Source organism: Natator depressus, chromosome 13 (assembly GCF_965152275.1).
Source record: "Natator depressus isolate rNatDep1 chromosome 13, rNatDep2.hap1, whole genome shotgun sequence".
Lineage (NCBI taxonomy): Eukaryota > Metazoa > Chordata > Testudines > Cheloniidae > Natator > Natator depressus.
In genome coordinates this window covers 10701372-10773460 of record NC_134246.1, presented here as the reverse complement: position 1 = coordinate 10773460, position 72089 = coordinate 10701372, and the positions used below count along the sequence as shown (strand labels likewise).

The 72089-nt window shown below is 43.3% G+C and overlaps 1 protein-coding gene across 3 annotated transcripts; it reads left to right on the top strand.

The window, feature by feature from the left end:
• Positions 1-19760: 19760 nt before the first annotated feature.
• Positions 19761-70870, top strand: EDN3 (endothelin 3). Of its 3 annotated transcripts, XR_012641721.1 has the most exons (7): positions 19761-19827; positions 20369-20645; positions 49788-49964; positions 50414-50519; positions 64522-64625; positions 65933-66712; positions 69595-70870. XR_012641721.1 is itself a non-coding variant. In XM_074969752.1 (5 exons), the coding sequence occupies exons 1-4, from the start codon at positions 19776-19778 to the stop codon at positions 50484-50486; spliced, it is 579 nt and encodes a 192-aa protein (XP_074825853.1). In that variant the 5' UTR covers positions 19761-19775; the 3' UTR covers positions 50487-50519; positions 51406-52785. The 3 variants fall into 3 exon arrangements, 1 of the variants encoding a protein (XP_074825853.1); XR_012641722.1 differs by lacking the exon at positions 65933-66712; XM_074969752.1 differs by lacking the exons at positions 64522-64625; positions 65933-66712; positions 69595-70870 and adding an exon at positions 51406-52785.
• Positions 70871-72089: the final 1219 nt, after the last annotated feature.

Sequence of the window (72089 nt, the reverse complement as noted above, 5' to 3'; positions counted from 1 at the left end):
TGCACAAATGAGAGGTTCTTTTTTGGCGAAATTTTTCTGCACTGAAGTTATCTTCTCCGATATTCTGTTCATTTGGGCCTCTGGCCTGGATTCTGTGTGCATGCTATAGAGTAGGTATACAATTTTAATGGGCCTCTAGTAAGAGCTTAAGCTGCTACCAGTTTCATTCCCCGGGGAACATGGTGTGAGACAGTCTGAGCCATATCCTGGAGAGACTGAGTTTTCTTGCCAGACCTACCTCAGTAGAGTTTAATTTTGTTTTGGGCTTGTTATGCTCTGGTATGCTGGTGGTATTGATCTTGGAAAGTTTTGCATATGTTGTATCACAAAACTGCGGAGAGTTATTTATTGTGCTTGATGCCAAACTAATGAGCTTTATAGTATATTTTCGTCTCGTCTGCTCTCATTTTTATTTAAGATTTTTTACTAATCTTGCATAAATCACTTCATCTCTGTATTCCAAGTTCCCACCTGTAAAATGGGGATAATACTTCCTTTTCCCCACCCTCTGCTTATTTTGTCTATTTAGAATGCAAGCATTCTGGGACAGATAGATTTTTACTGTGTGTATGTACAGGTTTAGGTTCCAATTTTGGTTTTGGCCTCTAGGCGTTACCATAAATACACATAAAAAAAAAAAGGCTCATATCATTTTTAGTAGGGCCCTTCAAGTATACCACACATACAACTTTATCCCAACACACTTTGTTTGTAATGAGGACAGTGCCTTTAAGGGCTGAGTAAAGTTTCCCAGACAGAGAGCCTGGGTGGGGTGCTGGGAAGCTCCATGTACAACCAGTCAGAACCAGATGCAGAAGAAAGGAGATGTTGCTAACAGCTTAACATGCTATCTATGAGCATCACATGGTATTAGGAGTATCAAGGAACTAAGGGCTTGTCTATGTGGGGAAGCCAGTGTGCAGCAAGCTAAGATGTGAATTTACAGCACTCTAGCTACTCTGCACTAACCCCCATGTGGGCACTCTTACTGGATACTAAAAGTGCTTTTGTGCATGTTCGCTTAATTCACTTCAAACTTAATAAACATTAAAGTATATTAAGCGAACATGCACAAAGGTACTATGTGTTTAGTAACAGTGTCCACACGGGGAGTTGGTGTGAGGTACCTAGTGTCCTGTAAAGTCACACTCTAGCTTGCTGTGTACTAACGTCCCTGCATAGACAAGCCCTAAAGAATACCGCAAGCGGAAGAATGATGCAGTTAAAAGCCCCATCAGGATTAAAACTCTCTAAGTGTGGAGAACTGGAGATTTAAACAGCGCTTCCACTTGTATCTTCAAGCAACAGTGCCAACAAAAAGGAAGACAGTCAGAAGGCAGCTTTATGTCTGCCAATAACTGGTTCTGAAGCACTTGATGCGTTTCAAAATTTTCAGTTAACTCAGACAGAGCACGCAAACTATGAAACTGTTTTACAGAAATTGGAGATACTTTGCACTCCACACAAAACTGTAGAAGGATTTGTGAGTAATCTAAGGTTGAAGAGTTGATTTTGGGTGGTTAACTGAGTCCCTGATAAGAAACCAGAGAGTGACTGGATCTGTAACAAGAACTCAGAGAGACTACTGGAAAACCCAGTATTAACCCTTGACAAAGCAATTAGAATTTGCAAAGGAAAGCACATCACCCAATCCTAATGAAGCTTACGGAGGGGTGGACAGTGTTCTGACACTGTATGCATGAGAGAGAAAACAAAATACCACAAGAAAGAGACCTAAGGTAAAAAGACCTGTGTAGCCAAAAGTTGAAGTCCAGCAAAAACAGCGCACGGAGCTGCATGTGCTGTAGCAATCAACATGAGCCAAGACAATGGGAAAAGATGCAAGTAAGTAATGGATTATTTCACTTTGCAACAGACTGCAAGTACCAGCAGAGTGTGCACAGCATGGACAAAGACGACAATGACAGCATCACTTGCTCAGTTGAATTCCTCATAGGAGCAATGGACAACGCTGCCGCTGAAGATGAATGGCTTATCCGCCTGAAAGCTAGTGGGGACGTTTATTAATTTTCAGTTGTCACTGGTGCATAAGCCAAGGTGTCGCCAGAAACAGCACTGTGAGCACTAAAAGAAAAGCTACAGGTATTGACAGAGAAACAGGGAACACTCAGGGCTCACAGTGGTGAACTTATCCCCACTAAAGGTATATGTGACAAAGATGCATGGGTAAATAAATTAGAAAAAAAGGTACAATTTGTAATAGCACCAGGGAAACGAGCATCCATTATTGGGTTAAGTGTGTGTCAAGCCCTAGGAAAAGTGCCCTTCGCCCTCAGGTAGAGGCTGAACAAGGAACTAGATAAGCTCATTGCTCTGAGAATCTTAGGGCAAGTAGAAAAACCAACTGAGTCGGCCTATTGGTCATTATGTGGCGGGGGGGGGGGGGGCGGCACGGCAGACCCCTTAGCCTGGTGTTCAGCTCTAAAAGAATTAAATAATTATGTAAGATGGGAACATTTTCCACTACCTCTACAAGGGAAGAAAATTTTCTGGGAGATGGCTGATGCCAGATATTTTTCTATGCTTGATGCACTGGTAGGTGTCCTTAGACAAACAGAGCACATGTCTGTCTACATTTGGAAGACATGGTTCCACAGACTGACATTTGGGTTGTGTTGGTCACCTAAGGTGTTTCACCAGAAAAATACAACAATTTGTTGATGGTTTGGAGGGCACTAAGGTATACTTAGATGATGTTTTGTTCTAGGGAAAACAGTAGAAGACCATGAACAGAGGCTCTGAACAGCTTTAGAAAGAACCAGAGATGCCAGGCTAAAGCTAAACAAACAAAAATATGAATTTCATTTAGCTGAAACAACACACCAGGGACAGAAGTTAACACAGTGAGATCACAGTCAGGTTGAGACCATCATCAATATGCCAGCCCCAAAAGACAAGGAAGGAGGTGCAAAGATTCCTTGGAATAGAATTATGTAGGGAAATTGGCACCTAATCTACTGTCTGAACCAGCAACCTGAGAGAACTAGATGCTCTAGAGAGAGCACTAAATGTGCAAAGATATCCAATGAACATAGGATGCAAATCCTAATTAACAGGTTTCAGAGTAACAGCCGTGTTAGTCTGTATTCACAAAAAGAAAAGGAGTACTTGTGGCACCTTAGAGACTAACCAATTTATGAAGTGAGCTGTAGCTCACGAAAGCTTATGCTCAAATAAATTGGTTAGTCTCTAAGGTGCCACAAGTACTCCTTTTCTTTTTGTGAATCCTAATTAAGAATTTGAGAAACTGAAGGAATTAAAGAACTCTATTCCTGAAGTACTGTTATAGTAAGCACAAAACTAAGCTGTCCACAGATGTGTCCAAAGGGAGTATGGACACAGACCTCTTACAAAAGCATGGCCAAAACTGGAGACTGGTGTCTTATGCATTGTCGGTGCTAACAAAAACTGAATGTCAATGTGCTTACATAGAGAAGAAAGCTTTGACCTTAGTTCACAGGTATAATAACTTTCATGTCTTTTATTTGCAGGAGGCCTATGTTAGCTGAAGTGGACCATAACCCATAACCCACTTACAGTCATTGTCAAAGAGGCCTGGCAAACGCCATCCCTAGAATATAGAGGTTATTTTTTTTCAGTTACAAATGTATGATTTTCAAATTGAATACAAACCTGAGAGAGATTTGGTGGTTGCAGACTCTCTCTTGAGTGTTTGACAAAAGTGCAGTGGAACAAAGTCCAAAGCTAGATTTCGTACAAGTCAATATGATAAAAAACCTGCACAGTCTCAGGTGAAATGTGCTCTTTGATTGCCAGAGCTACTGCTCAGGATAAGACCGTGCAGAACTTAATTAAGGTTATTACAGACTGGCCAGGACAGCATATTCCCAGCCTTTATAATCATTTTAAGGGAGAGCTCTCAGTACCAGGCTGGATTTTGTTTAAAGGCACCAGGATGGTGATTCCTAAGGTGTTACAGAAAAATGTTAAAGAGGATACATGAAAGTCATTTAAGGATTGAAAAAAAAAAATTAAAGAGAAGGGCCAGAGCCATTTTATATTGGCCTCAGATTGAAGACATGTTAAAGCTTGTTGCAGATGTCAAAAATGCAGGCCAAATCGAACAAAAGAGCCCATTTTGATGGCAAAGGAAAAATTGGCCCTCTGGAGCAAAGTAGTCACAGATTTGTTTACACTGGCTAGAACAAACTAGGCACTTGTCCAGACTTCCCTGACATAGCCTTACCGTCAGAAACTACAGCTAAACAGGTGATAATGTATGTCAAATCTATTTTTGCTAGACAGGGTACATGGCATAGTAATGGTATATTTGACAATGGGCCAGAGATTAGGGGGCACATGTGGTAAGTAGTTTGAAGTGAAGTAATTGTTACTCCCTGTTATCCCCAATTCAATGGGCTGGTGGAAGCCAGTATTAGAATAAAAACGCACCTACTGAAAAAGGATGCTGAGTCAGACTCTGATTCACATTTAAACACTGTTAACCTATGCTTCTTTGGTGCTATTCTGCAAGTGGTTACCTGCTGACATTTCATGCAGCAGAAAACTGACAAAAAGAATGTCTGCACTGTTACAGCCTCATGTCAGAGTCACTGGGGACTTGCAGATATATAGAGAGAGATAAAGCAATAGGATTTGAAATCATGGGAATGGCCAACACTTTAGGAAAATGATATGGTGCATCTCTATGATGGGAAACAGTGGTTGCAAAGAACAGTGCTGTCACAAGAGGATGCCCGTGGTCATAGGAGGCTGTCACCCCAGATGGGGACATACTTCAAAGGAATAAGCAAATCCCAGTACGGGGGGAGATAGGAGGCACTGAGTTGGACATATTGCCTGAGAGGTCTCAGGCAGGCAATAATCACAACAAGCTGAGACAACAGAGCTCTACGCCATGGAACAACCAGAACTAGTGGACTTGCCACCTCTTGACAGCAGTAGTATTGATCGTCCAGGGAAACCGCACATGTCCAAGAGACAGCACAGAGCACCCCAGAGACCAACTGAACATTGTTACTTTGGTTATATCCAACCTAATAAGTATTTGCAGTTGTGGGTTATGTTAATGTGGGGCACGGGGGAGAAAGAGGATTAAGTGTAACTGTTATTAAGTTTTGGCACAGCAGAGAAGATGTAGATATTGGGGACTGTGCCTTTGTGGGCTGAGCTTCCCAGACAGAGAATCTTGGCAGGGCACTGTGAAGCGCTTGGTTTTTATACATAGCCATTTAGAATGGGACACAGTATAAAGGAAGTCTCCTGCAAGCACCTTAAGCACTGAGCACTAATTTAAGAAGCTGTTGACAATGGAACGGGGAAAAAAAAGACCAATTTTATTCCACTGCATTGCATATAATGGTTATCTGGGAGGAGTAGGGGCGGGGTGGGGGAAACACTGTTTTGTTTGTATTATGCCTCTCTACTTTGAAAAGACTGAAAAGTGTCTCTTACAGGGGGGAAAAATGTTTGTCAAGTGGACAAAGAGTTATCAACCTAATCTAAACTTCAATTACAAACAGTGGATTTACAGATGTATTAAGACATTTTTGCTACATTGGAAACAGCTGAAGACAACATAAATCCTGCTGGATTTCTGCCAAAATGTTCTAACTTAATAGATGCAACAACATATAGGGGAATTGGAGTAAGGAAAATAGAGATTTATTTTGCATGCAGTGGGATTTCCCCCAGGGTGTTTACTTCTTTGAAGAAGAGTATTAGAAAAATAAGTATGATTTTAAATATGTATTTAGCCTGTGACCCAAAACATTTTATGAATAGCTATCTTGATAGGTTCCCAGACATTCAGATATCACAAGAATTGTTTATTGAAAATCCAGCCAGAATGCCAAGTCAGCATTTGTTAAATGCTGGGAAAATGCACCCAAAATGTAACCTAATGGAGTGACATACTGGTCTGGGATATCTGGATGGAGTCAGCCATTACCTAATATGATAAATTGAGGATTAAAAATAAAAACAAAAAATGGTCCTACTTTCTTGACAGCTTTGATTAACAGTCAAGGGGATTTGCCATGGGCTTGATCCTGCAAAACCCTCACTCACATGAGGAGTCCACTGAATTCAATAGCACTATTCAGATCATTCCAATAAGGACCATAGGATCTTCCCCATGATTTATTTGCAGTCCCTGTGAGTGTATAGGTATGCGTGTACACAACCGGGCACAGTAGGTGCACAGAAACCACAAATATACTATGTATATTAGTTTTTTTTGCCTCTTCTATTGTGACACTCTGTATTACTTGTATTATTGCTTCATAACTTTTCTCCTTCCCTGTCTCCACTTTCTCTTCTGAAAGCAATAAAAAGATTACTTGGAAAAAATAGAAAGCAAAAGAATTGCTGCTGAAAAGAGGGGAAACACACTTGAATCTTCCATAGCGTGGCCATGCCTGTCTGATCTGAACAGTTTATAGCAGAAGCTAATAAATCAGAAATGTTAGCAATATTTTATCTGGGCCAGATTTTCAGACATGATCAGTGCCCAGCAGGTCCCATTGTTTTCAGTGGCTGAAGCTTACAAACTTCAGGTGTTGTTTATGCTCAGTTTAGTGACACTTGTGGACTTTTGGGCATCATTAGCACTACAATGTGGGACACACTGATATGAACAGCTGTTCAAATTATAGTGCAGTACAAAGCATGTATCAGTGCACGTCTGCGGAAGGAAGGGATCCATGTGAGTAAAGATCAGAATTGTTAATACTTTGCTGGGACCTTCCATTTTAAATCTCTCAACTCACTTCACAAACATGAATGAATTAGGCCTAACATAAGTCCTCTGAGGTCAGTAAATATTTCCTTCTGGGGGAATTCTGCGCCACTGCGCATGTGCAGCATTCATGTCCTCTGCAGATTTCTTTGCTTCTCTGCAGAAAAATGACTTTCTAACACAGAAGCAAAGGGAAGCTGCAAAAGCAGTCACGCACCCCTCCCTACCTGCGCAGGTACATCGTTTCAGGCACCTGGAGCAGCTGGTGAAGAGGTAAATCACTGCAGGGCTGGGGACACCCCAGCCAATGGCTCCTATCCTGAGCTAGAATCTGCTGCTAGTCCTGGCTGGGCTGGAGGCAGGGTAGGATAGGATTTTCCTCTTCCCCTGTAAGGAGTGGCTGGGGCTGTATAAGACCCACCCCCAGAAACCTCCCCCAGCTGCCAGAAGCTCAGCATTCTCCCCTGCTTCCTGCCCGCATCACTCCTCAGTTGCGGGGGGAGGGGTCACTGTACGGGGAGCTGCTTCCCCCAACCGCCCAATCCCCATGAATCTGGACCTCCCATACCCAGACACCCCCACCAAGCCTCACCCCAGACACCAACCCCCCCAGCCCTCCATACCCGAACTCCACCCCACTGAACCTCAACCCCTGTATCTGGAGCCCCCTGCACCCACTGAACTCTCTGCACTCAAACCCCCACCCTGATGAGCCCCCACATCCAGACCTCCATGCCACTGACCCCAACTAGCTGCACCTGGACCCTCACCCCACCAAGCCCCCTCCCCCAGCACCCAGACCCCACTGCTGTGATCCCCACACCCGGACCCTCCGCTGAGCCCCAAACACTTTCCCCTGCAGAGTCCCATTACCCCTGCACCTGGAACCCCCTCAACAAGCCGCTCTGTATCCAGATCCCCCCACACCTAGACTCCCCACTGAGCTGCCTGCACCCAGATTATTCCACACAGAATCCTCTCACCCCACACCTGGATCCCCCCACACTGAGCCCCTCCACGCTTGGATTCTGCCTGGTTGAGCCTGCCTGCCCCACACCTGGCACAGAAGGGCAGGGCTTCAGGGTGTTTCTGGGGTAGGCCCAGGCCCTGTGCTGTGTCAGGGTCGGGTGCAGCCTCACCCCTGAGTCTGTGTCTTGGGGTGGGGAAGCTGCAGGGTGGTCTCCCATCTTCGTATAACCAGTGGCCTGAGTTCCCCACGGCCAGGCTAGAGCCTCTGCATTTATTTATTGACAAATAAAGCTTGCAGAATTTTAAAATATTGTGTGCAAATTTTTTAATTTTTTGGTGCAGAATGCCCTCCGGCATAAATATGAGAGATGGTTATTTTTATTATTCAGGCATTGCGACTACTCATCAATGACCTTACTGAAAAATAAGTGTGTGTGACATTAGAATGGCTCTATTGCTAGCTGAATACTTATCAGATCACTTATTCAATGAATAATGGCCATACCCACTGAATACTTTTAGTCAATGGAATATTTATTCGGCTCTTTAACCAGCTCCACCAATAATCATCACTCATTTCACATCTGGGAGAATCTTGCAGGGACTTCTGTGCGCTCTTGGTCTAGTCACGTTAAGTTTAGGGCAGAGTTCAGTATAGGGACAAGGATTTTAGAATTGCATGGGCAAAAAGTGAACGATGGAAGAAAGCACTGTGTCCTCCTGTGCTGTGTACAGTTACTGCAGGTTAAATGCACTTTTAACTGCAGATACAGTTACTGTGATGATGCATGTGCACAGGCAGCCATGGTAACTACAGGTTCCTTTTTGCCTGCAAAATGTTGTACACCAGGTTCTAAAAATCACACTCTCTGTTCCCCGCTGTAACATTTAGATTAAAAAAAAAATTTTGGTCTGGAGGAAGCATAAAAAGCCACATACCTAACAAAAGAACACAACAAATTTAGGAGACATGAACAGTAAATCCCAATATGCCCTTTTTCTAATATGCGAAACAAATGATCTCATTTAAAACCCAAGAGGCATAGAAGCAATTAAACTGAACAGAGGGAGCACAATCACAGCTCTTGTTTTTCCTAGAAGAAAGAAAATGTCTTTGGAAACAAATATGCTCATGCACCTGTGATCCAGGGCTGCTTTTGGGACACATTCTCTCTAGTCAGTCACCCTGGATTCAGAGAAACAATCTGCTAGATGGGGTGAGGTGTGACTCTGGATCATCACCAGGCTTTTGAAAATGAAACGGAACAATGATTCCGTCCTACTGAGATCATGAAAAATCTCTCCTTCCCCACCACTGCGCAAGTTAAATTATGTGCAGAAGGGTGCGTTTTAGAAGCAACATGTAGAATGTCTCATTCAAGGTCTCGTTCCACATGGGTTATTTTGTTCAGTGGATATAGAAAGTTTTATTGGTTACAGTACAGGCTGAGGGCCAGCCAGCTGGCACGAATCGCAGCAACTTCTTCTTTCCATCTTAGAGTCCCTTGAAGAACAAACAGTTTTCAAAACTTGTCCTTTGTCCCAGGTTGATCTCAATATTCTTTTAATTGCCTGCCATTGTGGTGTGCAATTTAAAAGAAAAAAAATGTATGGCTAACAGGAACGTTACCCAGCAACAATCTCAGATTCCCCCAACAACATTCTTCAGTCCCATAGCCTGGAAATGTTTGTTGCTGAGAGATTTCTGCCAGGGAAATAGTAGAACACCCCAAAAGCCCTAAATAAAAGCTCACCAAGATGGCCTGGTATCTTCTTATTAACTATTTGTATTGTTCGGACTCCAGCTGGAGCGTGGGCTCTGAGACCTGGGGAGGAGGGAAGGTCTCAGAGCCCAGGCTCCAGCCTGAGTGGGAAGTCTACACTGCTGTTTTTAGCCCCATAGTGCAAGCCCAAGTAAATTGACCCAAGCTCTGAGACTTGCTGCCATGTTTTTGATTTTGCGGCGTTGATGACACACAGACGCTTGACTCGGCCTTGTCTTTGTCTACCGACAGTAATGTGACTTCATCCAGTTTTCCCAAATATTGGGCTGCAGGGAATTAAGAGAGCTATAATAGCAAGTCAATAGATAATAGAATATATTCACAAATACAGAACCCAGGGCGGAAGGCTCCTCTCCTTAACCATCAGCAGATGAACTAGCTCTCAGAGGGCTTAGGTGTGAACGCACTTGCAGTTTGTCATGTCAACCTGCTTATGTCATAGAGGTTCATTTGTCATTTTATTTTCCCTTTGACTAGTTCATGCCAGCAGACACTTGTTTATTTCTCTCTGGAAGTCTTTCCTTGGTGGAGAGATAAATTACATGGAGTGAGAAGGAAAGGTCACATATTCAAACACAGTGTCAGATTTGTTGCTAGATTGATGGGACTCGGCTGTGGCTCCCCCAGAAGAGCCATAGCCAGAGGTTTGCACTTGTATTACGAAGTAATTCCCTACAGAGACCCCCTGGCAAGACACCAACTTTACCAGACAGATAGTGACTTCGTAATCAATTTTTGTGCTTATGTACTAAATTCAGTACAATGCAGGAACATGAGCTTCTAACTCTAGCATTTCTGTATTGCTTACTAGGGCTGGATTTGAGCAGCACATCTGCAAGGGAACGTATGACACAGATTGGAAGAAGATAGGATCATTTAGTTTGTTTCTCCATGAGTAACTTCCACTTTAGCGCCTAGCACACGGACAGCACAGAATGAATAATAATGTTGTTCAGCTGCTAACAGTGTAACATACAGGGATGGATTGTATTAAAGTTTCATACACACGATGCTGAGCTCTGTTCCAGAGGAGAACGCCCTCCTCTCATTGCAGAAAGGCTGACTGTTGGAAGATATCTATTTCAATATAAATTTTTCAGAAGTGTGTTTTCTACAGCAGAAGTTTTCCATGCACAACATTGGTTATAGCCTAATACTGTTTCTTCAGTTACTGACAGAGGCAAGAGATCACATCAGTATTCTTCACAGCTGGACACAGATGAGGATGGGCAGGCTGTGACCACCAGAAAGAGGACCAGGAAGAATTCCACACAGAAGTTTCCAATAGACACTAGCTCCTCAACATGGAAACTGTGGAAGATGCCTTCCAAGATCCAGCTGGTCCATGGGAATGGAGAGATGTACAGGACACACTTATGGCAGCTCGGCCCAACCTGTAAGAAAAGCAAGCTTGCCCATAAAGAGTTCTCCAGCTGTCCAAGGAGGACAGACAGTCCTTTTTGGGGATTCAATACTCTGAAAAATCAAAAGAACATTCTGCAAGGGACAAGCAGACAACAGGTGTGCTGTCTTCTTGGAGCCAAGACATGAGATGTCACTTTAAGATTGGATAGGCCTCTGAAGTCAGCAGGCAACGATCCACTGGTGATGGTCCATATCAATACTAATGACACTGCATTGTAGGATATCTTGCAGATAGTAGGTGACTTCAGGAAACTCAGAAGCCTGGTGAAGAAGAATAATGTCCAAAAGATCTTCTCTGAGATACTGCTTGCTCTGTGAGCAAAGGAAGAACAAAGACAGAAAATTCTGAAAGTGAACCACTGGGTAGGTATGTGGTATAGAATAGACAGTTTGGGTTTTGTGGAATATTGGTCCACCTTCTGTGGGGAAAGGGAGCTGTATAGTTTGAATGGCCTCCACCTCAGTAGAAGCGAAACCAGCTTCCTAGGGAACAAGCTGGCTAGAGTAGTCAGGAAGGCGTTAAACTAATAACAAAAAGGTAGGGTAAAAAGAAGGAACATATGAGCACTCATTTAGCACAGAATCAAGATGCTGAAAACAAAATTAATCAAGAAACAAAAGGACACGAGGAGAAGAAATTCTTTAATTGCCTATACACTAACACTAGGAGCTTGGATAACCAACAACTGGAGTTGAAATTGCTCATTTACAAACATAAATTTGATCTAACTGATATTTGCTGAAACCTGGTGGGATGACTTGCATGATTAGAATGTTAAAGGCTACCTAGGAAGGATCAAGTGGGCAAAAGGGGAGGAGGAGTGGCACTCTATGTCAAAAATAGAATTGTCTGTTTCCAAGTCACTGATAACGTGAAAAAAATTGACCTGAATGCTTATGGATCAACAAATTGACAGATAACGCACAAGATGGAGTATTAGTTTGTGTCTGCTACAGACTGCCAAAGCACACTAGGGAACAGGCTGGCTGGCTCTTTATGCAATTATCTGTAATGTCTAGGCAAAAAAAAAAAAAAAAAAAGAAAAAGAAAAGCTGCATTCGGATATTCAGTTTGAGTAGCACATCCTGGAGGTCTCATGCTGCCAATACTAAAACATCCTTGGAATTTCTAAATATTATAGATGATAATTCCTAACTCAAAAATGTTGCAACAAACATGGAGGAGTTCTATATTAGACTTTTTCTTAACAGATGAGGAGGAACTGATCACAGAACTAAAAATTAACAGTAGCTGAGGTATAAGTAATTGTGCCATAATCATATTTATAATGCGTAAATAGAATAAAATCCAGACCAATAATATATATACTCAATGCTTTAAAAGGGCTAATTTCATAAAGCTGAAAAAAATTATGAGCCAAATCAGACGGGAGGAAGAATTTAAATCAGAAAAAAAGTGAATTTTAATTGAGAATTGTTTGTGGCTTTTTGGCCATCTAGTAAAGTATTCTTAAAATCCCACAATTAAGGAAGAAAACCATGATTAAAAACATTTGAACTGGTTTACAGGGCAAGTTATATACATATATTATATACAATAGATTTGTATATAATTTATTATTTGTGTACACACAGTGTTCAGTTCTGGTGTCCACAATTCAAGAAGGATGTCGAAAAATTGGAGAGAGTTCAGAGAAGAGCAATGAGAATGATTAAAGGATTAGAAAACCTGCCTGATAGTGATAAACTCAAGACGCTCAACCTATTTAGCTTAAAGAGAACATTAAGGGGTGACTTGATTATAGTCAACAAATACCTACATGCGGAACAAATATTTAATAACGGGCTCTTCAGTCCAGCAGAGAATGATATAACACAGTCCAATAACACAGATGACGCTCCCTCCCTAAGCAGGCCTGAGGGCCCCCCCCTGGAATGTTCCTCTGTGCCCCCCTGGGGGGACACACCCCACACTTTGAAAACCTCTGCCTTAATGTAACCTTCGTGGCAGCACCTGGGCAGTATCAGAGCAGCTGCTGCTGTTAAACTGTCTGACTCTGGACTATAGATGCTGCTCCACTCACTGACTCAGTTCAGCAGCAGTTAGTACAGGGGCAGAAGTAACGGTCCCTCCTGCTATATGTTCTAGGTTCCCTGCCCTTGGGCTCCGGAGTAGGGGAGGCGCATAGTGACTGAGAGTTCAGGCTTACCTCTCTAATGTCCCCATGCACGGCTCTGATGAGTTTCCCCACTGGAGAGAGTCTTTCCTGAGCTGGGCCATTGATTTAAAGTGTGTTGTTGCTTTGGCCCTCCAGCCAAACCAAAAGTCCTTTTCTTCTAAGGCAAACCAGAAGAGTCTAAGCAGAAAACAAGCAGGCCCTGTATTAGTGCTTTCCAGGGGGGAGGGGAGGGGTTTCTGAACCACCTCTGTAGGTAGCACCATAATGGCTGGGGGCATGAACCTCACATGGGGCCCCAGGACAGAAATCTGCTGAAGCCTATTTCCCAGGGCCAGTTCCAACAGTGCCTGTCTCTGCTCAGGCCTCCTCCCCTCACTCCCCCATGCACAAACATTTATACAGGGGTCTTCTGTAACTCACCTCTAGGCCTCCTCCCTGGACCTGTGCTAGCTTCTCCCTGCCTCCTTCACCAGCTTCCTTTCAGCAAGGAGTGACTATCAGCCTTTTCCTTTGTTTCTAGAGCATCTTCCAGGACAGTGCTGCTCCTGCCAGTCCTTTCACCTAATAAGAAGCAGTGGGCCCTGAGATTTCCCAGCAGGCCCTGTACCCACGCAGCTAGGCAAGGGAAGAAAGGAGAAACCCAGCCCCCGGTCAGAGCTGGAAACTGAACCCCTTAAAGGTACAGGTCATCCTTTCACCTACCTTGTCTCCTAGAGACCTGCCCATCTCCAGGACAGGTTCCATCCATTTCCAGAGCCTCATTTTTTTCCATCTGCCCTGGATGATTTGCCTTGGCCTGTGCAGTTCCTCCAGCCAGTGTACCTCAAAGAATAAGCAGTCTGTCCCATCAAATAACCCCTTCCTTTCTTCCTTATATATCTCAAGTTCTTCCCACAAGGCAGCCATCTCAGCTCCCACCCTCCAGTTTATCTTTTTTCACTGGTGGCCCTCAATCCCTATTTTATGCAAACAGCATAAAGTATCCAGATTAGTTGACTACCCATATTTTATCCTAGAATTTTCTTCTGTCAGTGCTGCCTCCACACCTGAACGAATTTCAAGTGAACAGATTGTCTCATCTAACAGTGCTTACTATTGTAAATATTATTCTTAATTCCTTTTATTAACTGCTCCAAAGTTTGAGGTTGTTTGGATCCAGGGATTTAGGTCAGGGTTCAGATCTGGGGGAGGGTGGACAGTATTAATAACAATAGTACTTAGCATTTAGATAGCACTTTTTATCCAGAGATATGAGCTTTACCTGCAATAAATTATAACAGCAAGGAGTATTATTTTATGCAAAACTTCTTTCTAGATTTCACAATAGCTGAAAGAGGAAGGAATATTTATATTTATGTGCTGTTGCCCTGATGCTAAGAGAGCTGAGAAGGAAGAAAAGAAAGGAAAGGATTCCAGGGCTCTATCCAGACTGTAAACTCCTCAGAATATGGACCTGGTCCTCCTATTTGTTTTATTAAACATCTAGCTCACTTTTGATGCTATATAAATAATAATAAAAGAAGGGAAGAAAGAAAGAGACAGGCAGAGGGAAAGATTCCTTTAGACAGGGGTGACCAAATTGTGACCTGTACGCTCCTAAAATACCATACGTGGTCATCATCTTTCTAAATTGGGTTTAAAGGCTCCTGAAGTAAATGTGATTCTTTCCATTCACTTCAAAGGACTTTGAATCAGGCTGTCTGGCAACTAAAGTGGCAGGGGAAACATGATCAGCTCTGGGATTTTATTGCTGTGCAGCTCAAGCAACAAGTAACTTAATAAATAATAATCACAACACTGTGTTTCTGGAGAGCTTATTGATTTCACTGCATTGTACACACAATCACCATCTATTAATTTCTGTTTATTATTTGAGAAAGGTACGTGTGCCATTAAAAACACAATGTTTGCAGTTCGACAGCATCTTCTGTTCCAAGAATAGAATAATATTGTGATTAATGCTGGAATTGCAGGTGGGGAAGGAGATTTTAACGGTGCCTGCTAAACAAGTACAATAAAAAACAATGGGTGGGTACATTTATTTTTTTAAATATGCATCCTATGTGAATTAGGTTCTGTTCCTGGGCCGCTAGGTAGTTGTAAGAACAGACATCTGTGGCACATCTGTGTGTACTACTTCTCAAACCTTTATAATCCAGTTCTAATACAATGTTTATTAGTAGGGGAGTATATCCTGGAAATCTTTTTTTTTTAAATGTTCCCCCTTAGTGGTCTCCCTTGTTTAAACAGCTCTAAAGCTTTTAGTAACCATAACTATTTTGTGTAGCACTTGTTTGGAGACTAAATGCTATGGGATTATTGGTAGAAAGTATCTGGTTGAGTAATCAATCCCCTCCACAGAAGTATTTATAAGATGGGGAGACAAGGATCAGACAAATATGTTAAAAACAAACTGTTTATTAAAGAAACCCAAAGGTGCCTAATTACACTAACAGTCTCAAATTTTCAAATATAGAATCTGTGAGCTCACTTTTCTTGGGAATTCCTGCTGTCAGTCTGATTTGGAAACTCTAACGCCTTCTCTTCAGCTGCTCCACATTCCAAAACTCCTTAAATCTCACCCCTGTCTCCGTTCCAGACATATCTTGCCTTTTAGTCAATTATAAGTAAGTTCTTCTCAAATATTTACACTCAGGAATGAGACAGATTCTCTGCTCTTCTTCACTCCCTTTCAGCTGCTCATGTGGCCCAATGGGAAGGGAGATTGGCTGCATCTCCCTAGCTGGGATTGCCCTGGTGTGCGGAAGTACTCTATGGGTGTAGTGCCAGCATAGCCGACTCCTGGCACCACTCCCTCTACAACCCACCAACACAGGGGGCACAAAGGGGCATGTTGGAGGTGGGTAGAAGTGGGGAAGAGGGTAGAGAGTATTAATGGTAATGATACTTAGCGTCTATGCAGCACATTGATCTCAAGATTTGGAAATTGAGGTATAGCGGGGAAAGTGACTTATCAAAGTCACACAACAAGTCAAAGGTAAAGCTGTAAAAGAGCGTGTAAATCAGGTCTCTTAACTTCCCATCTGCTGAGCCATGCTGTCTCCTCATATACACTTCCTGCTGGGTATGTCTTAAAAAATTCACTTTTAGGTTTTTTGACAAAGGACTATGTAATATTGCTAGTGTACTTTTTAGAATGCTTTGCTCTCAAATGGTCTCTCAAAGCCACCTTTATTGTATGTCAAAAAATGAGTAAACTTCAATGCCTAAACCTCATTCAAAATCACCATAGTAAAAGATTAGCACCATCATTCCTTTTTTGGGTCTAATGACTAAATAGGCATTCTTCCATTACAGTAAATATGAAATTAACAGTTATGCTTATCGATATGCTCTCCTGGAACTTGGAACACTAGATTAGATATACCTGCATTGGGCCTCGTTTAGAAACAATGACTGAGAAAGCAGACATTTTGGCACTGTATTGGATTACAGGTGTTTGCATCTGTACAGCTACAAAATGATCTGTAAAACAATATTTCCCATGCAGGTCTAAAATTAAAGGTTATATATCTAATTTAGAAATAAATATGGAATATTCATGCAACATTCATTTAACATTTCTGAACCTAGCACATTAACTGAAATTGCTTATTGAGTAAGAAAAAGCATGATCTTTGTGCTAGTTATTGTTGTGACATTCAATGTGTGTTTTCAGACAACTTCTGATTTGTGACTTATTAGCCTACATATTTACCTAACATAAAAGCCTAATAATAATGCATGACAAAGATTTGTTTCTGTTCCTAGTTACTTGGGTGGAAATCAGAAATAATTCCTTTGAAGTGAATCTAGCTGAGAGCAAGATCAGGCCACATAGAATCCAGAAATAATAATCTCTTTGCTAAGGGTCTCTCTGTTTTTGCGATGGAAGTTACATCTAATCTTTTATTTCTTTTACAGCTCATTTGGTCAAAACCTTGCCCTTGGGTTCTTAATTTCTAAACCTTGATTAAGAATTCTAGGATATATTTTATTACTTTTTTGTTTACACTGCACTCGAGTTGCTGACACAGCATTCCTTGTCTTTTCAGAGTGAAAACAGCACATATAAGAAAGAGCAGAGCACATTCAAGGTGCTATTTAAAGAAATGGTAGGATTTTAAAAGCAGAATACTGCCTTTCAGTAACATTTGAGATTGGGATATTCTAACATTGTCTTCGGTGGCTGTTGTATTGCTAATCGGTCCATAAGTATGATAAAATGATGATACTGCTACATTGTTCCTTTCTTTCACTGTTTCTCTTATTACTGTGAGAATACTTCACTATTAGGGAGAAGGAAAATTCTTATATTGCAACAAAAGAAAACTCAGGTGATAAAACTAGAATTTAGAATCATATCATTTGGAAATGATCACACCCTCAATTTATAAACAGTGTTTCCCATTGACTGAGAAATAATGGCACAATATGCCTCTATAATTTTTCTCCTGCAGATAGGTGAAAATGCAATGTCAAGCATTATGCAGTGAAGCTGAAGTTGTGTCCGTTCCAGGATATTACAGAGACAAGATTGGTGAGGTAATATGTTTAACAGGAGCAACTTCTGTTGGTGTCAGAGGTAAGGTTTCGAGCCATACAGCGCTTCTCTTGACAAGGTACTCCCAGCATTAAGCAAAATGCAAAGTGGAATAGATTGTTTAGCATAAGTAGTTAGCACATATTGCCTGGGACCAGTCAACACACTGCATTACAACAATCTATAATTCACGAATCCCCTCTTTTAGTCCTATGACTGCAGAGATGTTAACAGGCCACTTTACCTTGAATGGTCCAGGTGCCAGGCAAGTGATCTAACCACTGGGCTAAAAGTTATAAGGTATATGCTTAACTTTAAGCAGGGGAGAGTATTGAAATCTATGGGAATACTCTCATCTTTACAGGTAAGCACATGCTTTGCTGGATCAGGGCCAAACTTCAGTGTAGCGCTAGTGACGTGAGTTTATCCCCAAATAAATTTGTTAGTCTCTAAGGTGCCACAAGTACTCCTTGTTCTATGAGCTTCTTTGAGGCTCACTGTTACTAGAAACTCTGATTTAACTAATAATTCTTAGAATTCACAGTGATCCTGTCTTTTCAGCCTGGCTTTGGACTTAGTACCTGTTCAGTCTCCTGCTTCTGATATTTTATAGCTACATGTCATAAAGTGTGGTCACTTTCAGAGACATTATGTCTCTTTGTATTATTAGACAGGAACATAGTATTTACACTCTCTGCCTCAGTTTTTACATCTTTGAAAACAGGCAACAAGACTGAGTTTCTTAATTAATGGAACATGATATTGAAGTGAGCTTTTATATAAAGTGTGGCTATTGAATAACACACACCAGAGGTTGGTATTTTTGGGGGGTGGAGGGAGTTAGGGGAGGAGAATTGTGTAGTTTTCCTGGGGAAGGAGAAAAGTGCACTTATGAAATACCAGAAATTGAGCATAATTGTCTGTAGGGTTCCCCCCTCCCATCCCCCATGAAAGAGGGCTTAGGGAATGCACTGATGGCTGGAATCAGGTGGCTAGGTGTTTCTTACAGGAATGAGTTAGGCAGCTGCCTTGCTCCATACCAAAAGTGATTGTAGAGGAGGTGTTCACTTTATACCCTTTAGCCCAGTGGTTAGAGCACTCACCAGGGATGTGGGAGACCTTTGCCAGAACTAAAAGTTATAAGGGAGGCAAGCACCACCTCCTCTTCCTCCAGCTGGATTTTGGCTGGTACCCGGTGAGGCAGACAGCCCACGCCTACCAGATTGGGGGCTGCACGCAGTTTAGACAGATGAATGCCTGTCTTCCTGCCTTTCGTGAATCATTCTGGCACAAGTCGAGGAGATAGGCATCTGGATGCCTAGAGTGAGGCAGCAGTTCTTATGCTGAGGCAGAAAAATAGGCACCCAGGGAATTTTTACCCTGAAAATTTAGCCACTGAGTGAGTTGAGGTGCCTGCAGAACGCAGAGGGAGTTTTATGGATCACATGGGACTGGATTTAGCTGTTTAAATCCAAGATTTAGGAGACTGAGTGCTTGGTGGATCTGGTGCCTAAATGACTTGCCCAAGGTCACACAGGAAGTCAGTGGCAGAAACAAAAAAACTGAGCACAAATCTGAGTCACAATCTAGCGCTCTGATCACAAAAACCAGCCGACCTCTCTGAGCCGATACCAAACGCAACAGGGCCAGCTCTTGTGAGAGCGATGGATTAAGAGCCACATAGCAAGTTCAGAACATCCGGGAGGGCGTTCAGGCAGCAGCTTGCGCCTCCTCCCTCTCTCTACCTGTGCAAGGCTGCAAGCCATGGGAAACCACGAGGGGGTAAGTGATCGAAACCTCACCATCCATATACACTGAGCAGTCAGCTGTCGGCTTGTGGGAGGCAACTGCAGTTTTAAAACAGCAGCTCCGCTTTCTGATCGGACTGGGGGTGTGTGTGTGTGTGCGAAAAGCGCAGCAATGGATCCTTTCTTCCTTTGACAACACTCTCCCCTTCAGGACTAATTCTGCAAGGGGGAAAAAAAGAAACACCCCAACAAGCCAGAAGCACCGATCACACCTCCGTGTGGGAACTAATTGCTGGGAGCAGCGTTTGCCTCGAGACCTAGGATTTCCCCTGCCTCCAACCTGAAGCGGTTTCTCCTGGAACAAAGTCACCCCCGCCCACGCCACCTTTGCCGGCCGTTGACACGTTTGGCCATTCGGATTGAATGGAGCTGGGATTCTGGTTACTCTTTGGACTTACAGTGACCTCGAGCGCAGGTAAAAGGGGGTTTCTTGGGTGGTCGCCCGCCCTGGCACACAACGTTGCAGGAGGGAGGCGGGGGGGGGGGGCTGCAGCGCCTGGTGCGTGGTGAGTAAGTAGGAACCCAAATCGGTAGTTTAAGATGGAGTTTAAAGGAGACAAGAGAATAGAAACGAACGCTGCACGAACGAGACTCAACGCTTCTGACCACGGGGCCCTCCGCGTCCCGACTCTCGCCTGATAATCGAACCGAACCCGAAGCAGGAACTTGACTCCCCGCTCACCAGCCGGGGCCCCTGGCACGCTGCTCCTGCCGTGCTCCCGGGGGGCAGCCCCACGGCAGGCAGAGAGCCCGGGGGCTGCCTCCGGACCTGCCGCCCGCCAGGATTCAAACTCAGCCACCCCGCAAAAGAAATCCAGTGACGGGGGGGGCGCTAGTGGACAGGACAAGCCCCTCGCTGGGGGGCGGGGGGATTCAGAGCCGAGGGAAGCCCCCCCCCCCACCCCCAAGCGGCTGCTGCCCCGCGGGTCAGCCTCTCTTCTCTCCCCACCCTGCAGGGTTCTCGCTGCCCGTGCCTCGCCCGCGGCCCCTCTCCGAGAGCGGCCGGGGCCCGCGGTCTCCCGCGCCCCGAGAGCGAGTCGGTGCGGAGAGCCCGGGCCGGGCCGCCGCAGGGGGGCTGCTGGCCGGCGGCGAGGCCGGGACCGGCCGTGGAGGGAAGGCGGATGGCCCGGGAGCGCCACGCCGCAGAGCCAAGCGCTGCACTTGCTACACCTACAAGGACAAGGAGTGCGTGTACTACTGCCACCTGGACATCATCTGGATCAACACCCCCGAGTGAGTGCGGCGGGCGGCACCCCCCCGAGGGACCCCGGGGGGGGGGAGCAGCACCCCAGGGAGAGCTGGGGGGAGAGAGCCCAGGGACGGGGGGGAGCAGCACCCCAGGGAGAGCTGGGGGGAGAGAGCCCAGGGCGGGGGAAGCAGCACGTCTGGGAGGGAGGGCGGCGGAGAGAGATTCCAGGGATGGGGCGGGAGAGACCCCCGGGGACAGGGGGGAGCAGCTCCAAGGGAGAGCTGGGGGGAGAGATCCCGGGGACAGGGGGGAGCAGCTCCAAGGGAGAGCTGGGGGTAGAGATCCCGGGGACAGGGGGGAGCAGCTCCAAGGGAGAGCTGGGGGTAGAGATCCCGGGGACAGGGGGGAGCAGCTCCAAGGGAGAGCTGGGGGGAGAGATCCCGGGGACAGGGGGGAGCAGCTCCAAAGGAGGGCTGGGGGAAGAGATCCCGGGGACAGGGGGGGAGCAGCTCCAAGGGAGAGCTGGGGGGAGAGATCCCGGGGACAGGGGGGAGCAGCACCCCAGGGAGAGCTGGGGGTAGAGATCCCAGGGACAGGGGGGGAGCAGCACCCCAGGGAGAGCTGGGAGGAGAGATCCTGGGAATGGGGGAGCGACTCCAAGAGAGGGCTGGGGTGAGAGAGACCCCGGGAAGGGTGGGTGGGAGCAGCACCCCAGGGAGAGCTGGAGGGAGAGATCCCAGGGACAGGGGGGGAGCAGCACCCCAGGGAGAGCTGGGGGGAGAGATCCCGGGGATAAGGGGGAGCAACTCCAAGAGAGGGCTGGGGTGAGAGAGACCCCGGGAAGGCGTGCGGGGGAAAGCAGCACCCCAGGGAGAACTTGGGGGAGAGACCCCAGGGATAGGAGGAAGCCGCCTACCTGGGAGGGCTGGGGTGAGAGACCCCCGGGGGGATGGGAGTAGCACCTGGAGTTCGGGCAATCCCAGGGGAGCTGGAGCTGGGCTGGAGTGAGCAAATGGGGACTGGCTCTCCAAAGTGAGTGAGCCAGAGACCCGGTGATTGGGACGGGCCATGGCAGGGGAGCAGCCCCCTGACATGAGTCCCTGCTCTATCCCCAAGACCTGAAGGATGAGAAAAGGAAGGGGATGAGGAGTGGAGACCCCAGTGGAGATAGGGGGTCAGCCACCGGGAGTGAGCCTGCCTGGGACGGGGGTATTGGGCTCAGCCCCCTAGAGCGAGCGAGGCCCCTTCAGGAAGGGAAAAGATGCTGTGTCCCTGAGGAGTAAGGAGATTCCTCTCCTGGGGGAGCTGGGAACCAGTACACCAGAGTGAGTAAGGGGCTGAGGGTGCTGTCCCCTTTCCTCCTGGAAATGGTACAGGAGGGCTGGAGGATGATTCTTGCAGACCGCAGCTGAAGGGGTTCCCCTCAGGGATGGGGTGCTGTGGGGGCCGGGGCTCCCTGCCCAGAAGAGGGGAGAGGCTACAGAGAGCCATGCACCAAGTTCTTGCTGCCATCCCTCCCCTGGATGACTTCTCCAGCTGATACTTGGCCATCTTAACAGTTACGAGGCCCCTGAATGAGAGCGTGTGAATGTGTGCCAAACTGAGAGCAGCTCTTGTCCAGGGAGCTAATATATCGGTGCAGGGAAGGCATGACAGCAGCAGCCATATTTTTAGATTGCACGCTCTTTGGGATTGCCCTCCGAAAGTGCCTAGTGTTCTGTAGGTACTACCATAGTCAGATTCTACGTAATAATAATAATAATTAATAAATGGAAAGGGTTGTTTGTAGCCAGTGAACTATCCCATCGTGTCCTTTGTACAGAGAGAAAAACATTAAAGTTCTGCTCTGAAAAGTGACTCTCTGGAGGTTCCATGTTTCTTGTCTCTCAGTGACCCCAGGGCAAATCTGTTGCGTTAACCAGTAAAAAGATGGCTTTTCTCCGTGCCAGCCCTGTCAATTCAATCTGGGGTCTTGGCTCATGCTTCTTCACAAGTTAGTTGGGATCCTTCCTTTGTAACTTGGTGCTGGATTTAATGACCCCCTCCGATGCGGAGAACTCATCTGAGTCATCCCATCGAAGGGACTATCATATGAGGAAGGGCAATCAAGGGGGGAATCAAGCCCTTAGTTAACAATTCTGTTGATGCAAGAACTGGAATAGAACCGTCAGCTCACTAGCTTTGCAAAGCTAACAGAAGTATAAGTGTAATAAAATCTCACTTGTCACTAAATAAGCAGAGAAAACTTAAGATACACTCAGGGAGCAGATTTGTTGAGGTAGAAATTTTTTTACTTTCTTTTCTGTCCATGGCTGCGCATTATCCATTTCACTGACATACGCACATCCTGAAGTTCCGGCATAATCTGAATCTCTACTAATCTTCTCCATACTGTGCCTCAACACAGTCTTTCCTCTGACAGTATCTCTCATCGCTTTGTGGAGGTGCTGACAAACATATCAACAAAGTGGTGGTGAACATCTTACAACATACATTGTCCATTAGGTTTACGCCTGCTGATAAATTAAACAGAGTATCAGACACTTGTCTGAAGTTGCTGTTAACTACACGCAGCACTTAATTCCCTGTTAAGTACAGTGCCTTTTTTGTTTTGGTTAGTGTTTCCAGTGTGAGGTCTCACGTGCTAGAACTCAGGCTGGGTGGAGCTTGCATATTGAACAGCAGGATCCGTACCTAGATGGATTAACAGAAAGACCGAGTCCAGGACAGAGTAACACTGAGCCTACAGCCTCAATTTCTGAGCCTTGGCTCCTGTATCTAGACTGGGGGTGCTCCGATCTCCTGCCTGAAACAATATATCTTAAATATATTCTAAGGCCACGACTACACTGTGAACTAGGAGTGTGATTCCCTTGCTCACACGTACATACTCACACTATCTCAAGTATAAATAGCAGTGTAGCCGTGGTAGCACGGGTAGCAGCAGAGATGTGGCTTAGCTGTGCTGGGTACGTACCCACGAGTTTCAGGCAGGTTTGACCTTGGCACAGCTAAACCATGCCTCCACTGCTATTTATATTTGCACTAGCTCAGTGAGAAGCAGTGTAAGTATGTGTATGCGAGCAGGGGAATCACAACCCTAGCTCATAGTGTAGATGTCGCCTAAGGGGAATGTTTCATGGGCTGTCTCCTACTGGTAATCAGATAACATCCCTGGGGTAGCCACAGCAATTGTACCTTGAAAAAGTAATTAGGAAAGAACTTAATGTATTTTTTAGCTTCATTTAATGAACTTTAGAAGCTGGAAACAAGGCAGAGGAGTCAGCCCCATATGACCATCCAGCTTTCCACCGACCATCAGCAACTGGTCCAGTGACCACAGTTTGGGAACTTTTGCAATAAGCTAAACATGTCCTTTTAATTAACTACAAGGACTTTAATTGGTTCAAAATAACACTGAGAAAAATCAAGTAACAGTAAAAATTAATGAAGCTAGTGGGTCCTGACTTACAGGCTATATCCAGCACCACTTCCTTTGTGACTGCACCAACCAATTCCAGTTGGAAGCACTGTCAATTGACAAGTCTTTTGAACTCAATAAATGTGCAGTAACCAGACAGTCACCCTGGTCCTTGAAGCTCCATACTTCACCCCTGCTGGGCTTAGTTAGGAGTAATATTAGCTAAATATTTATCACTCGTATTTAAACCAAGGCTTGACCGGTGAAACTTTTAATAACCAATAACTTCATTGTAAATGTTTTCCCCATGAGTTCCAAAACTGATTTGAACTGTTTGGGGTTAGATTCTGCACCCCTTTATGTCAGTGACAAAAGTCCCTTTTTACTCCAGTAGGAATAGGATTGAGCCTTTGTCTCTGAATATAGCAGCCTTCTTATGGATGCGGGGTGCTTGCCAAGCTGATTTGTGGCCCTTATCAGTCACGTGCAGAGGCCTCAGCCCACCATCAAATCTGGTCAGAGGGCAGTCGTCAGTGATGCATGACGTTGTCTGTCTTTGGCCACAACTGTATGAATCCTGGCTGCACGTTGACCCTGGCCCATTTGAAATCAGTTCAGAAGGACCCATGAGTGGCGTGGCAAGGCAAATCAAAACCAAGTACAGTACATGCATATTTGGGTCAGTTCTAAGAGACAGTCGTGTAACATTGATAGTGTGGGAGAGTGAAGTAGAATTCTATTTTTTTTTTTCACTTGAGGTGTTTTTTTCCCGGGGAGGAGAGCAGCAAATGGAGGAAAGGTTTAGGATAGAAGTTTGTATTTTTAAAAATCAAAGGAATTTGATTAATGATTGAAGGAAGTGTATGATTTCAGTGTAAACACTCATATTATGCTTCATTTGCATTGATTTACTAGTCCTTCAGGGTAGGTTTTTTAAAATTTACCCTTTTCATCCTACATTTCTTAAACTTCTTGTCTGGATGATATATTATTTTCAACTGAATAAATTAAAAATATCCACTAATCTGAAGTCCTCATTGTGAACTCAGTGCATGTGTGAGTTTTGGCTTGATCGTGAGGAATATTTAAACCCAGAGTGCTTATTTTTAATCAGTATTTGAGTCTTTGCCTCTATTGACACTTTAAAACAAGTGTAAATGTTTAAATGCTTCAATTAAAAAAATAACCTAGTCAAATAGTTTGAACAGAACCTGATCACAGTCATTACTTATGCCAGTAATGCCATTGAGCTCAATGGGACTATTCATGGCCGGGTTTCAGGGTCAAGCCCGTATTTTTGAAAGACTGGATTTCACCAGTAAATCAATCATATGGTTTTAATTTCAGAGTAGAGAAGGACAACTTACAGTAATGAGACAGGATTCAAACAGACCAATCTTTTGATAAGATGACTTTTGCAGTGACAATAACATAAGCACTTCCACTGCATAATTGTCCAGAAATTAAACACTCAGGGACTGACTCTCCACTGTGTTACTCTGGTGTAAAAACTACTGACTTTCCACTCAAGCCCAAGGAGTTCCACCAATATAAATTGGTATAATGGAGTGGGAAAATCAAGCTCTCACTGCTTGTATTAAAAAATGTCCAGGAAGTCCCACAACACTTGGGTACAGATCTAGCACTTGTGGCTTTCAGTATGAGGGCTGATATCCGACCTTAGCAGAGCTGTCACGTTTTATGCAGCTGGATGTGAAGTTTTATGCAAATGAATGAGTTATGAACATTTTCAAATATTTGCATCTAAGCATAAACTTCAGTTTATGGTCAGCACACTGCGTCCCACATGCAGTGGCAGGGGTAGGCCACAAAGCTGCATAAAACTTAGCAGCTGGCATGCGTGGGAGCTAGGGTTGTGTGGGTGCTAGAAGAGGTGTGAGTTAGTGGGAGCTGGGATTGCTGGAGTCAGGGGGTGCACGGTACAGGTTGGGGGAATGCTAGCTGGATACCCCCAAGGGTTGGTTGGGCGGCTGGAGTCTCCCAGGGAGTGGAGGGTAAAGGAGACAGGTGGCTGTACTCTGGCAGGAGAGCTTGGTGCCTGTATTGAACCCACTCACCTTCTGCCCCAGGTAGCAGACCTCCTTTTGCTTGAGCCTTTCCCGCCTTCCTCCAGCAGGGGGAACGTCTAAATGGGAGACAGAGAGGCAGTTGCCTGTAGAGGAGGTGCCCCTGCAGACCTTGGTGGAGAGAAGGAGTAACTACAGCCTTTGTCCTCAGCCCAGCTAGATGCTTGAGGCTCCTGCTAGGCTGCAGGAATGTGAGAATGTCATGAGAGATACAGAGAGAGACAAAAGGTGGGTGGGGTAATATATGTTGTTGGACCAATTTCTGGTGGTGAAAGAGACAAGCTTTTGGGCTTACACTGAGCTGTGGTTTTATCTGTAAGCCTGAAAGCTTGTCTCTCTCACCAACAGAAATTGGTCCAATAACAGATATTACCTCACCCACTATGTCTCTCTAAGATCCTGGGACTGACACAGCTACAACACTGCGTACATCAGAGATGTATGACACTCGGCAGCACTGGCTTAGCTACACCCAGGGAGCTTCCACAGAGGCAGGCACGTATATCTGAGAGCAATGGAAGGGCTGTGCATGGAGACACTGACCCTTCTTGAAAATACACACGTCCAGTGCAACAAGAGCACGACTGGGTTTTACTGTCAGACATCTAGGCCCTACTACTGTGCTGACTGTTCACCCTGAAGCTCGTTGGATTGATCAGGAATGTGACTGAGTGGAATGTGTCCCGCGCTTAGTAGTTTAATATCCCCTAGCGTTCAGCCTACTCTTTCTGAATAGGAGTAGCCACAGTGTCCATAGGAACGATATGTATGTAGTGTTTCCAAGTGTCCCTGTTTTGTCTCCATTGCTGAGTGCATGCAGCTGAGACAGTATTTGACAGTGAAATAGTTGGCTGTCAAAGAAAGCTGATCAGAAGTAGGTTTGGCACCCCAAGAAAGAGCGTCATTTACTCTTAGGAAATAAAAGGAGCAGGAGGCCAGAAGGATGGTTTTCTGAAACTTCTCCTGTTTACTCACCTCTTTTCCTTTCTTATCTCTGACTTTCTCACCACTCATTTCCCATCTATGCTCAGCATGATCTTTCACTAGGGTGACCAGACAGCAAGTGTGAAAAATCGGGACAGGCGGTGGAGGGTAATAGGAGCCTATATAAGAAAAAGTCCCAAATATCGGGATTGTCCCTATAAAATCAGGACATCTGGTCACCCTATCTTTCACTATCTCCCCATTTTCTTTCCTCCCCATAACATCATTATCCCCTTTGAATTACATCCTTCCTCCCTCACTTCTTATCCCCTCCGATAGCCCTTAGTTCCTGTTTTACCCGTCCTTATTATATACCAGGGGTCGGAAGTGGTGTGCCGAGTCTTCATTTGTTCACTCTAATTTAAGGTTTTGCATGCTAGTATTACATTTTAACATTTTTAGAAGGTCTCTTTCTATAAGTCTTTAATATATAGCTAAACTATTGTTTTATGTAAAGTAAATAAGGTTTTTAAAATGTTTAAGAAGCTTCATTTAAAATTAAATTAAAATGCAGAGCCCCCCGGACCGGTGGCCAGGACCCGGGCAGTGAGAGTGCCACTGAAAATCAGCTCGCGTGCCGCCTTTGGCACACGTGCCATAGGTTGCCTACCCCTGCTATATACCAGGCTTCCAAATTCCCCTCTTTTCCCAACCTCATTTCTTTGCCTACCTCTTGCAACAGAAGATACTTTTAAACATTGTAGTAATGCATTCAAAACAGACCCTGGTTTTGAGAACGGCTTAGGTCAGTAAGTAGGGAGGTGTTGGAAGGCAGAAAATTACAGTGTTTCTAGGCTCTGACCCTGGAGACCCCCCGCGTTAAGAGAGTAAGGGCATGTGTCTGTCTGTCTGGACTTGTCGGTGAACTACTGGGGTCACTTCAGCCCTCAGAGCAAGCTGGTGTCATTTTGATACTGTTGTAGTTTTGTTTGCGGGAAATGGTGAGCGCATGAGAGAGAAAGGAGGGCGTCCTAAGTGAAAGTCACAGCAGGATGCAGCAATTAATTATCCTTGTGGACAAAAGGTTACATTGCAAAACCATTATGAAAAGTTTCAGAGTAGCAGCCGTGTAGTCTGTATTTGCAAAAAGAAAAGGAGGACTTGTGGCACCTTAGAGACTAACCAATTTATTTGAGCATAAGTTTTCATGAGCTGCAGCTCACTTCATCGGATGCAAAGCTAGTATATGCTGCATGCCGAGGTGATCTGTTACTCAGTAATAATGACAGAATTGCTTTATGATTCTGTGTTCTCTGTCAAGTGATGAATTTTATCTTGCTCCAATCTGTAATTAAAGATACTGAAAATTTCTTAATAGAAAGAACTACTACTTTTTGGCAATACCCACTGACTTACAGGCTCAATTATAAAATTTACGCATGAAATAACTTAGAGAAGAAACCAAAGTCTTTTCTAGGTTACATCTTTAAAACTTTGAATGGCCCCTTATCTTTTGATGGGAGCTGAGCATGTGCATTCAAAAGCAATGTGTGGTCCAATAAATAGATTGTATAGTGTTGCTGATAATTATTTAGGTCATTGGGGATATGCTGACTGGGTTAAATTTGCCTGGGCCACTGCAGTGATGTCAGTAAAAGAACAAGAGGTGACTTGATTACAGTGTAGAAGCGCCTTCATGCAGAAAAAATACAAGGTACTGAAAGGATCATTACTGTAGCAGAGAAATACATAACAAGAACCAATGGCTGGAAGTTAAAACCAGACAAATTCAGATTAGAAATAAGAGATTTTTAACAGTGATGATTAACCACTCAAACAAACTCCCAAGATAAGTGGTGGATTTTTCATCACTTGAAGTGTTCAGATCCAGATAGGATGCCTTCAGAAAGATTACGCATTAGTCAAACACAAGTTACTGGCTCAGTACAGGAGTAACTGGATGAAATTCTCTGGCTTGTGTTATACAGGAAGTCAGATTAGATTATCTAATGGTCCCCTTGATGCTTTAAAATATGAAATTATGAATTGGCAGGATTGGATGGGTGTAGTTAAAGGCAGAAATATTAGGTCAAATTCTGCCTTTTCTTTTTGCGGATACAGACTAGCAGGGCTGCTACACTGAAACTCTTTCACAACAGTATCCCAAGAGGTCCTTTCCTCATTCTGTTCCCTGTTAATCAAAATTTTGTTCCACAGAAAGGATAAATATAGACTGATAACAGGATATGAACCCATTCAATTTCTAGGATAGTATGTGGGAAATGATCATTTAGACAGCACTTGTTGCACCTTAGAGACTAACAAATTTATTTGGGCATAAGCTTTCATGAGCTACAGCTCACTGTAGCTCATGAAAACTTATGCTCAAATAAATTTGTTAGTCTCTAAGGCGCCACAAGTACTCCTTTTCTTGTTGTGAAAGAGAAAACTCCTGTGCAGTTTGTCTCAAACTGCTGCTGTAACAGGATGTCACACTGACTGTCTAAATGATCATTTCCCACATACTATCCTCTTGTTATATTCCACCTCACAGGTTGCTGGAGGTTGTTTGTGGTTGAAACTAAACCCCATACATATTGTAGTCTGTAAACCTTATGGATATGGAGTTATAAATGTAAACTGCTATTAGCATTACGGTGTTTAAAGGGAATTTTTTTATTATTATTAGTTAAGCACACTGTGCTCGGCAGACAGATCCAGCCTGTTTTCCTATTAAATTAGAAAACACAAAATTTAGCTATGAAACCCCAGTTCAGGAAATTACTTATGCATGTTTAATTTTAAGCACGAGTAGTTCCAGTGAAGCCAAGTAAAGCTAAACATACACTTAGATTCTTTGCTGAATCAGGAGGATTGAATTTACTAATCCAAAAACCTAACAATCTAAACACACGGTTTCAGTCCTAGGGGGTATGACAGCAGAGTCATACACATGGTGTCTCTAGCCTCTGTTTGCCAGAGGCTGGGAATGAGCAACAGGGGATGGACCACTTGATGATTACCGGTTCTGTTCATTCCCTCTAGGGCCTCTGGCATTGGCCACTGTCAGAAGACAGGATATTGGGCTAGATGGACCTTTGGTCTGACCCAGTATGGCCGTTCTTATGTTCTCACATATATCCACAACCACAAAAAAATGTGCACCAGTTCTTTTGGATTGTGCAAACACACATTCATACACACATTTATTGTTCAAATGACTATACAGGCAAGGGATGGCTGCATGCTGATCCTAGACCTGTTATCTTCCCCAAGCCAGCTTGAGTTCATGCATTTGAATTATTGTCATTTGCTTACATATATCAGGGCACATTATGGTTATTTAACTTAATTTAAGCAACTTTAAGCATTTTTTTGGGTTCCTTATTCTTTTTGTGGGATGACCACTTTAATAACAGCCCTGTGATGTACACTATGAATGGCAGAATATCAAGTTAACATCAATTCTGACAGCGGTAATCCTCCTGAGAGAGACAGACCTAATGATATCATGTATTAAAGATGGACCTGAACTAAATCCCTGGTGTGCCCAACGCTTGAATTAGAAGTTTGGATACTGATTCAGAGTCACACTTTTAGTGTTTTGGGCCCCTTTCCACATAATATTTAATTACTGACAAACATATGTGGTTTTTTTTAATAACCGAGCTAGGTAATCTTGTAGTATTACCATAGTTATCAGTGTCATTATATTACTGAAGTTCAGTATTCCACAGACAGGTACAATTTGCTTCTGTATTCTCGCGTGATCCTCAGCCCTTTTGTATGGAAGACTCCCATCCATTTAGTAGGAATGCTGCATGTGGAACAAGTGCAGAATCAGGCCCACTTAATTTTGTCTTAAATTAGAGGATCTGGACTTCACACAGCTCTTGAGAATTCATCCCATAGTTTCCCATCCAGTATATTTCCATAAAACGTTGTTCACACAGAGTATCCTAATGCTTTATAGTGAGCTGTCTGATGCTTTAGTTGGTGTCTGGTAATGTTTTCAGAAGTGACATAGGAGTCTCATTTCCCCTGTTTTTAATAAGTCTTAGGCTCCTAACTGCCTACATCACTTTGGAAAAGGGACTTAGGCTCCTAAATCAGTTAGTCACCTTTGAAAATTTTGCTGTCATCTTGCAGCATGAAGTGGAACAAACTATTTTCTAACAGACAAAAGTATTTGTCTGTGTCAGAAGGGATACTTGGGAATTTTGGCTTGTCCTCCTCTGTGATTGGTGGAGTGTCCTTGTGTCCTTCCCTGGGAGTGGAGGAAAGTTTCAGAACTCTGTAATAGAAACAGATGAACAGAAAGGATAAATGTCATCACTGGCTGTGTGGGGGGAAAAAAAAGTTTTTCTGATACAGCACTGTTGGTGTACATGGCATTTTACAGATAGCTAAGGCCTGGTGTCCCTACTGTAGGAAATTAGTAAGTCTTAATTTTTTTAAAAGCTTTTGGAAACAAAATAATGGGTCTGATTCTCATGTCTATACAGCCCCTTTAGACTGCTAGAATGGTGTAAAGGTGCCTTGGAGTAAACATGAGTTTGGCCTTATTATTATTTATTATTCTTCTACTGTCTCTCTGTACTTCTTACTGGGTAGACTATATGACAGAAACAGAGAAAGATTAAAGGAAAATAAACCTTACAAGCTATTAAAAGTAAATAATGAAGAGATCCTGGACTCTGTGGTCACACCCATTGGTAAAACTGCAGGCAAAATGGAAAGCAGGTAAGCCTTTCTGGAATCCACTAGTTCCTTTTGACTGATTGGAGACTGTCCTTTTTTGTTTTTCTTTTCTTTTTGTTATTTTCAGTTAGAAATTGTTGAGAACAACAAGCTAAAATATAAGTTTAACAGTTCTTTTTGTAAATTCCTAACCACAAAAATTGCAACATTTTGAATGCATGGATTCTGAACAAATGTTCCCATGCAAAACAGGCATGTTTCAAATTAAGACAGATTTATTTAATATAATAACTGGATTCTGTCATTGCTATCTTTTATGTTGCACACGTTGCCTAGATTTTTAGGGCCCAGTTTTTAGCCAGGTCAGGTGAGCAATTGTGCACGATCAAGGTGTGCCTAATTTGCATATGCAATTATTGTAGTGGTATGCAAAATTGAACCTGATTTTACTGCAATAAACAGTGCTATTAGTTGTGAGGGTTTTTTCTCTTTTGAGGGACAAGGAATCCCCCCCCCCCCCGCATATTTAAACTAAGCCAGGTTGCTTTTGTTTGTTGATTTAAAAAAGTTCTGTACTTGTTCAAATCCATTACTTAAAATTAGTATTTACTGTAACCCTTTTTTCTCCTTCCTGTTTCTGGAAGCTGTTTGAGCTGCATCTGTTTGCAAATTTGCAGAAACATGATTATGAGACCCTGCGAGACAGGAATTAATTTCTCATGCCTTGATTTTGACCTGTGTCATCGTAGGGGGGTGGGAGACGTAACATTTGGCTGATCCCTCTTATATTGGTGCATTGATGTTGTAATAGTTATAGGAAAACAAATGGATCTGAGATATGTTTATATTTAGGACTTTTGTAATCACTGCTCAAGAAACTAAGATTTCCAAAGTGGTTTTTGGTCTCTGGATTCAGACTCAGCTTTATCCAGTTTACACTTTTATCATCTTCAGTAATGGCATGAGAGCCTCTTCTTTAGCAAACTCTGTTTAGAGTAAATAATCTCACAGCGACACTTACTGCAAAGCTTCTAAAGCTTTATGTGTCCCTCTAAATTGTAGGTATCACATTCAATCAGGGCCGGTGTAAGGATGTTTTGCACCCTAGGCCAAACTTCCACCGTGTGCCCGCCCCCTCTGGGAGCCCTGCAGCAGCTCCCCGCTGCCCCTCCCTCGGCCAGGGGAGCCATGCGCGGCAGCTCCCCACCCCCGCCCCCCCATCGGCCCAGGGAGCCGTGCGCAGCAGCTCCCCACCTCCCCCCTCCCTCGGCCCAGGGAGCCGTGTGCGGCAGCTCCCCACCTCCCCGCTCCCTCGGCCCAGGGACTGGGAGCTGTGCGGTAGCTCCCCCCACCCCCCGGGGAGCGTGTGGCAGCTCCCCGCCCCCCTCCCTCCCTGGGGAGCCGTGCGGCAGTTCCCCACCCCAGCTCACCTCTGCTCTGCCTCCTCCCCAAGCACGCCACTGCCATTCTGCTTCTTCTGCCTCCCAGGCTTGTGGCGCCAATCAGCTGTTTGGTGCCACAAGTCTGGGAGGGAGAGACGTGCTCAGGGGAGGAGGCGGAGCAGAGATGAGCTGGGGCGGGGAGCGGTTCCCCTGCGCGCTGGCCCCCCCCACGTTACTTGCTGAGGCGGCCCTCCCCGCGCCCCCCTACCCCAGCTCACCTCCGCTCCACCGCCTCCCCGGAGCGTGCTTTTGGCCGCCCCCAACCACTTGGCACCCTAGGCGGCCGCCTAGTTTGCCTCGTGGTTGCACCGGCCCTGCATTCAGTGATTTTCCTTGTAAAGCTGGACAACGTAATTGAATGGTTAGGCTGCTAGTGTGCAGAAACCACTGCTGATCATGCTCACCAATACTGTCTCATTGTTTCCTTACACTCCCTCATCTGTTTATATTCATCTGTTGACTCTTGTCTTATATTCAGACTGTAACCATGGTTGCTGGAACTAAGGATGCTGCTGCACCCCCTGGCTTGAAGTGATTTCCATTATATACAAGGTTTACAGTTTGGTTCAATGGTTCTCAGCACCCCTGCCTGTAACAGGGACCATCTTTTTGTTCTGTTTGTACAGTCCCTTGTCTCTTTCTCCCAGTTTCTGCATATAATTTTTCATATCTCCCCTTAAGCTTGGAGCAGCAGCCTCCCACCTCCTGTGTTGCTTGGCTTACTCCCTCTGCTCCTTAAAGCCCTGTTCTTGCTTGAAACTTTCCTATACTGATCCTCACCAACTGTGGACACACGGCCTTATGTTTTCCGACTGTGTATCTCCCCCCCTCCCTTTGATCTAGTCAGACCAGTTCCCAGCCAATGGGAGCTGTGGAGCCGGCCTTCAGGCAGGGGCAGCGTGCGGAGCCTCCCTGACCGCCCATGCGTCTAGGGGCTGCAGGGACCTGGGTTCCAGGAGCCACACGGAGCTAGGGCAGGCAGGGATCCTGCCTCAGCCCCAGGCCCCCGCTGCGCCGCCAACCGGACTTTTAATGGCCCGTTGGCAGGGCTGACTGGAGCCGCCAGGATCCCTTTTCGACGGGGCGTTCCGGTCGAAAACCGGATGCCTGGCAACCCTAGCCGCATATGGCCTGTGGGCTGCCGGTTGAGAACCACTGAGCTAGATTGTAATCTCAGGGTCTTTGTGTTTTGCTGTAAAGCACTGAATACCCTTCTAGTGCTCTCGACATTAATATCACAGTCGATAACCACCTCAGAAAGGCCTGGGATTGACTTGGCCTGGGAGGCTGAACTCCCTTCCAGATTTCGGGCTGGCCCTTCAGGGGCAGGGGGACAGGGAGGGGACTGAGGCACTCTGATAGGGCAGTGTATGGAAGTTTCACTAGCACTGCACATGCTGTTCTAATTCGGAGAATAAACAGAGGATTTCAGTCTCCAGGGCTGTCAAGCTAGCACCTCTCACAAGCATGAAATTAACATCTCACACTTATTCCACCACCCCCCCCCCAGCTTTTTGCAAACAGTCAGTTTTGAATTCCACATGCGGTGGAGTGGAGTGAAGATCTGACGGGGAGAACTTGTTTTAATTCATTTCACATACACACCGACATGGCGGGTTCAAAATGTGGCTGCAGAACGCTTTGATTCCTGTTCTGGGCCAGCTACTCTTTGGCTGCCTATTTCCACCCAATCCCCTTCATTCCCCAGCTGCTCCTTCCTTTCAGGAGCTCATCCACTCCTCTTTACACTGGGCCCAGGCCACAGATTGGTTGGGAGCAGTGGGAGATCCTGAGGGATGAGGGAAATGCTATTTTCAAAGAGGCAGGTTTCTCCGCTTGTAAAGCTATGGGGATGTTATTTCATTAGGTAGTGGCCTGTGTGTGTGTGTGAGAGAGAGAGAGAAAGAGTTTGGGGTATATTTTTCAAACTGAAGGTTGTGGCCTTTAGGAAAAAATACACCTGTATTCTGCAGGAATCCATCATCCTAAACACTGCCATAGTGCAATTACTGTGCTATCCCATAGCAGGCTTTTGTTAGAGGGATTTCATTCCCTATGACACACGCATTAGTTGATATCTGTGGCATATTGGCCATAGATAGTTCTACCCCCAGTCACAGTGAACACACTCCCCCCTGAAGTCAGTCAGCTGGCCCACCGCCAGATTCCCAGAGAATGAAAAATGAGGCGGGTGGGGATGGGAGGAAGTATTTATTTTCCCCGGGAGTGTTTGCCTTTTTGAATGCTAGTTCTGATACTTATGTTCCCATCCTCCTCTTATACTTGTATGTTGCATTCCTATTTCGCAATCTTGCTCTGTCTTGTCTGTTTGGATCTTACACTCTTCAAGGCAGGGACTGTCTTACTAAGTATTTGTACTGGGTTTAGTGCAATGCATGACTCCTACTCTAGATTACCATTAGGTGCTATTATACGCAATTAGCATACCCATGGGATCTCAGTGGAGTCAATTAGGCTTCATGGGTGCAAATGAAAGCCCAGTGTGGGTAAATATTTTCTTGATGCAGAGGTAAATTCATTAGTGTGATTTGGGATGCCTAGCTAGTCTGATTTGTTGTTGCCTTCTAAGGATATAACATATAATTCCTGAGTCTGCTGTGTTTTTAGATGCTAACCGAAATGAACATACTTTAGCATTCCTTTGGGAAGCCCCAGTGACTATTTTCATGATGTCTGATTTCGGAAACATTGAATGCACTTTTGCAGCAATGATTTTTTAAAAACACCTTGATAGACTAGTCCACCCCTGTATTGGGTTATGGGATCCTGCCCTTCTCCTGATATATTTCTAGGGTTGCCAACTGTCTAATCGTGCAAACCCAAAGACCCTTGCCATGCCTGCCACCCCCCTTTCCCGAGGCCATGCCCCTGTCCTGTCCCTTCTGAGGCCCTGCCCCCTCTCACTCCATCTCCCCTCCCTCCATTGCTCGCTCTCCCCCACCCTCACTCACTTTCATCAAGCTGGGGCAGGGGGTTGGGATGCGGGCTCTGGGAGGGAGTTCGTATGCAGGCTCTAGACTTGGGCAGGGAGTTGGTGTGCGGGGGAGGGGGTTCAGGGTGCAGGCTCTAGGCTGGGGCAGGAGATTGGGGTACAGGAGAGGATCAGGGGGTTGGTGCTTACTTTGGGCAGATTCCGAAAGCGACCGACACATCCCTTTGGCAGCAGCTCTTAGGTGGGGGGGCCGGGGGTCTCCGTGTGCCAATGGGAGCTGCGGAGTTGGTGCTCGGGGTGGGGGCAGTGCACGGAGACCCCCTCCCCGCCCCCCCCAGGGGCCGCAGGGACAGTGCTAGCCGCTTCTGGGAGCAGCGCGGAGCAAGGCAGGTAACGGAGCCTGTCTTAGCCCCGCTGCCATGCCGGACTGTTAGTGCCCAAAATCTCCTGGTTTGGCTGAACTAAACTCTGGGCGCTCGAGCCTGATTCCGGGAGACTCCTGGTGAAAGTGGGAGGGTTGGCAACCTTATGTATTTCTGGGGGGTGGGGGAGGAGGGGAAAGCTCTGTGTTTGAGAACATTCTCGGAATGCTAGTGGGAGGGGGTTGGTGGTGGAGAAATTGTTATTACAATTTGTGTACTGAGTGACTTCCTTTTATTAAAAAAAGCAAATAATTTGACTTTGCCACTCATTTATGGGCTAGCTGACACAGAGGTTTATTTTAGGGCTTGTCTGCACTACAAAGTTAAGTTGATATAAGGCGGCTTACGTCGACCGAACTCTGGAGGTGTACATGCTGCAGTGCTCCTCCCGCTACTTTAACTCTCCTGCTATGCCGACCTAATAAAACCACCTTGATGAGAGGCATAGAGCTTAGGGTGACATATTTAGAGCAAGGCAGTGTCAGTGTAGACACTACGGTGCTTACGGTGTCCTAAGGGGCCTCCAAGAGGTGTTCCACAATGCCCACCATGCCCACTCTTGTCACTGTTTTGAACTCCACTGCTCTGCAGCCAGATACACAGGCATATGCCTCTTGTCTTTTAAAGCCCCAGGAAGTTTTGAAATTGCTTTTCCTGTATGCAGCAAATGGGCTCCTGCCTAGAGTACACAGGAGGTGCTGGATTTCCTGGATCTCTGGGAAGAGGTGGCTGTACAGCATAGCTCCATTCCAGCCACAGGAACTTATCTGGGGCATGGAGGAGAAGGGCTAGCAGAAGGTAAGGGAGGCAAATAGTCGCTCTAGTGCGAAGCTGCAGACATGCCGTTTCTACAAGGAGGGGCCTGGGGTTAGGGTGGTGGTATATGGGTATGGGACTGGTCAGGAGAGCAGTCAGGATAGGGGCTGTGGGGGAACGTGTGGGCTGGTATATAGATGGGGGGGCTGAGGGGAGCAGTCAGGGTGCTTACTCTTAGGTTGTGGGAAAAGAGGGCATGATTTTAAGGAAGAATGAAAAGAAACAGAATCAAAACTTTTCCTGGACAAGTAAAAACAGATACCACTGGCATTCACTTTTTCATGTAGATGTAAACTGAACGGGTTAAATTACTGATGGAGGTTGGTGCAATTTTTGTACATCTACTGTAGATTACTCATTAAAGAAAAGAAGTTTACTTCTCTTGAGGAAGGTTTTTGTGTTAAAACAAAACCCAGTTTTCAACATCTTTACTTTAGTAAACATGGACAGAAACAGATTTGCATTACATTGCACATATTCAGAATTGGAATGAACTTTTGTTATCTGGACAATATGACTTGGGTGATCACAGATGCACAGTAGTATCCTTTGAACTCTCACCTCTGTCAAAGGAAGGAGCGAGGTGTCTCAAAATCAGTTTCAGAAAGAAACTGGGCCAGTGCCTCCAATTTCAAGAATCTCTGTCCCTCCACTGCACCTGTAGTTATTTTTGCTCTGATATGCTCTTTTGAATCTATTACCTCAATTCTGTATTGCAGAGGTAGTTCTCAAATGTATTTACAACAGAATTCATAAGAGCTAGTAACTGCAAAAAAACATAAGCAAAGGAGATCAAATCCTTTCCTCTTTGCATCGGTGCACAAGTCCTGATATAAAGAGAAATCACTGTAAGGAGACACAGGGAGAGAATCACAAGGGAGTTCTCTGTACACCTCATTCTGCAGTGTGCTGCATGTGAGTTACAACACTCTACAACAAATCATTAGATAATAATCTCTATCTGAAACAAATTCATATGTATGAGGTTTGTTTTAACCCTGGGTGAAATCTCCAACCAGAGAAAGTGTAATGAGAAAAGAAACAACATTCCAGGACCTCCCTGCACTCCCCCACCCCCATTCCAAGTCATTGATAAAAATATTAAACTACATAGGGCCAAGAACACAATCCCTGCAGGACTCCACTAGAAACACTAACCTGCGGAAGTCTATGTATATTACATCAAAACTATTATTACGTTTATGAACCAATCTCACCAAAAATATCAAATTAATTTGACAAAAACTTATTTTCTATAAACCTATCTTGGTTGGCGTTAATTCCTTTAATTTTTTTTTTTATTAAAGGAGTCCTGTATCAACTACTTTATTATGTTGCCTGGAACTGATGTCAGGCCTACAGGTACCCAAGTCATCCCATTTATCCTTTTTAAATTTTGGCACAACATTAGCTCACTCTCTGTCCTCTGAAACTTCCCCAAAAACAACAAGGAGTCCGGTGGCATCTTAAAGACTAACAGATTTATTTGAGCTTAAGCTTTCATGGGTAAAACCCCCACTTCTTCAGATGCATGGAGTGAAAATTACAAGATACAGACATAAATATACTGACACAGGAAGAGAAGGGAGTTACCTCACAAGTGGAGAACCAGTGTTGACAGGGCCAATTCGATCAGGGTGGATGTAGTCCACTCCCAACAATAGATGAGGAGGTGTCAATTCCAGGACTTATTGAAAATCAACATTAATGGTTCAGAGAGCTCCACAGCTCTTTTAAAACTCTTTGATGCCGGTTATATAGACCTGCTGATTTAAAAATGTTTAACTTTAGTAGCTGCTATTAAACATCATCCTTAGTTACTGCTGAAGTGGAAAGTATTTAATCATAATCTTATGATATGTATATACCATCTCTTAATTTTCCAAATACAGAATAGAAATATTTATTGATCACTTCTGCCTTTTCTGCATTATTACTGACAATTCTACCGTGTCCATCTAGTAATGGACCAATACCAGTATTAGGATTCCTTTTGTTCTCAATATACTTAAATTCCTTTTTATTGTCTTTAAAGAGTTCTCATTGGGTCCTTTTGCTTCCCTTATCAATTTTCTATACTTCCTAGCTTCTAATTTATATTCATTGATATCAGCTTCTCCTTGTCTCCCTTTCTTATATTTATTTTGTATAGCTGCTTTCACTTACGTTCTAAGCCAAGGTGGTGGACGTTGTATTTATACAATCAATTCCCAGCACATTGTCTAACCAGGGTAACTGTGAACTCTTATCAATTAACACTCTTAAGTCTGCAGAGCCAAAAATGAATGGAACATTTCTGTCAGGTTGCAAAACATGTCACTGGTAGTCAGGGATCTGCTTTCTAGCTGGGAAGGGAGAGATTCCCCCACGCCTCTCCTGAAAACAATCTTCACAACATTTCAACCAAAAGGCTTTTATTACACTAATGGAATTGAAGTTCTTGCTGTACAGAACAATAACTGGTTGTCACTTCTGACCTCACCATCCAGCAATACAATGTTCCATTTTGGTCTAAAACAACCTGATTTTCAGATGGTATTCTCAGCACTTTTTTGCAAAAAAAAAAAAAAAAAAAAAAAAAAAAAGCCAGTTAGTTGAAATGAAAACTGTTCAAAACAGGGTTGGGTTTGATGAATTCCCCCCCCCCACCCCCCCCGCAAAAAAAGTCCAGGAAAACTTTTTGAAATTAACGAACAAAATGGACACTTTCAAAACAAAAAAACCCCAAGTTTCTGGTTCAAAATGAAAAGTCATGATGAAAAAAAGTTTTCAAGGGTCAAATTGAAACTAGCTATTTAGAAATTATTGAAACACTTTGATTAACCCAATCAAAAATTTTCGTTTTTTTCATTTGCAAATATTTCTGAGATTTCAACTTTTTGTTCTCATGCAAGACTGGAAAACATTTCAAACTTTCAAATAGTCACGGGACCTTTTCCTACCCAGCTCTAGTATGAAGCTGGGCTCTCAAAAACAGAGGCAGCCAAAAATCACTTGTCATTTTTAGAAAGCTTAGCCTAGTATATTAGCTGATACATTCTCTGCCAGGGGAGTTATGTTCTCATACCACAGGGAATAACTTGGATGTAGCATTTATAGATTATCCTGTCAAATGTGGCACAAATCCTGGCACTTCTTCCTCATTTGTCAGCAAAACGTAATAGCAGACACAGTGTATGAGGAGCGTAAGTTATCTCAGGAATGAGAGAAGGCAAAAACAACACAGAACTTAAAACCTACTGACCACTATACTTACCTGCATGCCTCCAGCTTTCATCCAGACCACAACACATGATCCATTGTCTATAGCCAAGCTCTAAGATACAACCGCATTTGCTCCAACCCCTCAGACAGAGACAAACACCTACAAGATCTCTATCAAGCGTTCTTACAACTACAGTACCCACCTGCTGAAGTGAAGGAACAGATTGACAGAGCCAGAAGAGTACCCAGAAGTCACCTACTACAGGACAGGCCCAACAAAGAAAGTAACAGAACGCCACTAGCCATCACCTTCAGCCCCCAACTAAAACCTCTCCAGCGCATCATCAGGGATCTACAACCTATTCTGAAGGATGATCCCTCACTCTCACAGATCTTGGGAGACAGGCCAGTCCTTGCTTACAGACAGCCCCCCAACCTGAAGCAAATACTCACCAGCAACCACACACCACACAACAGAACCACTAACCCAGGAACCTATCCTTGCAACAAAGCCCGTTGCCAACTCTGTCCACATATCTATTCAGGGGACACCATCATAGGGTCTAATCACATCAGCCACACTATCAGAGGCTCGTTCACCTGCACATCTACCAATGTGATATATGCCATCAGGTGCCAGCAATGCCCCTCTGCCATGTACACTGGCCAAACCGGACAGTCTCTACGTAAAAGAATAAATGGACACAAACCAGACATCAAGAATTATGACATTCAAAAACCAGTTGGAGAACACTTCAATCTCCCTGGTCAGTCGATTACAGACCTAAAAGTGGCTATTCTTCAACAAAAAAACTTCAAAAAGAGACTCCGGTGAGAGACTGCAGAATTGGAATTAATTTGCAAACTGGACACCATTAAATTAGGCTTGAATAAAGAGTGGGAGTGGATGGGTCATTACACAAAGTAAAACTATTTCCCCATGCTTATTTTTTCCCCCTACTCTTCCTCACACCTTCTTGTCAACTGTTGGAAATGGGCCATCCTGATTATCACTACAAAAGGTTTTTTTTCTCCTGCTGATAACAGCTCACCTTAACTGATATCTCTCGTTACAGTGTGTATGGTAACACCCATTTTTTCATGTTCTCTGTGTATATATATCTTCCTACTGTATTTTCCAATGCATGCATCCGATGAAGTGGGTTTTAGCCCACAAAAGTTTATGCTCAAATAAATTTGTTAGTCTCTAAGGTGCCACAAGTACTCGTTCTTTTTACAGAAATTAAAATAGTTCCTACCTGGAATAGAGGAAGGAGCAGCAGTTAGTCATTTGAATTGGCCATTTTAGGGCTGCCCAGATATAAAGGGCTAGAGAAGAGCATGCTGGGAAGGCCATTTTAAAAGGGTGAATCCAAATAGGAAACTCCAGTGATAAGCAAGATGCTTAAGGGGCAGCAGTTCCAGCTAATGGACCTGGAAGGAGTTAAATTCCTAGATCTCAAGACCCAGGATATGGGTGTGAGACACGATATGCTATGCATCCGATGAAGTGAGCTGTAGCTCACGAAAGCTCATGCTCAAATAAACTGGTTAGTCTCTAAGGTGCCACAAGTACTCCTTTTCTTTTTTCTTTTTACGAATACAGACTAACACGGCTGTTACTCTGAAACCTGTCAGGTTTAATTATTTCCATCAAAGCCTGACATCAGTAAAGAAATGTGCTGCCCATTGTGATGGATGTGACCATTCAGCTTGCCTGAGGTATAAATCACACCAAAAGTGTTTCACTTGCACCAAGGAACAAGTAAAGCAGGAAAAGAAAGGTTAGAGTGCTTATGTTTCTAGGAAAAAATGCACCTCTCCCGCTCTAGGGCATTCTCAGATACACAGCAATTCCAACAAATGCACTTAGTAAACTGAGCTCTGTGTCAAACCTCTCATTCCCTGGAGGTTTGTGCTGAATTCTGATCTTGGCTAAACAGAGGTCAGTGGAATTACTCTGGATTAATTTAGGTGTAACTGGAATTTAACTTATTGCATTAATTGTGGTTTGGACTCACTGGGATGTAGAAACAAAGATGCATAAACTCTGTTGCTTCCAAGGGAAGAAAACATTCATTTCGTGACATTTTGGCGAGATGGTGTGTGTGTCAGTTGTGAACAATATAGGCCAAATCCTAGTCGTTGTGCCCAGCCCAAATGAATGGGCCTGGTCCGGGAACCTGTAGGCTGGGCAGGCAGGCTGCAAATAGGGTAGTGAGACTGCTCTGAATCCTCTGTGATTGTGGTGCTGTGTCTCTTTGTGAGTCAGGTGGGAGGCTCATGGTAAGACTGTATACCTGTCGCAGATCCACTAGTCCCTAGTACCTCCCTCTGCCCCGGGCATGTGGAGCTCCACAAGAATACAGCTCCAAGACACAGACTTCATTCAAGGCCTTCCATGCCTGTGGGTGTTGAAGGGTGATTTGCCCGGCTGTGAACTGCTTGTCTCTTTTTCACTGTTTACCTTCTGCTGACAATGCTTAGCCAAACATCCAGAGCCAACAGCTCTTTGGCCAGACTCTGCTTTGTTACAGCCATACTGACGTGAATGGGGTTCGGTGGTCAAATGGTGTCACTGCAATGCTTGGCCTGTTACCTAAATTAGTTACAAGTGTTTGGATCAGTTTTAATATAAGAGCAAATTGGATTCTGGAGTTTTTATAGGGAATCAAACAAATCCACCAGGATCTTTTTGCCAGTTTTTGCCCCTCATCCTACACCTATAAGGCCCTTTGTTTCATTGAAAGGTGTTTGAGAATTATTCTTGCGTCCTTCCTATTCTGCATTCTCCTTGACACTGCAGGTTTCAAGATTACACTCAAAAGTTTTGGAGACCGCCTCTCCCCCTTTTGTAGTCTGACTGGCCTGGACATTTGCCAGAAAATATTGCCTAATGCTGAATTCGTGGTATCTTTAAATGAACGCTGAAGGGTTCCTCCCCCCCCCCCCCCCGCCATTTATTTATTTTTGGCTGAAACTCAGAACTGCTCTCGGGCTTCTGTTGTATTTAAGTGGCTGGGAAAGTGGAAAATGGTAGCTGCTTCTGAATTAATTATAGCATGACAGGCATAGTCATGTTATAAAAGGAAAAGTGAACTTGTTGGATTCTGGCTGTCTAGATACAGAACATTCACTATAATATAACTGGCCAGGAGCTATGAAAGTAGCCAGATCATTCATTCACTCACTCAGGGATTGGCAACCTTTGGCACACGGCCCGTCAGGGAAATCCTCTGGCGGGCTGGGATGGTTTGTTTACTTGCAGCATCTGCAGGTTCGGCTGATCGTAGCTCCCACTGGCCACAGTTCCCAATTCCAGGCCAATGGGGGCTGCGGGAAGCAGTGGCCAGCACAGCCCTCGGTCTGCATCGCTTCCCGCAGCCCCCATTGGCCTGGAGTGGCAAACCGCAGCCAGTGGAAGCTGCGATCGGCCGAACCTGCAGACACTGCAGGTAAACAAACTGTCCCAGCCTGCCAGCAGATTTCCCTGACGGGCCGGGTGCCAAAGGTTGCCGATCCCTGCACTAACTAGTCCTGCAAATGCTGTATGCCATGTTCTGTTAGTGGGCATGATCCTGCAGTCTTTGCTTGGGCAAAATTCTCACTGATGTCATCAGTTCAAAATTGCTGTTTCATTGTTCCTAAGCACACATGATGTTCTTCAAACATGCACCATTGTGGCATGTGTCATTATTAATTTCAGGAGGGGAGGGGAAAGTGTTTTTAGAGCCTGACTTTTACATGATGACCTCTTCTTGTTGTGCCTGTGATTTGTGGACACACAAGTACAGAAACCATCTAGGCATTTAGGCATCTAAGTACCTAAATTGCAGGTGCAGTTTTTGACTGGCAGATCCCCCTGGCTGCCGGCATAGGACAATCCATCGAAACATTTCCGATCCACTCCAGTTAGCACAACAGCTTGCTTGTTCCCACCTCGAAGAGATGTAAAAGATTTACATCAAAAGTGGTACTTACAGCCCCTGATACAGCAATGTACTTAAGCGCATGAGTAGTCCCACTTCAGTCCGTGCATGTGCTTAAGTGCTTTGCTGGATTGGGGCCAATAATGTGGAAAAATCTGCCTTTCCATTTGAAGGCATTGAATGCAATGAAACTTATGCAAAGAGGGTTACAATGCCAGAAGCCTCGGCATCCTTTGTGAGCTGCTGGCGCTGCTTTTGTGCTGCCTTGGACAGATCTTCAGCATGGGGCAGTGAGTGGATGACTACGCAGATCCACCTGCCATTCCTCCACTTAGAGGTGGCAAATGTAGTGATTATACAGGTCACCGTAACTCTGTTACCGCTCCACAGCCTGGTAGGAGGACTCCAACGCCCACACACCAGTCCAGTTACTCAGGCTCTGGGCTTAGAAGAGAAACCATCCCTAAATACGTAAGCAATATTTATTAGCCCAGGTTTTGAAAATCCGAGCATCAGTGCCTTTGAAACTACTTCCACTTTGTCAATTACAGAGAGGAGAAACCTAGCTTGTGCAGTAGGTCTCCATTTACAGAATACACTGCAGTTACTAGAAGACTGATTCTCCTTCAGCGAAGCACTGTATCTATCACCAGTGTCCCCAGTGCTGTACAATGTCCTCTCCTTGATAAAATTCAATACAGGCCTCGCTTGTGTTGGACACTTGGTATAACTGGTACCAGTTCAGTTTCCCTCATCTTCACTGCTGTGAAACAAGCTGCCCTGCCAGTGCTATCAGTCAGATGCTGTGATTGAAAAAAGAGACAATAAAATATGAACAGAGACATACTATCATTAACTATAGAGCTATACAGTATCTAGCACAATGGGCTCGGTTGGCCGCTAGGCACAGCTCCAATATAAATGTTAAAGTGTTGACAGACTTAATTACCACACTGTGTCTTAAGTGTATTTCCACTTCTCATCTTTTGAACCGAAGGATTACATCTCTACAAAAGCCTGCTGCACAAACACCTGCAACTGATTACTCTAGTGTAACAGTCTAAGATTAAGCAGGCCGCTAGGCAAATGCTTCTGTTATCTACTCATCTGGATCTCTCAGGGCTTTTCTGCACAGGGTAATAGCCCACAGTAGCTATTCCACAACAGCTCCCCTTGTGGACACTCTTATACTGCACAAAGAGTCCTTTTGTGCATTTTAGTTTAATCTACTTTAAGAGGAGCGCACTTAAAATTCACACTCTAGCTTATTTTTAAGAGCTTTCTCATGTAGACAAGCCCTCAACCATGCCATTCTTCTCACTTCTGAAGGAGTGAGACAGAGATATGTGCTAACTTGAAACACTAACACTGTCACTTATTGGAATTATACATATATACAGGCTAAAATTTTCTTCAAGTACTTGCAGCCAGATTGTGGTCTCAGTTATGTCAGTGAATATGATTGCAGTAGGGTTATGCCAGATTTATAGCGGTGTAACAGGAGGACAGAATTTGGCCCTGAGTTTGTAGTTGCTTGCTTTCTTTCTTTCTTGGCCAACCTATCTTTCTTAAATTGTCTGATTTCCTCTCCTTTGTAGTAAACTCAAATTATCTTAAAATCCTTGGCTGTTTATGGCTACAAAGCTGATTAAGCTGCAGGGTTGTTATACTCAATAGATCTAATTGATCTAAGTAGATGCAACTGAAAGTTTTGGCCCAGATACCACATGAGTGCATAGCTCCCACTGACTTTATCCCTGTTGCCTGTGGAACGTGATCCCTTCGAAGTTTATGAACTCATCATAAAATAGCTACAGTCAGACAGTACACACAAATCAATGGGGTTTGGGCCTGTCTATGGAGCACAGGATTGCGCCCAAACAAATTGCTGAGCTCGGTAGAAATCAAGGCCTGAACTCTGAGGGGTCTTGCAAAATGCTCTGCACCAGGCTGATGCAACACCCCTTCCCCTCAGTAATATCAGATGTGATACCAGACCACAGTTTTAGATTACAGAATGGGTGCATGAACCCAGAATAAAGAGGAAATGGCAGGAGAAGAATAGGAGTAGTGAGGAGGAGACAGAGAGGTTAACAGAGAGGCACTGAATATAGCACACAAGCCTGACTTTTTCCAAAATGTCAATACCCTGAGGTAACAGGGCATGGGGGAACATGTACATGTCCCAGGCCATTGAGCCCTTTGAAACTGGGAGTGGTAGATACAAGCTCATGATTAGGCACAAGCATGTGACCTACAGGAAGCCAAAAATAAAGCTTCTTGCCTGTTAACCAAGGGCAGCAGATAGGCACCCCAGAGGAAAACCCTAATGTGGGTCTCACTACAGTATTCAGGAAGGAATATACTTTCCCTTCCCAGCTGGTTGAAGTGGGAAAGGCCTTGGGTTGATCTACTCAGTACTCTGAGTACCTCTGTTCTGCTTTTGAGTTTGTGTTTTAGAAATAAAGGAAGATCTCAAGCCAGGGATGTGAAGAGACCTTTTGTTGGGATGTAATTTTTCTATCCCTGGCTGGCCAGTCTGCACATGGGCTTACATACAGACTTTCATTTATGTGTGTTTTAGCATTTATAGAAATTACACTTTCTTAAACTGTCACTGACTTTGGCCCTGTTTTGGGGGCATTTATTGGTCCTTACGGATGAAGTGCTCTTGAATACATTCTCAAAGCTGTGAGTACTTTTTCCGAGACATGAAGCGTAAGACACCAGTTTCGTAGGAAATGACCGTGCTAACTTTTGGAAAATGTTGACTTTTTCATGGCAATCAGTTTGGCCAGTGTGAGGAAAACTTGACTGTACATTTCTATTGGAATTTTTCTATATCTGTTCAGTATGTGATGGAATCCTATCTGCAAGAATACTTTTAATAAACATTTTCCGCTAACACCTGTGTGCCATAAAATAGAGTTTTCAGTTTCAAATCACACCAAAATCCATTCCATGCTTTATGCATTATTAACATGCGTATGCACATCTGGCACTATAAATGTACAATAACCTCTGTACAAATGAGCTTATCCCTTACCTCGGAGATCTTACAGTTTTGTGAGTAGGTGACCATCAGCATGAGTAAAGAGCGCCACAGTCTAGCCCTAAATAAGATGAAACTTTAAGACTAACTTTCACATGCCAGGACAGCTTCTGTTTTAAGGCCTGGACAAGATGAAAGTAGTGTACATCTACAACAGAACTAGCCGGTCCATGTAGAAGGGGCAGAGTAGAGTCTAAGGGCTCTAATACTTTCCCTTCCCCAAGAACAGGTGAATGTCCCACTGCTGTGTTTATGCCCAATGGGTTTCCAAAACAACAGGTTACTGGGGTGGGAGTGGAGCTAGGTACAGCTGCTCTGTTGAGCACTGTCCCTTGGAAAATCTGATTGCCTGAGGAGATTCGCACAGGAATTTAATGCTACTAGTTTAAGCATCAACTTCTGCTCTGCTGTTCCTAAGGCCCTTTAGAGGAGGTAGGAAAAGAGCCAATCACAGCACAGCTCCTATGAACTCCTACTGGAAAGACAGAGGATGTCTCTTTCCTTCCAAGCCATTTCCCTCCTCGGATGCGATTTCATGTGGGATGGGGAAGGTTTTACTCATTGCCTGCAGGGCCGGCCCCAGCTTTTTTGCCGCCCCAAGCAGCGAAGAAAAAGAAAAGAAAAAAGAAAAACCCGATTGAGCTGCCGCCGAAGAGAAATAGAGGGAATGAAGGACCCGCCGCCGAAGAACCGGATGTGCCGCCCCAATAACGCACAGAGTGCCGCCCCTTTCTATTGGCTGCCCTAGGCACCTGCTTCCTTCGCTGGTGCCTGGAGCTGGCCCTGATTGCCTGGTAAGTCCACTGCAGCTCCAGCAGACAAAGCTGTGAAGACAGCACACAAACAGATGATGTTTTAAAAGTGGGTAACACTGAATAAATAACTTGCATTACTTTAGTGGATAGCAATTAAAATCTTCAGAGCTTTGTGTTCTTGCAGACAGCAGGAAGATATTGCTGTGCACTCTCCAGCCCTCCAGGTATGTACTGATGGAAAACTTGTGCAGATCCCTCATTGCCAGCCTAATGGTATTTAAGGAGGACAAATTAAAACTGAGCAGTCCAACCATGCAATATTTGTCCGTCTTACATAGTTAATTACTCGCAGGCAGCCAGGCTTTGTTCTGCATCCCTCTGTCCAAATGACATTTTTTTTGTTCTTCTCTCATCCTGTTTCCTTTAGAAATAAGGATAGTTTTTTCCCTAATTTCAACTTTGTGGTTTGGATGGATGGACCTGACCCTTGCATAAATTAGAGCTGCCTCATGGGCTTTCAGAAGTCCCATGTGGTAGCCACATGGTGGTAATACAGGCCCTCTGGTAATTCTCCCGATAATTTGATTTATCGCACCAGCTGCCAGGAGGCATATGCATTTGGATATTAGCAGAATGAGCACCCACTCAGAAAAACAATGCAAACACTGCAAAAAGCAATCGGCAACGCTACTGCACACCCATCATTAATGATGAAGTAGGCAGACTGCTGGGGATTAAGGAGAACTTCTTCCTGATATGATACAGTGACTATAGTCTCTAGTAGATGAGCAGTAGCAGAGCCATTTTACAGTCACTGCGCTACAGCAGCTGGCCATGGTCGCCTCCACAATTGTTGACCACCACATCAGGGGGATTGTCCAGTTGATTCCCATATTTAGGGATTCTGGGCTAGGTCCTGAAGCCCAACACAGTGAACTGAACAAACAGGTAACACTCCATGAAAATCATGCAGTAAGTGTAAGTGGCAGTTGTGTCTGGGGGCCAGCTCCTCAGATGGTGTAAATCATCAAGGTAATTTCACTAGGAACATTCTACATAGTGGATTGAGACTGGCCCATACATAAGAATAAGGACCAGTGAGAATTAAAATGAGCAACAACCTAGGATTGTATTTCTATTCAGATTTCAGGTAGTTGGTCTATTGTGATTAACAAATAGGGCTGCAGAAACCAGATTCGTTGTTTTCCATGCTGATATTTGCTGCTGTCTATTAGGATTGCATTTTCACATATGACATTTTATCTGCCTTTCTCTGAATGTGCAGTTTCAACTTGGAGGAGTTGCAATCTGGTTAGGGAAGGACTTTCTGTGTGAATTTTGCAGCATGAATGAATTGTTCAGGAGCCCAGAGCAATAGACCGTTTTATTACATGGAAACAAATAAATGAACAGAAACAGATACTGAACTGTATCCAAAATAGCTCCTAAAATTGTATAGTGTCTGTGTTTCTCATTACAGGAGGACTGTACCATATGGGCTGTCTAACTACCGAGGCAGTTTCAGAGGCAAAAGGTCTACAGGACAGCTTTGCAAGAGCACGGAGTCTTTAGATTGGTCTTTATCACGGTGCTCTTGTTTGGACATACATGACAAACAGTGCATGTTGTTTTGCACAAGAACCCAGGACAGCGGATGGTGAGGGTCTTTGATTTCTTGTTTTAAAAATAGTAAGGTGAATTCTGAACATCCCTGAACCTATATACAATTAGCTATTTCATTCAAATGAATTAATCAAGCTGCACACAACAAATGAAACTGATTAACAAATTTGTTGATTCTAAATGAAATTCTCACAGATAGTAGTTTAATATTGCTTTCTGGATTTTTGTTTTAAATGATGTGGCATCCATGAAGTAGCAGAGCTCCTGTCCAGTTGGGAGAATGAATAGGATAATTCAGAGCATGTTTAATCCTACATTCTTTTCAGACAAAAGGAAAAAAATATCCAGGGCGTATGCCTGTTTTCTTCTTTCCCAAGAAAAAAGTACATAATTTGATATCTTAAAAAATAGCTCTCTATTGGTGACTGACAAAATGGAAGTGGTGACACTAAAATAATCCTAAACTCATTATCTTTTCCACAGTAATCAAGGGTCACTGAAAAAGACAGCAGAGAAAGAGCAACGCAGAGAAAATGAACATGCCCTCATTCATTAGCACAGAGGGTCCAGGCAGTTTCTGAACAGAGAGGTACAGTATATATCTGCAAATTCTACTTTACGCTGGATAGAAATGTTAATTTGGGTGCCTGTGCATACAAAGATTTAAATCTTGCTCTTAGTTCAAATCAGTGAAGTATAATGAGCAGAAATGAGAGCAGAATATGGCCAAGCAGTTTGTTTTGTAACTTTATTACTTTGCAGAAATATTTAAGGAACTCTCACAGGAATGGCCTCAGTTAATGCTGATGAATCAGCCAGAACTTCTAAGGATTTTGTCTTTCAGACCTTAAAACAGATTTATTGGCACTGGTCACATATTTGGTGTTTTTAGTGGCTGTTTACTTAGGTTTGATTTTGTTCAGTTTGCCTTGGAGCAACTTTGAACACATCTGTTCATGTTTGTTCCAGTAAAACTTAAATTGCCAAGACACAGAAAGTGGAACAAGTTGGGTAGAGAAAATATTTAGAAGCAACAGTAAATCTGGTTTATTGCTGTTGTGGAGAGGTAACTTTGGCCTAGATCCTGATTTCTGTTAACCCCCTTCACCTCCACTCCCCAATCCACTCTTAATACTAACTTCACTTGACATCAGAATAAGGCAAAATGCTTTCAGTTCTGAGGTGGAACGCAGCAGTCAGTAGAACTAGACATGCCAGATCTGGAACTTCATACCTGCAGTTTTCAAGGGAGGTGTTTGGATTAGAAGCTCCTGATTTGAATTCATCCTGCTGATTTTGTTTGAGAATCAGATATAATTAGATTTTCAAGTGACATTCATTGCACCCACAAATAATCATGGGTACAATATTGTACTCACAATTTTGCTGAGGTCGTGGCAAGGCTGGTCTCAAAATCAGGTCCATATAGTGCAATATAATCCAACAATTTTCATTCAAATTTATTTTTTTTAAAGGTTTAGTGTTTGTTTGCCGAAGCTTAGAAGCAAGAACCTAAGCTACAAATCTCCCATGAGATGGACATATTGGAATGCTTCAGGCTGGCTGCCAATAGATAATCCAGCAGTATGCAACACCTTTATTGCATTGATGACAGTTTGAGGGCACATGAACCTGTGTGAAGAGCTTTTTGCATCCTTTCATACTTCTCTGACGAGAGTCTCAAACTATGCAGTACAGGATGAGTATTTGCATGTACCCTGGAGATGGTGGGGGGAGGGAGAAAGGAGTATTCAAACTTTAGCAACACAAACAGATTCAAGAATGACTTTTTTTACCTGGTTTTAAAAATAATACAATAAAAACATACCGTTCCACTTAGTGCTTGCTGCCTGTGTGACGTACCCAGCTCCGGCTTTACGCAGGCAATTATGATTGGAGAATCTGGTAAATTAGAGAATTGTCTGTATAAGAATTTGCATTATGGATAAACAGAAACAAAATATGTCTCTCGCTAATAGATGCAGGCCTGAATCATCATATTGTAACTTTGCTGGCAGATGTTTAAATGTCAGTATCTATACAGAATAAATATGAATGGTTAATATTTATATCATTATAAAATATAGCAAGTTAGCAATATACAGTAAGTATTCAATAGGTTACTTAATTAAGGCACAAATTATTTCTGTGCTGGAAAGGTCAATCCAGAAACACATCTATAATGAATATCTAGGGATACTCTGTATTTGATGAATGGAATTCCAAATATCCACCAACAAGAACCTGCTGAGGATGAAACTAAGAGTTGACAGATATAAAAGCATTATCTAAACTTCATACATTCAAAATATCTTACATCTCTCTCTCCTAATCCCATATGTGCTGTGCCATTCATACCCAGTGCATACATTCCTATTTGCTGATGTTTTAAGACATGTTTTTAACCCTTCATTCAAACCACTTTACTGAGCAGTTGAAGGACTGTGGAAATGTCAAGAAAATGGGAACAACGACAATGTTGGTCCCTGGAAATTTATCATCAAAAGTGATTTCATCAGCAAGTATGGACTGGACTGTTTTTTTGGGGGAAACAAAAGAACAAGCAAGAGGATGAATAACACTTCCAAATGTTGCTCTTTGATATGATTTAAAATGTAACAGAGTAATTTCCTAACTTGTGGCATTACTGATTTCCTTTGTTAGACCTTCATACAAATCTTCCTAGGTGAAACTATGAGCAAATTACATTTATATTTTATCAGAAGATAGTTGGAGACCAGAACAAAAACTGTAAATTGAATATAACTGAACTTTGAGTTCATAATACAAATAGATATATAGGTTAAACAGTGGCAATAAACATTGAAACAACAAAGGGTAAGGTCTCTTCTAAAAATTTATATATATATATATAGATATATTTCATAAATAAATTATTAGAGTTATAAAGTGAATATATCTTTCAGTTATCACATTTGTATCACTATTTTTTACTTGCTGGCATGATTTTGTACGTTTATAGAAAAGTAGATTATTTATTGTTAAAACACTTCACCTATGGCTTTTTGGTGTGGTTTTTTTAAAGTAATGTAACAAAGGGAATGTGTGTGTGCATATATATATATATATATTATATATATTTTAAATAACCAACCTTTTGTTATGAAGGCAATAATGTTCATTTATAATCATGAATAACTTTTTTTGGAATACATATGCACGATTAGGATTTTGAGAATTTGCCATCTTCAAAGGAGAGTGGTAGTTCTCCTAATAATCTGAAAATTAAGTAAAATCAAAATCACAATAAAAAGAGCTCTTTGATATAACCATGAATTAAAAAGATATAATTTAATCTTCTGTCTCTTCCATGGCTGAATGGATACCTCGGTATAACTCATATCTGGTCTCATTGGAGTTGTTGGACAAATGCAGAAGCACTCAATCCAGGCTAGTTATGAACTCTGTACTCTTGCCTAAACTGGAAGATCCACTGACTTCAGGATCAGGCAATAAAGAGACTCAAGGTGGCTAGCATCCTACTGACTCAATGCTGCCTCCACTGTTACTGTTTAGCAGGCTCTCACCAGTAGAAGTGGTCAATATATTTTGGATTCCTATTATTTTCTCCTGGGTGGGAGCTCCACTTTAAATTTTGTATCCCTACACGGAGTCTCACCTCCCCTAAGTCCCGCATGTCTTCTCTACAGTGCTTTTTTCCAAAGATGGCGTGCCAGATTCACTGAGATTCTATGCCATCTTGTAATGATGTAAACTTACACTTTCCTGTGCAAGTTTTGGCACTGCACTGGATTTGACCCTGGAGTGTTGGATTGTTGGTGAGACTGCTGTGCTTTGGCATCAGGAAGAAAATTACTGGATTTTACATCTGAGTGCTCCCTTAAAATGGTTTGCTTTTGGGGTGCCCCACAACAGAGGATATCGTTCTACCAACGTAATGTTGTAATCCATATGAAAATTAGTTCATCATCAGGGCCTCAACATGAAGAAAACAAACATAGTAAGTGAAAGTTATACCAAACCCAGGAGAGGCAAAAAGCAGAGTCATCTATGGCCCTCTTCTGCTGAATCTTAACTAATGCAGCCCATGCCTGAACATTAGGCTCACAGTGGCCCTAGAATTACCTGTGATGGAACTACAGTTTTTCCTACTTGCGAAAAGATTAATGGGCTTGACATTCAATAAATAATACCCTCATGCTTTTATAGCAAGTTTCACCCTGGAAGATCCAAAGGCAGTTAGGGAAAAGTTTTTGAAACTTCTTGACAGCTCTACCTGTTCTTGATGGGAGCTGGTGGATGGGGAGTCCTTTTGAAGGTGTGCTTACTTCATCTGGGAGCCTAGATAGGAGCTGAGTTCTTTTGAAAATCTGGCCTTGAGGAAATGACATGCAGTTTTCATTTCACATATCATGGAAAAGCTGGCATGTGTCGCTATGTAAGCTAAACAGAGCCTCATAAAATCTGGTTTCAGAGTAGCAGCCGTGTTAGTCTGTATTCGCAAAAAGAAAAGGAGTACTTGTGGCACCTTAGAAACTAACCAATTTATTTGAGCATAAGCTTTCGTGAGCTACAGCTCATTTCATCGGATGCATAAAGTGGAAAATACAGAGAGGAGATTTATATACACACAGACCATGAAAAAAATGGGTGTTTATCATACACATTGTAAGGAGAGTGGCCCACCTTGATTATCACTTCAAAAGGTTTTCTCTCCACCCAACCCCACTCTCCTGCTGGTAATAGCTCATCTTAAGTGATCACTCTCCTTACAATGTGTATGATAAACACCCATTTTTTCATGGTCTGTGTGTATATAAATCTCCTTACTGTATTTTCCTCTTTATGCATCCGATGAAGTGAGCTGTAGCTCATGAAAGCTTATGCTCAAATAAATTGGTTAGTCTCTAAGGTGCCACAAGTACTCCTTTTCTTTTTTCATAAAATCTGATGGCTAAGGGCATAAAATGATCATTTGCAGAAGTCAGAAAGGAATTTTCCTCCACATGCAGAATTAGCATGTTTGGGTAGGTGCATTATAGGATTTGTGTGGTTTAGCCTTCTTCTGAAATATTGCCTGTGACAACTGATGAAAGCATGATTCTGGACTTGGTGGATCTCTGTTCTGTCCTGGCATAGCAAATCCTATGTTACTAATCTCCTTCCTTGGAAGTTTTTAAGGTCAGGCTTGACAAAGCCTCGCTGGGATGATTTGATTGGGGATTGGTCCTGCTTTGAGCAGGGGGTTGGACTAGATGACCTCCTGAGGTCCCTTCCAACCCTGATATTCTATGATTCTAATAGGTTTAATTACAATTTAAAAACACTGGTGCATAATATAGTAAAACCACAAACCATAGCCCTAGTTTAGCTTAAAAGAATTCTAGCTAAATGTCTCAGTCTCCTGTTAAAGCAGTTCAATATGGAGATGACAAAATTGATAATTATGGTTTGAATTTACAAGTTAAAGTTAGTGGGACACAATGATTATTTGTTTATTTAACTGGAAAGACCATCTCACCTCTATAAAGCAATCCAAACAAAATGAGAATACGCCCCAGGAAATGCTGTTTGTAACACACTGGAATTTATCAGATACATGGTTTGCGGATGTGATAAAATCGTATTTGAATTATTGTGTGTATGGACAGATATAATTTTAGCCAACAGAAAATTAATTCTGACGACCTGAGGTGCTCTTCATTTGCTTTAGAAGAATGTGCTGAGTTGGAACTTTGATTTCCTGAAACTATTTATTAAATGCAGAAGAATTGACTTAATCTTATCTCCAATGATATAATACTCCCACTTAACTGACAGTAAACAGACTGAGTGAAGTGCTTTCCAATGATGCTGAACAAAGGCATATTTCTAGTTAGGTCTGTCTGTGTTAATTAAGGACCAGATCCCAGACTTCTTATGCAGGCAAAAGTCCCACCAAATTTAAGATGCATGGCAAGACTTCAGTGGGATTTCCACCTTCCTATAGCATATACACCAGCTCCTATGAGGATTCTGCTGTATTTGAAAAAGCTGCTTTAAACAACGCAGCTGAAGAAAATGCTCTTAATAAAGAACAATGGCCACTTTAACAACACACTGCCATATCCCTAAACATTCCCAAGTCTTAGAAATGAATTAGCGTCTTTGCACAGTTCATTTCTCTTGTTGGAGAGGAACACCGGGGGTATGTCTACACAGTGAATGGCAAGTGAGTGCCAGAGCCTGGGTCAACAGACTCAGGATTGTGCTACAGTGCTAAAAATAACGGGGTGGATATTATGGCTTGGGCTTTGAAGCTGGGGGGAAGGGGAGGGCTTCAGAGCCCAAGCCGCAACATCTCAACAGCTGTTTTTAGTGCCACAGCCTGACCCCACCAGCCCACGTCTGTTGCCTTGGGCTTGGAGACTTGTGTGGCTTGCTGTGTAGGTGTACCCCTGGTCTCACATACAAGGATGTAGTTTTAGTACTCCTCTCAGCCATGATTATGTAGGCACAGTGGCCCCAATTCTGGGACATGTTCTAGTAATCAGGACCTAGATTGCTTACCAGCCCCCCACTGTACAAGCACCCCAGGGAGGAGTTGTGGGCAGGAGCAGATGTTCCGCAAGCCGGAATGGCTGCAGTGGGCTGCTGGATGGCTCGACAGCAAATAGTTGGGGGCAGCAGAAGGCAGACTTACGCTCGGGTCCATGCAAGCCCCGCAGACCAATCCAGAATTTAGTTGCCCACAGGTAGCATAAAGCCCCACTTAACTCAGAACTGGGGCCTGTAAAAGGCGATACCTCTCTTCTAGCATCTCCTGGGGAGGTGGAGCGCTGCTCCCGTCTCAGAGATCTGAGCACAGGCCTCTGGCTGTGCCTCGTTGCAGGGGGAGTTAAAACAATCCAACCAAGGTGTCGAGATGCTTCTGCAACCCACAAAAAGCAGAGTCCTGGGCCTTTGGGAAGCCAAAGAAAAAGAAGAAAAGAGAGAAGTATCGGACCTTTTCCTTTCTGAGAGGGCTCGGGAGGCCAACGCTCTCTCACCGTTCCGCAGACAGCAACCCGTCCTTCCAGAGGCTGCAGAGCTGTGAGTTGGGAGTCCTGCTCCTTCAGAATGTCACCCTGCCCTGAGCAAGAAGCCTCCTTTTCAGGACCTGCCCAGCCCTGATGAGCTGGTCTGAGGGTGATTGTGCCCAAAGGAGCCTCTTTAACCTTTTCCTAGGGTGGGGGGACTGTCCCAGCACAGGGCCACTTGTACAAAAGCTCCTACTATTCATAACAGATCAACATTTTTCGTAAGTGATATCTGTTTGCTGCTGAGCACTGGGAGTTCCAGGGACTCAGCACCCTCAAAAGTATTTTTAAAATAGCACTGTAAAAATAGACATAAAATACACATACTGGGCCAGATTCTGAGCTCAGTATACTAATGTAAATGTAGAATGACTAAGATCAGAATTTGGTCCATGAGCTTTTCATTGGGAAGAAAACTCCAGGTGAAGAAAACTCGGTGAGCTTTTCACTGTAAAATATTTAGTGGTCTGGTCCTAGTCATTAGTGACATATTATTTATTCCTTTTTATATTATGATAATGCCAAGAGGCCCCATTTCTAGGCTCCTTTCATACAAACAGAAAGACGGTCCTTATGCCAAAGAGCTCAGAGTCTTGGTTGGGGTAGTCAATTATTTTTTTGTCAAGGTCCATATTTCTTGGTCAGGGTATAATCAAGGTCCAGACTCCAGAGAAACATTTTTCACACTCCAACAACAATGATGATGATAAGTAAATAAAGATTTTGGGGTCCGTTCAAAAGCATCTGATGGTCTGGATTTGGCCTGCGGTCCACCTACTGGCTACCCCTGATCCAAGCATATGATGAGACACAATTCATGGATACAGACGCACAAGGGAGGACACCATAAGGGTGATGTGACAATGAGTATCATAAGTAGCAGCAGTCCCAACACAGCTATTGCTTAGCCATTCAGCCCTAAACCACCATACATGGTGCAGGAGAGATGGCTAAAGACTAGAAAATATCAGGGTTGCTGCAGGTCAGGATTGATGCACATTAACACAACTTACGTGGAGAACCTTGCAGTACTTGTACTAAGAAAAGAAAAGGAGGACTTGTGGCACCTTAGAGACTAACAAATTTATTTGAGCATAAGCTTTCGTGAGCTACAGCTCACTTCATCGGATGCATTCAGTGGAAAATACAGTGGGGAGATTTATATACACAGAGAACATGAAACAATGGGTGTTACCATACACACTGTAACGAGAGTGATCAGGTAAGGTGAGCTATTACCAGCAGGAAAGCGGGGGGGCGGGGGTGGACCATTTGTAATGATAATCAAGGTGGGCCATTTCTAGCAGTTGACAAGAACGTCTGAGGAACAGTAGGGGGGGAATAAACATGGGGAAATAGTTTTACTTTGTGTAATGACCCATCCACTCCCACTCTTTATTCAAGCCTAAGTTAATGGTGTCCAGTTTGCAAGTTAATTCCAATTCAGCAGTCTCTCACCGGAGTCTGTTTTTGAAGTTTTTTTCTTGAAGAATTGCCACTTTTAGGTCTGTAATTGAGTGACCAGAGAGATTGAAGTGTTCTCCAACTGGTTTTTGAATGTTATAATCCTTGACATCTGATTTGTGTCCATTTATTCTTTTACATAGAGACTGTCCAGTTTGGCCAATGTACATGGCAGAGGGGCATTGCTGGCACATGATGGCATATATCACATTGGTAGATGTGCAGGTGAACGAGCCTCTGATAGTGTGTCTGATGTGATTAGGCCCTATGATGGTGTCCCCTGAATAGATATGTGGAATTAATAATAGATATGTGTAATTAATTTGCAAACTGGATACAATTAACTTAGGCTTGAATAAAGACTGGGAGTGGATGAGTCATTACACAAAGTAAAACTATTCCCCCCCTACTGTTCCTCAGACGTTCTTGTCAACTGCCGGAAATGGCCCACCTTGATTATCACTACAAAAGGTCCCCCCCCCCCCCCCCGCTGGTAATAGCTCTCCTCACCTGAATACTCTCGTCACAGTGTGTATGGTAACACCTATTGTTTCATGTTCTCTATGTATATAAATCTCCCCACTGTATTTTTCCACTGAATGCATCCAATGAAGTGAGCTGTAGCTCATGAAAGCTTATGCTCAAATAAATTTGTTAGTCTCTAAGGTGCCACAAGTACTCCTTTTCTTTTTGCGGATACAGACTAACACAGCTGCTACCCTGAAACCAGTACTTGTACTGTGTACCTCTGGCCAGTGCTATTCGTGCCTCACTTGCACGAGCCCTAAATCCTCCACTTTATAATAGAAGTAAAACGGATTCTATTACAAGATTGCACGATTCATTGCAGCAGGGTAAAAGGCTATCCATATTTAAGGCCCCACATTTTCAAAAATGACCTTGATTTTTGGGGAGCCCAGCTTTTGACACCAAGGGCTCAGCCCTGCAAGGTTCTCACCCTGGGTTCCCACTGGCGGCACTCAGCAGCTTCCACCCATGCTCACTTCACCATCTTTCAAGATTGTCTCTCTAGGAGCTGGTTTTCAGAGGCTCTGAGCGTGAGCTACTCCAGGTGAAATCAATGTGGCTGAAAGTGCTCAGCATGCTGGAAAATGAGGTGTCACGCAACAGAGGAGGCCACTTGGGAAAGTCTGGTCTTGGATGATTTAAGGAGAAAAGAATGTTCCTGGAACTAAGCATGATATGTAGGTGATGGGAGTAAGACAATGAAAGGGTAACAGAAGGCTATCATGAGAAAAGGAACAGATTCCAGCCATGGGAACTTTAAACCTTTAAATCCATGGCTTGGAAGCCACTGGAATAATAGTCAAGCAAAATTTTAAACAGATGAGATTGAAAACAATGTCTGCTATTGTGGCTATAATGTTCGGAAATTATACACTTCTAATCTACTGTGGAGGGGTTTCCAGAACAGAGAAACCTCACAGGATTAAGAGGCTTACAATACATCAGGCAATTTAAACAAAGAATATTGAACTGTTCTGTTTACAGTAAAATGGTATCTTGAACTTTATTTAAAAGTAATTTTTGCCCATAAAATTTGGTGATGGTGGTTTGTTGTGTTGTTTGTTTTGTTTGGTCTCTTGGCTTCCAAGCTTTTCTAAATGGCTTTGGAACTCATCAAGACAGCAGTGCCTAAATTTACATTCTGAAGGCTTCTTTGTGCTGACTTACTCATGCTGAAGGATAGTAGCTCTCAAGAGTGGGAAAACGGAACATTAGCTAGGGGGCTAGCCTGGGCTTCGGAGACCAACGTTCCATTCTCTGCTCTGCCACAGATTTCCTGTGTGACCTTATGCAAGTCACTTGGGGCTAGATTTTTAAACTAGTTAGGCTGCTTGACATTTCTGAAATCCCATTATGCACTTCTCTGCACCTATAGGCCCCTAAATAGCTTTAATAATCTGTCTCAGTTTCCCATTTGCATAACAGGGACAGTAACTTCCTTTACCTCACAGGGGTGTTGTGAGAATAACTCCATTAAAAGTAGTGAGGAGTTCAGATATTATGGTAACAGTGGGCTTTTTAAGTGGGTGGTTAGTTGGACTTCAATATAGACTTGCCATATGCTATCATATGATGTTTAATAATGGACATAATGAGCCAGATACTCAGAATAAACTGGCAGAACTCTGATGACTTCAGTGGAGTTATGCCACTTTACTGAGGATCTGGGCTAATAGCTTTCAGATGAGCAGAAGTCTTTGCAATTTGCCACGTATCTGGAGTTCTATGTTCTACTACTCATTTTCCCTATTACCGTATGTACTAACCACGTGGAAACAGTCACTTTGGCACTTTAAAATGACAGTACATTAAAAATAATATTTTAATGCTGAACTATTTGGGGACCATACAGTATTATCTGAATGGTAGAACCAGAGCATGTAAAATGATTAATGCTGTGTCAGTGGACATCACATTACCATTTACTAGCTAACCACTTATTTTAAAGCTGTGCTTTGAGAATCAGATCCAACTTCTATTCAAGTCAATGAGAGTTGGACACGGCTCAAACAGGAGGAATTTCATCCTAATTACTTAAAAGTATGACTTCTCCTTCTATTGTGTTCAGCAACATTACTCACATTAAGCAATAATATATGGATTTTTTTCACTAGCATTTGTTTTGATTTTGTTTACTCTTATTAGATTTGCAAACAACAATACTGGAAGATTTGATTTTACTTCTTTCCCCACAAACAATTGGCTAAACAATTTTAAAATGTCAGTTGTTCCTCAGAGAATAAAAACAAAATAAGACAGCACACAAGAGAGAAATAACGTACGCAAGAAAGGATGAAAGGAAAGAAACTTAAGATGAAACCAGCATTTTAAAATGAAACTCTTATAGCTCCATATGCAAAATAGAGCAAAATGCTGCCACTACAATATGGCGCGTATCTGTTTCTTAAACAATCGATATCTATAGAGTGATGTTTTTCTGTGCATTTAAAAGCTGTGCAAAACACTGTTGCAATAGAGAGTTGCTAGGTTGGATGAAGTCAAAGCCCATCAGGACTTTGCAGTGTTGTAGACCAGTGGTTCTCAACCAGAGGAACATATCCCCTAGGAGTACGCAGATGTCTTCCTGGGGTACTTGAACTCATCTAGATATTTGCTTAGTTTTACAACAGGCTACATAACAAGCACCAGTGAAGTCAGTACAAACTAAAATTTCATACAGACAATCATTTGTTTATACTGCTCTACACACTGAAATGTAAGTACAATATTTATATTCCAATTCATTTATTTTATAATTATATGGTAAAAATGAGAAAGTCAGCAATTTTTCAGCAACAGTGTGCTGTGACACTTTTGTACTTTTATGTCTGATTTTATAAGCAAGTAGTTTTAAGTGAGTGAAAGCTGGGGGTAAGCAAGACAAATCAAACTCCTGAAAGAAGTACAGTAGTGTGGAAAGGTTGAGAGCCACCACTGTAGACAAAGTAAACTGGGTATGGCCTAGCAAACCATAGGAAAATGGGAATATAACATGGAAATATAACTATATCATGGGAATATAACTATACTATGGTAGGCTGGGGTTTTTGATGTACCTGGGCATGGGCGGGGAAAGGGGCTAGGCACACATGACCAGATTTACAAAGGGATTTAGGTGCCTAAGCTGCAGATGGATGCCTAGATGGATTTTCAAAAGCACCTAAGTGAGTAAGGCACTGAACTCCCCTTGAAATTAATAGGATTTTGGCACCTAACCCAATTTAGGTGCTTTTGAAAAAATCCCACTAGGTGCCTATCTGGATTTTTAGGTTCATAAATACCTTTGAAAATCTGGCCCTCAGTTCCCATTCAGTGGGAGTTAGGGCCCACATAAGCTAAATGCACCTCTTTAGTTGCACATAAGCCCTCAAAATAAGGCTTATATGGCACTTGGGAAAAGTTCAGTCTTCAGGGCTTACAGCTTCTCTACGTTGCAGACAGTAAAAGCAGACAAGATCACCAACACTTGATCAGGTGTGCTAATGACATCCCATCCAGTAGATGGCAGTATTTGGGGAAGAGAGACAAACCATATTATTATATAAGCAATCATAAATAAAAGCAGAGGGACTATGCATAAATGGTTATGCCTAGTGTCCCTAGAGGGCTTTAAAGTCATCTTCCATGTGATGACATGTTCACACTAGCTTACGTTAGTTAGAGGCAATCATTGCCTTATCATTTGCAAGAGCTCCAGAGTTCCTGCTCCTGAAGTACCTATCTGTGAGAACGGGAACACCAATGAGCGGTATTGTGAGTCAAACCAGAAGTTGCTACTGAACTGGGACTTCTCATGATGTAGTTCCTAGTTACTTGACTCACTTGCTCCAATTAGGGTGACCACCCATCCCTAATTGAGCAGGAGAGTCCCGAAATGTAGATTTCAAGTCCCGGTCCCAGACTGAATGACTCTGGGACAACATTTGTCCTGGATTCCCCTCGACACAATTCAAATTTACTGCTTAGCAACGGTCAAACCATAGCAACTACAATGCAATGCAAAGCCTCGCTACTACTGCATCATTCACAGTGCTTACACAGCCACAGAATGATTGACACATGGTTTAGCCAATCTAAGACATAACTTATCGCCCCACTATCACGTGATTTGTTACACTTCTCACATGTTCCCCAATGGCTAAAACTAATGTGCTTTGGTGATGCAGTCCAGTGAAGACCAAGACACATTGGTAAGTTGATATTTAATTTTTAATGACCATTATTAGCATCTTGGACGGGACTGTACTTGGGGCAGCTAGCCCCTCCTTTCACCATGGCAACAGTATTTTTTAGCATGCTAACTCAATCAGCACTAGTGCAAGTGTGTCTCCTTGAGCAGGGAGTCATACCCAGAGACCGAAGTGTAGACATACCTTCGGGCAGGCACACACTACTGCTGCTATTTTGTTTCATAGGATCCAGATTTTCAGAATTGCAGAAGAGCAACTGGAAGTGTAAAACCATGTGCCCATGCAGTTACCAGAGTTATAAATGCAGTCATCACAAGGAGCATGCATATGGACTGCTAGATGTCTGATTAAGTATGTGCACAGACCTGGTAAAGGCATGTGCAGACTAGACATGCCTTTTTTGAGGGCACCGTGCTGAAAACCTGGATCTTGGGTGCTTTTGATGGAGAGTATCCGAGAAAAAAAGAATGGATCAGAAGAAGTATCTGATGTGGTAGTGTTAAGTGCTGACCTGCATCTGGCTGAGGAAACCAGAGATGCCTGTGGAAGTGGGACCCTGTGTAGTTGCTGTTTATAACTCTGGATGTCAGCGTGAAGCAGAGCTGTGTTACTAAGTAAATAGCCCATGGCCGCAGCAGGCCCGAGAGTTGACACACCGCCTCGCCATGAAAAATGCCAGAAGGAAATGTGTGAAGAATGTTAATGGTCATGGTGTTCAGGTAGCAGCATCCCAATTGTGTGCTAGTTATCCTGCAGTGAGATGACATCTGTATCCAGCATGTCAAGGCAGAACTATGTTGCTGTCCAGGCAGAGTTGGTTTTCCCGGTGCAAATCAGAGAGGCATGCAAGAAAGCCCAGCACAGCCCATTTATTAACCCACTGCTCCAGCAAGCTCGATTTTAGAATTAAAGCGTAAATTGAATCAAGGGGTTTTATTTGCAGCATTTGTTTATAGAAAATTGTAACAGTCTGCAACACAGGATTATCTCAGATACACAAACTCCCCATTTGTTCTAAATTACTATAAATAAAATGGAAGGAAATAACAAAAAACAAAAAAAACCCAACCCAAACAACAACAAAACACACAACAACAAACCCCTGTTTCCTTAGGACACATTTAATTCATTTCTTTCCTTCTCATTTATCAAATGGTTTAACGTTTGTTTCTTTCGGACGTTTCAGTTACCAGACTCTTCATGGTCTAATGTGAAACAGCCCCAGGTATAAATGATATGCCTTTGTTTTTGAACCATGAAACTGAGCTAGCTGCTCATCTGATCTTAATTGTTCTTGTTGACTTTCTTGTGTGAAGGAGATTGAAAAAAATTGCAATAACCTAAGGTTACAGTTCTCCTGCCTTTCTAGGCGCATGGCTTGCTGGTGTACCAAAGAGAGGAGAAGAACTGATTCCCTGGCTCAACGAGTTTACAGTCTAAGGGATTAACCCTGCAAGTGCTGGGCACTCCAAGGTGAGTAGCCCCCTGGCTTTAGTGAGAATGCTCAGCTCTTTGCAGCTAGACAGACAGCAATTCATGCACCGTAGACAACCAGGGTCTGGTCCTATCCTGGATTTCAGTGAATCTTTATACTTCTTATATCACCCTTTCTAGCTAAAGTGGACTAAAAAGGTGAGAGTTGGGCAGGCAACCCACTGTGTGTGTGTGGAGGGGGAGGATTACGGGAGGAGTGGGCCTAATCAGCCAACTTCAACGTAGAGCCAGAGTGGGGGAAAGGGTCAGGCAACTACTTACTGAAGAGCGCCAAGAAGATTCAGGGCCAGCTGGCTCTCTCTCAAGATACTGAAGGTGAAGCTAGGGAGTAGACTTCAGTTTCCTGAAAATATTGCCCAGAAGGCAACAAAAGATAGTAAAGGGGCCAGATCTCTACTGAGCAGAGTGAAGCTGTGGAGAAGACAGTGACTCAATCCTGAGCCCTGGCTTGCTGAAAGGATTGTGAACTTGGAACTTTTCACTGACTCGGTGCAGTGCCAGGTGGGGGTTGAAAAATCAAAGCCAGTTGTGATTCAACTCCAAAAGCCCCTTGGAACCATGCACACCTGTGATGCACAGCTCCTGAACAAGATAAAAGCATTAACAGGCTTTTTTATCTGTATTTTATTTCCACTGGGTCCACCGCAGAAGGGAAGTGTGTTAACTCCACAGGAATGAAGCCAGAATTCAACACCTTCTGGTGTCAATTTATCAAGTCATGGGTCAACTGCGGGTCAAGCTGTGCATTATTTTAAAGGTGCTGCAAATTACATGCCAGACCAAACTGAGGAGTTTTCATTCTTACATACAAAAATCTTTCCTTACGCAAGTCTGATCACAAGCTAATAAACCATTCAATGCTAAAAGCCCTGGACCAGATTCTAAGGTCCTTCATCAGTTTATATTCGGTCCTTAGGCAAAGATCCTATGGGACTTGAGGATTTGGCTCTTTATTTAGGTGGTGGGGAATGGGAGATAAGAGACTTAGAAGAGGCCATGGATCCAATGCTAAGTCAGGCTTGCAGGGATTTAAAGGTACTTTCAGAAAGCAGCACAGGATTCCCCAGTAGAAAGGAATCCTCAGCTGGTCTGGCCCAGTTAGATCATGACTGGGGGACGATATCTTCAGAGTTATAATCCTGGTTCTTCCACTGACTTACTGTGAGGGCTTGAGGAAGTCATTTAGTCTCTCGGAGCATGAGTTTCCCCAGCTGTTAAATGGTATAAACTGTATAAATTCCTCTTTCCCCCACACCCATCAATCAACCACCACTTTGTGTTTTCAGGCAGGCTGGGGTCTTTTCTCGAGGTGAAAGCCCTCAGCCCTCACCCTGCTGAGGACTCTATGGAGAAAATCCTCCCAACACCACTATAAAAGACCTAAGATGGGGTGGCAGCAGGGAGGAGGACACTCATAGCCCTGTGCTAGAGTGGCATTGGTGGAGTGCCCAAAGCAGCTGGTTTCATAGATGGAGCCGTTCACACCTCTTGGAGGTATTGTTTCAAGCTCTCTGTACACTCAAGCACTGGTTACACTTGGATCACATTCTGAAGCTTTTCTTTACAATAATGAAGGCTAGAAACTTGTTATAGTATGAAACCTGAGATTTCGGTCTCATCATGCGAATTCAGGAACAGGGTCCCTAGGCACTGGCTGAAAGAGACGTGAAGAAGAAGATTGTGGCAGGGCATAATTAATCACCGTAGAGTACTCCGGAGATAAAAAGAACTATTTAATTATTATTTCAAAGGAAACTCTGCTGAATCTTGACTGCTGTTTTCACCTCTACTGCCCCATCGCAAACCTGGGCATAACTTGGGATCTTGTGCCAACGTAGAATCAAACGTTGTTGAAAAACACCTGAAAGCGAACTAAGACAGACATCTGTGCTCTTTTTTTAGGGGCGCCAAGTCCCTGTCAGCCACTCAAGTCAATGTGCTGGAGCAATGCAAGCCTTAAAAAACAATTTGAATCACCATGATCTGGAGAGGTTAAAACAAGAGACTATAAAATATTACCTAATTAAATAGACTAATATTTATGACCTTGCGAGAGGAAGAACAAGGTAAGTATTTCGGGGCATCTAGATACTGTAGGAAAGAAAGAACAGTGGGTGATAGTTTTGTGGGAAATGGCAGCTCACTCTAAATTACAGGAGGAAGTTAACGGTCAAGTTACCATGTCAAAACCCAAGAGTATCAAAGCACTTCTGCCTCTTGTAAAGGACTGGAGAAGGACCATGCCACTTTCACCAGCCGACCATCCACTCTGGTTGCTTTAGAGCAGCCTCACAGTGAATTAATTAAAAAACAACAAAGAATGGCTAAAAGGTCCAATTTACAGGGTGGTCATCAAGTCTTCAGCTGAATTTAATTTATATGAAGGTCAAAATCTCTACAGCACTTAATGCCACACAAATCAACAAGTCTAACACTGAACAGCAGGCAGAAAACAGCCAGACTCTAGGCACAGTTACTTAGATTTTACTTAGATTTACAATTAGTACATAACAAAAATGCACCTCTCTTAGTCGCTAGGCATCTTTGCCAAAAATGAAAGATATTATCCAACACAAAAATAAACTTAACATCTGCTGCTCACCCTCAAGCCAAAACCCAACCCCCAATCACAATAAACTGTAGCTCTTGTGAAAGATGCTACAGACTGTCTACAGAAGCCCTCTGTGCTCGGAACACCTAGATTATAAACATTGCAAGATTCCCAATATTCTGTCATCAAAGTGTGCCACTCTCCCAAAACACTTCACATGAGACTGTAGTCCTGTTTCCACTACCCATGCAATCCGGGGCCTTTTTGCTGAGACTACCGCATCCATCACCAAGGGCAACTGTGCTATTGTTTTTTTGTCTCTTAGACTCATGTGCCATGAATTAGAGAAAAGTCATCATATGGGAATGATTTGTGTGGTCACTCTGATCTAGATTCGAACCAGTGACTTAGAGGTTAATTGTTCCATAACCCATGGCTGTTCTCCAAAGCTAGCCAAGATACCTTCACAAGCTACTTTCAATGGCAACATGGGTTAAGCCTAGTGCCATTATATGAGATATCACTGAGCATACTGTATGGCTCAGACTGCCGCCAACAAAAAGAAAAGTAAGAACTGACAGCAACTGCAAAACAAGCAACTTGCAGTTAGATTTAAGACTATGATATCCTTAGTAGGGCAGGTCATGCTCTGTAGCTGTTTTGTAACATAGCAGTCTCCCAGAATTCACAAGTTGGGTTCTTATTCAGTTAAGTTTGAACACACCAAAGTGTTCAAAGATAAATCTGGTGCTCTGCTTAAAGAGACAGCGCTTCCCCTCCCCCCCCAACACACACACATTTGCCAGTAAGGAGCTCAGGATTCGGGCTTGTCACAAGTGATTTTTGAATTTATTCGTGGAAAAATACAGACCTTCCTGGGCAGATTTCCCAAAATGCTGAGCTATCCAACAGCTCCCACTGAAAGTAATGGCAAAATGGAAGAGTGGAAACTGTTTGCTGCTGAGCTCTTTTGAAAATCTGGCCTGAAACCCATGTGATTGTTACATGCATTTCAGAAACTCTGAGAGACCCTCATGCCTGTTTCCATTTGATGGTCATTAAAGGTCATACTTTGCCTTTAGGCACAGCCATGATCAAGTGGTGTGGTGTGTACGCAGTACCACTCAGGACACAATGGGACTCAGACACACCCTCAGAAGTATAATTCCCTCCCTCCCTATTTTTCCTTTTCTCCAAGGAGACCATTTACACTTGGCCGCTATGAGCAACATTTTACTCTGCTCTGCACTAGCTCAGCTGTGCTGGCCAGGGAGTTGGGAGAAAAGGAAGCCCTGGCTCCACCCATTCCTGTCCATTCCCTGTCCCCTTGTACTGGGAAAGGAGGAAGCACCTACTTTCCTCAGCATGTCTGGACCCAAATCCATGCAGCTTGTGCAAGAACATAAAAGAGCAGGTGAGAATTCTTATTGCCCCACCGTCCCATACGCAAGCACATCACGCAGCTCATAATCAAGCCCTAAGGAAACTATCAGTACACAGGTTTCAGAGTAGCAGCCCTGTTAGTCTGTATCCGCAAAAAGAACAGTACTTGTGGCACCTTAGAGACTAACCAATTTATTAGAGCATAAAGCTTTCGTGGGCTACATGTTTCCCCATGTTAAGTATCCTCACACCTTTTTGTCAACTGTCTAAATGGGGCATCTTGATTATCACTACAGAAGTTTTTTTCCCCTGCTGATAACAGCTCATCTTAATTAGCCTCTTACGGTTTGTATGGCAACTTCCACCTTCTCTGTATGTATATATCTCTATTTCTATCTATCTATCTATATCTTCTTACTATATGTTCCATTCTATGCATCCGATGAAGTGGGCTGTAGCCCACGAAAGCTTATGCTCTAATAAATCTGTTAGTCTCTAAGGTGCCACAAGTACTCCTTTTCTTTTTATCAGTACACAGGCATCTAATAGCATCAATTCAGTCAGAGCTTCTGGTGCAGCATCATTACCAGAAGGATCACTATCAGTGGTGATAGTGTTAGAGTTGGCATCAAATTCCAACCCAACAGCCGTATATGGACTATTAGGAAGAACTAGAAACTGCTCAGCTCAGCTCTCTAGTGCATTTCAATACCATATTATTCCTAAACTTACCTTGTCTCCAGTTCTGACTATGAAAACCACAATAATGTCAGAATTTGCTCCCTAAGAATCTAATCTTAACCTTAAAAACCTCATTCATCTCTTCTACGTATAATTCACAGGTAGAGCTACATTTTAAAACATGTTGCATGATTTTGTGGGGCTGAAAAGTGGCCTTAGATCAGAAAGTTTTACCATTTCTTTCAAAATTTTCTCTTTGTTTAAAAAAAGAATTGTCCTTTTTTGGTTTATAATTTTTCCGTCCCCCCCTCTTCTTCCTCATTTTTTCACCAGCAAATTGGAAAAAAGAAAGGTGGGGTGAAGAGGAGAGAAAAAAGGGAGACAAAAGGAAACCTGAAACATTTCAAAAATGAAAATACGTGAAAAAAAGTTTGCAAAATATGTTGAATGAAAAATCATTCCTTTTTGAATCCTGCAGAGTGAAAAGGACTGACATTTCCAAAAATTTTCACAAAAAATGTTCTCTTTTTGTACCAAGTTTTAGTCACAGGGAACTTTGACACAGACCCATTTAGCTGCCATGGCAATATATGCTGTAGAAATGATTAAAAATAACTAACAAGTAGGAGTGTGCAACCAGAAGTACGCAATCAGGCAGCAGCAGAGACAACAACGAACAACAACAACAAAAAGGGCAAATACAGTACAGTACTGTGTTAAATGTAAACTACAAAAAACAAATAAAGGGAAAGCAGCATTTTTCTTCTGCACAGAAAAGTTTCAAAACTGTATTAAGTCAGTCAATGTTCAGTTGTAAACTTTTGAAATAACCACATTGTTTTGTTCAAAGTTACAAACATTCCAGAGTTACTGAACAACCTCAATTCCCAATGTGTTCATAACTCTGAGGTTCCACTGTACTGTGATGCTGGCAAACCAGGTGCCAACTCTCGGCAAGGCTCTAGGCCTGACAAATTATTTGCTGGAAACCAGTCTATTTCACCTGTGTGTTAGCGTGGTTAAGATGGCAGTTGAAGATTTAACAATATGTTTAGACATTATGAAATGCTTGTAAGATGCTGGATGTAGTAATCCCATTTCTATCTTTATCATGTGCTAATATATCTTTATCCCATTTATACAATAATATAATATTATAATAAAGGTATGAATGGGATTATATTATATAATCCCATTTATATCTTTATAATGTGCTAATATTAAAGTTTTTGCTTTATAACTGTAAAAATGTTTGTTCTAAACCTGTGAACTTGTCAGGAGGGATTGTCTCCTTCTTATCAGGAAGGCTATCAAAACTAAATGGGCCACTGTGGGACATTACAATACAAAGACTTTGTTCATTGCCCAACACACCCATGAAGAGGCTACCTGCATAAGGGCTTATCCCATCAGCCTGAATACCGGAAGAAGGAAAGAAAAATAGCTGACAAGAAGATATTTAATCTCTTTTGCTGTTTGGACTTTCACAGGGCTGGAGCTATGACACAGAAGCAGAGATCCCCAGGGTCAACCTGGGCTAGCCCTAAAAGATATTCAGAGATGACACATTACCACAGCTCTGTCATCTGTTAAAACCATAGATTGTAACTCACTTGTGTGCATACGTTTGCCTGCTTTAACCCTGTAATGACTCTCTCATTTCTTTTCTTAGTTAATAAATCCTTAGTTTACTATAGGACTGGCTCCAAATGTTGTCTTTAGTGTGAGGTCTAAGATGCAAATTGACCTGAGGTAAGTGACTGGTCTCTTGGGACTGGGAGCAACCTGAATATTTTGTGGCCTTTGGTGTATTGCAACCAACTATCACTAAGTCCAGCTTGTGTGGGTGGCAAGATAGACTGGAATGTCCAAGCGGACTGACTGACTCCATGGTAAGATTGCTATAGTGCTTTTACTGGGTTGGTGAAATCTAATTATAGAGCACACAACCACTTTGGCATCTCTGCCCTAATTCTTTACAGTCTGCCTTGAGGTTGGCCCTCACAGTCATGAACCACTCCAGACAGCGTGACAATTACATTTCCCTATTTTCTCAGAATATGCACACTTGAGAGCTGTACAGAAAGTCTTATTTTTAACTCATGCACTCAGTAAGCATGCAGTGGAGAATTCCTCCTCGGAAATGTTTCTGCAGCTTGCTCTATAAAAAGCATTATTTACTTTTCAATAGCAAGAGTGGCCTTTATTAAATTACTTTTCACTTCATGCCCTGACACTCGGTGATGGGTATGGCAAATAACCTTAAGAGAATGGAATAGTCCTTTTATATTCTGCTGGTTTGAAATCCTTTTTCATTTGGCATAGGGGAAATCCAATTAGGCACCATTGCTATCCAAATGTAACAATTCTTCTGAACCCAGAAGCGTGCTGCCTCCAACTGCCATTTACATATATATGTTACTTGGCTTTTAAAGAGGATTTAGTATTAAAAGAAATCTAATGTTTTTGCTTCTACACACACATGATTAGGTTTTAGTTTCTTGGAGCTACCTGATACCATTGAGTTTTAAGCAGATCTTTTTGGAGTTCCATTTAAAACACAATAGCATGATATTATAGAGACAAGGTGCGTGACGTAATATCTTTTATTGGACTAACTTCTGTTGGTGAGAGAAACTTTCAAGCTTACACAGAGCTCACCACACAAAGGGTCAGTTTTCTCCAGCATACAACTGACATCCTCCAGAAACTCTGCAACATTAACTATCTCCTTCAGAACTCTACCCTTGCCACAGTGGATGTCACCTCCCTGTACACCAATATCTCTCAAGATGGCATGGCTGCCTGCCCCAAATATCTACAAGACA

Excerpts from the sequence above, each read along its gene's own strand:
- EDN3 (XM_074969752.1), top strand. The coding sequence starts at position 19,776 with ATGGAGCTGGGATTCTGGTTACTCTTTGGACTTACAGTGACCTCGAGC. Across the intron at positions 20,646-49,787 it reads ATCTGGATCAACACCCCCGA|GAGGACTGTACCATATGGGC; the intron begins GTGAGTGCGGCG and ends TTCTCATTACAG. Across the intron at positions 49,965-50,413 it reads AGAACCCAGGACAGCGGATG|TAATCAAGGGTCACTGAAAA; the intron begins GTGAGGGTCTTT and ends TCTTTTCCACAG.